Source organism: Trachypithecus francoisi, unplaced genomic scaffold, assembly GCF_009764315.1.
Source record: "Trachypithecus francoisi isolate TF-2019V2 unplaced genomic scaffold, Tfra_2.0 Lachesis_group0, whole genome shotgun sequence".
Taxonomy (NCBI): Eukaryota; Metazoa; Chordata; class Mammalia; order Primates; family Cercopithecidae; genus Trachypithecus; species Trachypithecus francoisi.
Genome location: NW_022681453.1, coordinates 113,390,860 through 113,462,948, shown reverse-complemented (window position 1 = coordinate 113,462,948; position 72,089 = coordinate 113,390,860).

The window sequence follows — 72,089 nt, the reverse complement described above, 5'->3', positions numbered from 1 at the left end:
GTAATAAAATATCCAAATTAAAGTGTCTTTGACATTGAGAAAAATTTACTAATTCACATAAGAAAAATCTAGATTTGGCATTTTCCAGTAGATTGGAAGTTAAGTGAGTGGCACAATAATGCCTTTAAACATTGTGCTTTCTTTAGCGTGGTACAATGTCTCCCTTCAGGGCCACAGAATGATTGAAACAGTTCCAAGTGCCACAAACAGACATCACAGTATCCAGCAAGGAAGCCTACAAACAGTCTTGCTTCTCAATCATTATTAAGGAGAACGAGAATATCTATAATTTAAATATATCAGTTGTGTCTCTCTACTGGGCTGAGGAAGGGATCCTCTTAACTCTGCACACCAAAAGTTGAAACATAACCTCTGTCAGTAAGGAAGACTCAAGTGTGTGAAGGTTTGTGGTTGTCGATACACAGAAGGTATATACGAGATACACAGCCCTGAAACTTTCTTTTAATTCAACAATAATATAATATGTCTATGTAAAGTTACCTCATTTTTTCAAAATTAAACATAAAATTTGTTCACTTTTAAAAATTGAAATTAAATTAACATAGCATAAAATTAACCATTTTATAGTGAACAATTTCGTGGCAATGAATACGTTCACAAAGTTGTACAACCATTACTGAGATTTAATTCTTATATTCTTTTATAACGGCTAGATTTCTCAAATAAAATTCCATTAATCAGTTTTATAACTAGGAAAAAGTCATCTATTTTAATAATAAAAATGCTGCCTCCTTTCTCTCTCAGAAATCTCTTTGTATGAATACAATAAGCTTGATTAAAAGCTTTGCTCCCAGAAAATTTAGCCCCCATATCGGGAAAAATCCTGTTATATTTCTGTTATAACATGAATATGCCAGATAACATTCTGGGGCTTCTAAATTTTAAAAATTAAAATGTCTTATTCTTTAATTTGAATGTATTTAATTTGAATTTTGTATAATTCTATTTGGAGACTGTCAGAATTAAAATGCAAAATACCAAAGGAATTACTTTTTATTATTAGGTAGGTAGACATAAAGACTTAAATATTTTATTTCAGATAGCTAGATGCAATGTGGTAGTTGGGTGGAGGACCAGGTATAAAAAGTGTGCTGCATATCATATTTTAAAAAGGCAACCACATGTAATTCAACTAGTTATTTAGGTTGAGTATGCTCTTAGGATTTGATCATTATCATTTAATATCATATTGGAATGTTTTCAAATCTGCAGCGCCAGGCACAGATTGTTCTCTTTGAACTTGATGTATATATATAAAAAAACTTCATAGTTAAATATAGACTTGAGATTTCATGGCTAAAGTATGTCTGCTAGAAAAAAAATAAATGTTTGCAGAGACTAGTTATTTTTATTTTAGTATTTGGAAACACCAGTCTTTACCAGTGTGAACCTCTCTCTCTCCTTTTTCGCTTTATTTTACAACACATTGTCTACCTAGCTTTTTGCACTGCATACATTGCAATCACATAATATAACTTGGGAAATTAATTGACTCAATATCACTGATACTTGCTTTTAAATGTGTAGAGAAACTCATTATGAGAACGATGAAACTAAAATTATTGCAAGTCAGTATGATGATTGCCTTCATAAAGTACATTCCAACTTAGGGGATGTTTTCTCATAACATCCTATTAATAAAGAATGCAGATCTTTCAAGAACATTGTGCTTTGTTATAAAATAGGGTAAGTGACTAAAATTACTGCAGAGTTGAGAAAAATTACACGTAGGGAAGTAAGGTGAATCCCAATTAATTGAGAAGGATTTAAAATAAGGAGAGGAAATAAGTGAGAGTATTTTTCCATGGACTGTTACAAAGAACATTAAGCCTCATTCTGACCACATCCTTGAGTCAAATTGACAAACAATGCCCAGGATCGGAAGTCCTCTATGGTAACAGAGTGTAAAATTTGATGTTAAACACATCTGGGTCTTAATTCTTCTCTGATTTTTACAAGCTGTGTGGACTTGAATAAACTATTCTAATTCTCTAAGACTCCATTTTGTCACCTGACAAAGAGGTTTTGTCCTACTATTGTTCTTTCTTCTGGATAATATTAAATAAGATGTTTGTAAATAAGACATAAGTAGCTGTTGAAGGCAGTGCTAGGCTAATCATAGATGCTTACAGAATTACAGCAAACTGTACAGTATTCTCGTAAAGTAATTTAGATGCTATTGCTATAGATATGTATCATTCTGTCTTTTAAACTAAAAGTTATTTGGATGAATGATCGGGATCTGTGGTGCTCAGTGTAGTTTTTTCTCTGACATGTCTGAGAGACAGATAATGGTCTACTATGGTATTGATTCTTAAAGTCTCCAGGGTACGTATATATACCTGTGAAAAATCTCCAAATGGCTCTAATAGCCATACCCCCTTTCTCCATCTCCTCCACTAGTTGCAATTAATCTCCACCTCCTAGTATGTAAATCAGAACATTTTGATTTTACCTTCATTTGACTCTACTTAGTATTTATTAAAGGTCTAAGTTTTAACAGATGACGAAGATGTCATTTCAAATTTAATCTTGAAATGGATATTTTACAGTAGGAATCTTGGATATTTACTGACATCACCAAAATAATAAATTTTGTTAGGTGGATATACATAAAATAACATTGATATCGACTGATTATCTTAGTCTCTGAGCTCCACTCATTCATTTTCCTTTCACACTTTTTGAAGAAACTGCAGCATATGCTTTCTAATTGTTTGTTGAAGAAATTTGTACATTTATGCTGCTGCTTTTCCTCCTGCCTCTGATAACTGGTCTTGGTGTGATTTTTTTTTCAACTTGTAGCAAACAGAAGTCAAAAAGGCAAATTTGTAGGAAAGGCTGAGGCTGAGGTCTTAATAAGATTGAAAGTATATGGGCAGTATCCTAAAAGTCCTTAAAACATTAATATAGAGGAACTCTTTTTATCTTTGTCTATTTTTCTCTTCTTTTCCTCATCCCTGCTGCCAGCCTATCAAAGCCATTTTACCACTAAGAGGTGGGCCCAACTAGAGGAACTGACATTCAAGACACTTCTTCTTTACTTTAGTTGACCCTCAGTAAAGCAACTTTAAGGGGGGTCATTTCCTGAGAATTTGTCAGGACATGTGAATGCTGTACAAGCAGGGAATCTGACTAGTTTTGGCCTCCTTGATCTAGAAGACACAAAGAAGAAACTTCTGTCAAAACTATTTCCAGAGTTCTTCGATGCAACCTAAGCACCCTCAAAATTAAGACTCCTACAAGATTTAAAAGTTGTATAACACTCTTTTCTTTCTATCTATCTCTTTCTATTTCTTTCTATCTCTACAATCATTAGCAGTTGCACTGCTTATATGTCCATAAACAAAATAAATAAATAAATAAGATACAGCTTTCAGTGAGGAAAATGCAGCATCTTGGGAAAAACTAATTATAGGATGATTTTTGTGAGTAGAACATTCTCAGTTTTATGGTATTATTGTCCACTCTCTTTACTTTTTAATTTTAATTAATTAATTTTGAGGCAGGGTCTCACTCCTTCACCCAGACGCAATCATGGCTCACAGCAGCCTCAACCTCCCAGGTTCAGGTGATCCTCCCACCTCAGCCTCCTGGGTACCTGGGACTACAGGTGCATTCCATTACCCCCGGCTAAAGTTTTGTATTTGTGTAGAGACAGGGTTTCACCGTGTTGCCCAGGCTGGTCTTAAACAAATGGGCTCAAGCCATCTGCTGGTCTCAGACTCTCAAAGTGCTGAGATTATAGGAGTAAGTCATGGTGCTTGGTCTGCTCTCATTTTTACGTTTATTAAAGATTTTCTTTTTCTTTTTATCAGATTTAGGCATGAACCAAAATTTATTTCAAGGTTACTATATGAAGGGGGCATTTTCAAACAATACTACATGTTTTTCATTTACATTTCTTCCTTTCATATTGTTTATGCGCTGTTATGAAACATTTTGAGATTCACATATGGGCTGGGCACTGTGACTCATGCCTGTAATCTCACCACTTTGGGAGGCTGAGGCAGGCTGATCACTTGAGTTCAGGCATTCCAGATCTGCCTGAACAACATGGTGAAACTTATTCCCTACCAAAAATTAGCCGGGCATGGGTGCATGAACTTGTACTACCAGCAACTCAGGAGGGTAAGGTGAGACCATTGCTTGAGCCCAGGAGGAAGAGGCTGTAGTTAGCAGAGATCATGCCACTGTACTCCAACCCGAGTGACAAAGTGAGACCCTATCTCAAAAAAAAAAAAAAAAAAAAAATACATATATGGAAATTTTCTGGTAAGTAGAACAGAATAGTTGAGTTGAAGCTGAAGCCTTGACTGAATTATTTTTTTTGGAAGACGTTATCCGTTTCCAAACTATTTTAAAATTCATATGGAACCAAAAAAGAGCCCAAATAGTCAAGGCAATCCTAAGCAAAAAGGAAAAAGCTGCAGGCACCAAGCTATCCAACTTCGAACTGTATTATAGGGCTACAGTAAAGCAGCATGGTACTGGTCCAAAACAGACACATAGTCCAATGGAAAAGAATAGAGAATCTGGGAGTGAGACCACACACTTACAAATATCTAATCTTCAACAAACCTGACAAAACCAAGCAATGGGGAAAGGATTCCCTATTCAATAAATGGTGCTGGGATAACTGGTTAGCCATACACAGAAGATTGAAACTGGACCCCTTTCTTACACCATACACAAAAATTAACTCAAGATGGATTAAATACTTAAATGTAAAACCCAAAACTATAAACCCTGAAAGACAACCTAAGCAATACAATTCAGGACATAGGCATGGGAAAAGATTTCCTGACAAAGACACCAAAAGTAATTGCAACAAAGAAAAAATTGACAAACGGGATCCAATTAAACTAAAGAGCTTCTGCACAGCAAAAGAAATTATCAACAGAATAAACAGACTACCTACAGAACGAGAGAAAATCTTTGCAGTCTATCCATCTGACAAATATCCAGCATCTATAAGGAACACAAACAAATTTAAATAAAAAAACAAAGAACCCCATTAAAAAGTGGGCAAAGGACATGAACAGACTCTTTGCAAAGAAGACATGCATGCAGCCAACAATCATGAAAAAAGCTCAACATCACTGATCATTAGAGAAATGCAAATCAAAACGACAACGAGATACCATCTCACAGTAGTCACAATCGCTATTATTAAAAAGTCAATAAAATAACAGATACTGGCAAGGTTGTGGAGAACAAAGAACACTTCTACACTGCTGGTGGGAGTGTAAATTAGTTCAGCCATTGCGGAAGACAGTGTGGCGATTCCTCAAACACCTAAAGACAGAAATACCATTTGACCCAGCAATCTCATTACTAGGTATATACCCAAAGGAATATAAATCATTCTATTATAAAGACACATGCATGTGTATGTTCATTGCAGTGATATTCACAATAGCAAAGACATGGAATCAACCTAAATACTTATCAATGATAGACTAAGGAAAATGTAGTAATGTACACCACAGAATACTATGCAATGATAAAATAGAATGAAATCATGTCCTTTGCAGGGACATGGATGGAGCTGGAGGCCCTTATCCCTAGCAAACTAACACAGAAACAGAAAATCAAACACCAGATGTTCTCACTTATAAGTGGGAGATAAATGATGAGTACACATGGACACATAGAGTGGAAAACACACTAGGGTCTTTTGGAGGGTGAAGGTTCGGAGGAGGGAGAGGATCAAGAAAAACAATGGGTATTAGGCTTAATACCTGGGTGACAGAATAATCTATACAAGAAACCCCCATGACACAAGTTTATCTATGTAACAAGCCTATACTTGTACCCCTGAAGTTAATACAAAAGTTTTTTTAAAAACATTATCTGTTTCCACACACTATATACTTTGGTTAAAGTTATGGAATATGGTTGACACACATTTTATTTTAGAAAGATCCATTGCAAAGAAGAATCTGGAACAATAACCCAATATCTAGTTCTGACATTTAGGCATGGTGAATTTGCAGTAGTATCAAAGGTTAGATTTAGAAAGGATGTAACGTGTATCTTGTCCAACAGTTTATGGTTCAAGAAACCCTTTATAGAGAGGTGTTGAGACTGAGATAATATTTACTGCAGAGATATTAAATGCCACTTTTACTGTATTTTGAATTCTAATGTATTTTGAATTCTACAGCAATCTTGTGAAGTCGGGCATTTTTTATCATTAATTTAAAGATAAGAGAGATTTGAAGCTATGAGGTAGTTGCTGTATGCCTGTCAGTTAGCAAGTAATCAGATTTACACCTAGTTGTCTTTTACCGGTAAATACTTGTTAATGAACAGATCAAGAAATGGACTTACAAGAATGATGTAACTCTGTATCCAACACATCATTGTAGTACCAATATGTAATTATTTGTTTTAGTTTATCCCATTTAACAAAGCTTAATTGACTTGTATGACCTTAACTTAGCACTTTCCACTAAGATTAGTACAACTATAATGGCACATGTCTTTCTTGATAAAGAAATGACCTACACTGATTCATTATTAAATATATATGTGCAAATTCCAGACCCATCAAAAATTGATACTTTGGCTTTATTAACATTAATTTATGATCTACCCAGGAGATTACATGGCTGGACAGATATTTAAGTCCTGAGGCTTTTCCATATTATCCTAAAATAGAAACAAGGGTGTATTTAATTACTCACATATGTGGCTCCTCTTCTGTTATAACAGAATTATTATAACGATTAGAATATTTGGACATGATTCAGTCATTTTGAATAATTTACAACCTAAAGCACTGGTGGAAAACACAAATTTATTTCTAATGATATTATTTTAAAAGTCTGACCAATTAATAAATGATGACAGTTAATTTCTGAATATAAAATAAATTTTTAGTATTAAAAAATCAAATTATTTTAGGCATCTTGTGTTGAGAATATTATCAATTCTACTTGATAATTAAACATCCATACTTACATTAATATTTAATTCTGCTTATAGACATCCCTGTGGTAATCAAAATCTATAAGAACTTTTCATTCATTTATAGAGCAGATAGAAAAACCCACAAAATCTTCCTGGAAGCTGGTTTTTCTAATAGGAGAAGTATTAGCAAAATGCAAAGAGATGGTATATTATGTTCACTAAGAGCGTCAATTGCTTTCAAATAATTAATCTTTTTTCATTATTTTTGAGAATAGTCAGTGATTATTTTGAGAATACTCTGATTTTATTTTTCAAAAGTCAAATCTTTGTTAGAATATTGTTCAGGACACTTTTTAAATAAGACCACTCCTTCTTTTTCGGCATTTTGCTTATTAAATTTTATAAGATGTAAATCAAGGTAGAGTAGCTTATATAGACCTGATTTTGTAACACTGAGTTGTAATAAAGTTGTATAAACAATATCACAAAATGTGTTTGCATTAGAGGCAAAATATTCTGGGTTTTGATGCCAGCATTATCATTCACTAGCTGCAAAAGCTTGGCCACTTTTTTTCTATCTGCCTGAACCTCAATTATTCTATCCAAAAAATGGGATATAGATAATGTTTACATCAGAGAGTTGTAAAAAAAAAAACCTAATATTTACTTAGCATTTAACACATACTTAGTAGGCACTTTCAGACAAATCATTTATTTTTTAATCTTCAAACCAATAATGTGTAATAAGAATTATAACCTAAATCATTTTCAAGATAAAAAATAACTTTCCATGTTTATATGGTTTAATGTGATTGATAAGGAAGATAAATTCACTTGGTTCAAACTCAGGACTATGTAGTTTAAAAGTTCATGCTCTTTGCACTATAACATTGCAAAATGTTAAAATCTCATGAGAAAATACTACATGGATGGCACTCACCAATTGTGAGTGTAAGTGGATGTGGGAATTTTTCACACTCAATGCAAAATTCACCCTCTCTTTAAATCTCACTTCTTTTTAGCTTCAATTCAAACATGAAATCAGAGGGATACATTCGTGTGTGTGTGTGTGTGTGTGTGTGTGTGTGTGTAAATACCTTTCAGTTTGTGATCTAAACCAGATTCAAGTGAAAACATTGGACATTTTTTCTCTGGTCACAAAATGACTTAGCTTCAATGCGATTCTCAAGTAAGTAACCAATAGGGGGCATGAGAGCACTACTATTAACTGTCATTGATGCTTGCCTGGTTTAACAACACTTTTCACCTGACATTTCTAAAACACTTAAAATATCATTCTAGCTGGCCGTAGTATTTGTAATTGCCTTACTAGATCTAGTTCTTGAAATTTAGTTTATTAATAAAGTGCTGTAACTCTTTGCAATATTAATGAATCAAGTATTTTGATTAGCCAGGCATGTGTAGGGGAAAAAGTTAAGATTGGGAATTCAAATGAAAATAATTTAAATAAACACAGAGCTGAAAATGAAAATGTGATGCACATAAATGGCCCCATTATTGCAAGATAACAGAATACTGTTCAGGCATTTTTCCTGTAACAGAGCAGACCACTAGTTAATTGTATATCTCTTCACTCTCACATTTCCAATAGAAACACTTTTGTCTGCCATTTATTATAAAAGAAACCATTTAAAGAGGAGAGTACAAAAATGTTTGGGGCTGAATTCTAGAATGAATCACCATTCAAAAGAAATCTAATAGTATGCCATTTGTTTTTAATCATATAATGTCAAATAGAGAATTATGTCTTTACTTTTCTATCAAATCGTGCTTACTGGTGCATTTATTAGGAGAGGCTAAGGAGGGAAGTTGTACTTGGTTTGTTCTCTGCTTCCCACAGGAAAATTTAAGAGTCCTCAGAACTTTCAGGTAAGCTGTAGAACTTTACAAATATAACTTTTATCTGGGATTCTCATGAAACATGCCAGAAAGGTCTTGTTTTGTTTAAGAATGGAAAGACCAAAGATATGAATGATTTTCCTTGTGGTTGAAGTAGAATAGAACAGGGAGAGGAGCAGATTTGTGGATTAAAGGGGGAACAGGTGACCTGCAAATGATGCTGCATACTTGCTCTTGGTATTTAAAGAATCTGCTCCTCTCCCCAGAGCTGATTTATTCAATGTTCATACTCCAGATTCTTTATCAGCTGTGTTATTATGATAAGGATTTGCTACAAACTAATTTAGGTCAAACTTTTTCTCTCATGTTTCTCTGGGAGTATTATAAAACAGTTTCAAATATGTTGGTTTCATATAGCAAAGTGACTATGGCATGTTACATATGTATTAAGAATGATAGCACTCAGTTGTAGATGTGTGTCTGTGGGTTTTAAGATCTTAGGATAGAGGAATTGCCTGCACATTTTCCCCTGGGCTAAGGCAGTTATGTAGATGTACTTTGCAGTCTTTTGTAATTGGTTTATGCCAGGGTTTGTTTAGGACTTCACCTTTACTTAACTTAAAATAGATCACAGTTCTAAGAGGGAATTAGAGCCCAATCATAAGATTGGGTGAGTCTGTCTAGACACTGGACCTATTTCAGATTGAGTAAATGATGAAGCAATTTCCTGTTCTTTCACATCGTGTTTCTATTATCACCTTATTTTCTTTATTTCTGCTTTCCTCCCCAGTCAGCCCTAAAGACTATTTCTCTCTCTGTTGTGAATCTCTCTCATCTTACATACCTAATCCACTTCAGCTGAAATCCATATTCCCAGTCACATTAGAATTTAGATGACTGAGAACTCAGTTAAGAAGCAACTAAAATACATTTATCAGGCAAACTTCTCCTGATTTGGTAAAGGACACTAATTATAGTGTTCAGAAAGTCTAAATTGTTGTCTCAATTTCCACCTCTCAGAATTTTACATTTTCTCAATTTTAAATAATTAAAATGTAGTATTCACTGCAGCCCTGCCCTTGACAGTTGTGTTTTGAATTTGTTTGACAGTAGTATTAATAGATTTTCTCTAAGCCACCCTCTGTTGTCTATTTCGTCTTGTGACCAATAGAACTCGTTTGGTCAGTAGCCATAGAATTGAGTGAAACTAACTGGCCCATATGGCAATTGAATTTGCAATCTTGACTTTATTAACACCACACTCTAACCAGCTGAGCTAATAAGCCAAGAAAATCAAATTAGACACTATACACAGCTCTTGGTTAATTACATTTTCCTCTTTTGGTCTCTTCATTATGGCCACTTTTTCCAATTACCGGTTTCTAAAGGGTAAGAATTGAATCTATGGGGTTCTTGTTCATTTTGCTCTTAGTTGAAATTATAGACGGGAATGTGCTACTTAAGTTCAGGCAGCAAAGTCGTGAGCATATACTAGCAAAATTATGGTACCTAATGTTCTTTGTCAGAGGCTGAAGGAGCACATTTCAAACATTTCAAGAAGACAGCAGCATTTGTAGTCAAAAGGAGTGATGGAAATGGGTTTGGCAGCTCTTTGATTCATGTTCTGTGTATCTCCTTTCCTGTCTCTGAATCTTAATCTTATTTCTGCCTCCATTCCCACCTTACTTCATGCTAGAAAATATGTACTCTGCTTTCATGTGAACCCTGGATTGCAGATGAAACCTGATTTCTAATCATGCTTACCTGGATTGCAGATGAAACCTGACTTGTAATCATGCTTAATGACCTGCCAAACTAACATTATAGCTGAAGTTCACATCTATTGTGCCCAGAAATCTGACTTTCTAAGTAGTATATGTAAACAACAACAATCTGTCCGTGATTCTTGATAATTAATCCAGTGTTCTACTCATCAAGCAGCAGTGTGAACAGGACCTAATTCTTTCTTTGCCTAAATTGCCGGGCATGGCTAATAATGGTTTTACTAAATTTAATTCATTTTAATTAATTAACATTTTGATGTGTATGCATTTATAAATTCCCTAGGCATTTACCATATTAATGTTTTAGGATGAACCATCATGTCAACAAATATTGCGTCTGAAATGTTTACATAGGCTGTATGTTTGAACGCATTGCTAACTTTATGATGCATTATTTAAGATGTTGGTTTTTGAGATTGAGAGAAGTCGGTTACAGGTTCATAGAGTGTCTTTTAATACAACCTTTTAGTTTGTATTCCTCTGTGGATTAAGACAACTTAGGAGACAATTTAATAGAATAAAATAAATGCTAAATATTAGTTAATAATTATAAACCATTCTAGTACTCAAGTTCTGCAAGGAGTCATTTTTGTCTTATTTATTACTTGAAATAGAGGTCATTAAATTTGTTTTCTTGGAGAAAAAAACAGGTTTCTTTTGTCAGATACACAGAGATCATGTACTTCAACTTCATTTTACACATGGAAAAAAAAATTAAAGAAAGAAAAATCAAGAGGCATAAAAAGAGAAAGATCTTCCAAGTAAAGATAGTATTATTACCAAGTGAAGACACCAAGGTCTCTAAATGTTGTGAAATTAATTTTGCCCCAGACCCCAAAAATTCATATGTTGAAACACTAACCTCCAATGTCACTGTATTTGAAGATAGATCTTTTGAGGAGGTAATTAAGGTTAAACAAAATCATGAGTGAGGTCCTAATCCCAAAGGACTAAAGTCCTTATATGAATATCAGAAGTAAAATGCACAGAAGAAAAGCCATGTGAGGACACAGAGAGAAGGCAGCCATCTGCAAACCAGGAAGAAAGAGCTCACAATAAACCACCACTGCCGACACCTTCATCTTGAATTACTAGCCTCCAGAACCGTGAGAAAACAAATTTCTGTTGTTTAAGCCACCCATACTGTGGTATTTTATTAGGGCAGCCAGAGCTAATACACCAAGTTTCTGCTCAAAGTTCTTCTGTTATCCTACACTGCTACTTCCGTGGTTAGCAAAGTGTACCTTTTAGCTATTACATACATCATTCTACACGTGCCTTAAGAGTTGACCTCCTCTTAACATAGTAAAATTGATTTTAAAATCAAACAGTGGTAGTGAAGGGAATGACTGGTAAGTCCTGGAACCCTCCTCTATGCTCAGATCCTGGCACAGACATTGGCACAGAGCTAGTGCTAAGCTACCTAAGGACCTCTTCCCTCCTTCTTTTCACAAGTACTCTCAGAAAAAATTGTTACTTTACAACTTCATCTGAATAATACTATGTTTTATCCCTGGAAGATAAAGAGTTGTATCATGTTCTCTTGTCTATTTTGATGCAAAAATCTTCTCTTTTCTTTTTCTTTCCTTCCTTCCTTCTTCCTTCCTTCCTTCCTCCTTCCTTCCTTCCTTCCTTCCTTCCTTTCTTTCTTTCTTTTTTTTTTTTTTTTTTTTTTTTTTTTTGACAGAGTTTCCCTCTGTCGCCCAGGCTGGAGTGCAGTGGCGTGATCTCGGTTCACTGCAAGCTCCGCCTCCCGGATTTACGCCATTTCTACTGCCTCAGCTTCCGGAGTAGCTGGGATTACAGGCGGTCGCCACCGCGCCCATCTAATTTTTTTTTGTATTTTTAGTAGAGATGGGGTTTCACCGTGTTAGACAAGATGGTTTTGATCTCCTTACCTCATGATCCACCCGCCTCGGCCTCCCAAAGTGCTGGGATTACAGGCATGAGTCACCCTGCCCGATGGGGGATGCAAAATTCTTATCAGGTTCTTGACCAATGGCTGATAAGACGTGGAGTCCAAGGCTACTGCACATTTTAAAAGTAAGAAAAAACAGCCTAATAATTCAGCAAAATTCTTTATTGTAAGCATAATACAGGCAAAATTAAATTATTTCGTTTTAGGAGAACTGGTGGTATATGTTGTATGTTCTTTTCTTTGTAGGTTGCAAGTATCATTTAAGGCATGAGAGAGATACAAATTTGGTTAATTAAGTTAGCAATATTTGCTGAATTATTTATCTTATTTGGTGAATAAAATCCCCCCAGTAGTTATGTAACATTAGCGCTTGGTGTTTAAGATCTTTTTTAAGAATAATAAAATTTAAAAAACTACAGTAAGGACAGAAGTCCTAATTTTACATCGCATGGTTTGATTTTGATATAAAACAATGGGTCACTCTAGCACAGAAATCTCTAACCTTGGTCGAATGTGATTTCATTCAAACTACATTAGAAAAGTCATAAAATGTGATAAATTTTATTTGATGCTGTTCAGATATTTGAGTTATACAGATTGCATGACCTTTTCAGGTTTCTTTCAGCTGTAAAGATATAAAATGTTTAGCTATGGACCTTTTATTTGACTCCACTTGAAATTTCAGTTGGGATTATCTGGCAGTCCTTTGTTTTTAATGCAAACATTGCTATAGCAAAAGGCATTAGAACTACTGAAGTAAAATATTCTAGGGCAGTAGTGGCAAAAGATAAATGTGACGTTTATTAGTAAGTTAGTGGTGATTAGATAATTATATTTTTAACTTTTTATCATCTCTCAACAAGAGTAATTATTAGTATTATAACCTATTTCCAAAGTTGGCCTTTGTACCTTTTCTGTTCCTGGGATACTCTTCCACCAGAACTCGACAGGGCTGCCTCATTGTCTTTCAGGATCTAGTTCAAATGGTACCTCTTCAAAAAGGTCTTTCTTGGTTACTCCGTATCTAAAAAAAACCTCTCGTTTCTCAATCCCTGTTTATCTTCATTAGGCCATCTTCCTCAAAGTATTTATCACTATTTATACTTATCACGCTTATATATTTAATGGAAATTTTTGTCGTGTAATTGTATTACAAATGACTAGAACAGAGCATTACATTTTTTAGGCAATTAATTAATAAGTGTTACACTAATTGAACACAGAAAAGATTACAGATGATATATTGTATGTTGACTTTCAGCATCTATCTTCATGTCATGTATCTTCATATCTATCACTGTGATTGAGTTTTACAGTAGACATGAATGGAAGGATCAGCTTTGTTTTCTCTATGGAAAACTAATACCTATGCCCAGACGGTGTAGGTTCAAGTTGCCATGTCTTAACTTGTAATTATAATTGTTGTTTAAGATAGAATTATCACCTTTGATTCTAAGGTTCTTTTCAGTTGATTTTAAGAGTAGATGCCATTCTTGAAAACAACTACTATATGAATGTCTAGATTGAAATATTTTCAGATAAATAGATATTCTTCTCTTAGGAAGCCAAAAACTACTACTGTCAAATGGACGATGTTTTCTAATCTGGGGTTGGTTCTTGTGAGTTTTACTTATGGTTTTATTCACTTAGTTTATTAATTAACCATATATTTTAAAAATACCTACTATGTGTCAGATACTTGGTTCAGAACTGGAAATATTTTGCATAAGAAATTGACACAGTTTCTGCTCTCAAGGAGATTACGGATGGTGGGAATTACAGAAAAATAACAAGTAAGCAAAAAATGAATATGTAATGATACAGTGTCTTATGCCACCAATGACTGAACTGGCTTGGATAATAAGGAGTGAATCTGGAAGCCATTTAAAGAGAACAGAAAAAAGTCTCTAGTGAGGTGATTTTAATTCCAACTTAGAAGAATGAAAAGAAATTGGTAGAAGTATGTAGAGTAATAGTGTGGTATGAGACAAATACTATTTTATTCCAGTTCTTTATTTTCAGTGTATATCACATTGGAAACCATTTTTGAAACCAACCACTGGAATTGTAACATTCTTGCTGCAGCTGATGTGTTTTCTTCTTATGGCTTTTCTTCAGAATCAAATGCCGAGTGAAAGGGGTATCTGTTTTCTAGCAGTCTGTCGAATATGTTGCACACTCGAAACTGGAATCAATTGTAAATCTGACAACATAGTGGAATGTTCAGTTAACTTTAAACTGCCTTTGAGAGAACACAAGGGAGTTCTGAATAGTCTAATCACTTTTTCCAGAAGGCACCTGTGATTTTGTTAATTTGCCTCTGAGGAAGTCCATGCAGAGGGAAAGGAGAACATACGGCACTCAGTAGCTGAAGTAGGTAAACTGCTGTTTTGCACTTGTTTTCTCTTTATTCATCATTTTGCAAGAGGAGCTATAAATTGGTTAGTCAAAAGGAATCTTGAAATGCTTCATTACATTTTTTTCTTGGAACCTATGTGGTCCTGGAGCATATATCTGTATGCGCATAGTTATTTGGAGACCTGTTTTATGCTCTAGAATAAAGCGTCAGTATTTAATATTTAACATTTAGTATTTTTAAAAGTTATACATACCCCATAGGCATATTTACTATATATATTTGTATTTTAACCATTTCAAATGCATATACATATGTGTGTATGTGTATATATGTGTGTGTATGTGTATATGTATGTGTGTGTGTAGAGAGAGAAAAAGAGTATATTTACAGAGAGAGAAAGAAAGAATGAGAGTGAGAGAGAGAGAGAGAGAGAGAGAGGATGAGAGAGAGAGAGAGAGGTGGGGGTAGTGAGAGATTGGTTCCAGGACCTCTTATAGATACCAAAATCCATAAAATGGTATAGTATTTTCATATAACCTACACATGTCCTCCTGTACACTCTAAATCATCTGTAGATTACTTATAATACCTAATACAATGTAAATGCTATGTTAATAGTTGTTATACTATATTGTTAAGGGAATCATGACAAGAAAACTTTTTACATTTTGAGTGCAGATCCCATTTTTTTCCTAATATTTTCAATTTGTGGTTGGTTGAATCCATAGGGGCAGGACCCAGGATACATAGAGTCAACTGTGTATATTCATATGTGTGTGTGTATACATATATGCACATTCATTATGCACATACATGCATATATATATACACACACAAGTATGTATAAAAGTTTTTAAAAAGCATTTTGAACAATGACTTTCAATATTCTTATGATTTGGGTAAATAAACTTATTTTACTTCTGGGAATATATATTCTGAGAAAGTAATTAAAAGAAGAAAATGTTATACATATTAAGATATTCATTGGTTTCTTACTATGATAAAAAATCTTGGAAGCTGTCCAAATGTCCAACAATTTAAAAATGTAAATTTTGTTGATATTACTCTGTGTAATTTGTCGTCAGCCATAAACCAAAATTGTGAAGAACATAAAGCAAAATTGGAAAATGTTTAAGCTAAAATGTTAAGTGCTGGAGAAGAAGAGATAATTATATAATTTTGCATTTCCTCATAAGTCACTATTCACTGGATGTTCCATAGATGCTCAAATACAACATATACAGGGCTTCAATTTCCACCTCAAAACCAATCTCCTTTCTGTATTATTTAGCTTGTTGAACTTTATCACTGTGAACTCCAAGCTGAGAATCTAAAACCCTTGTGTGTGTCCTTCATATTTCCCTCTCTGAAAATATCTGCCATCTCTGTTCTTCCTTCCCATAGCTTTTACCCTACTTGGCCTGGCCTTCACTATATCATGACTTGTCACTCAATGTTGTCATATTAATGTCTCATCTTTTTTCCTCTAGATTCTCCCCTTTCTAACAAATATATCCCACTAAGACACAGATGAAATCATGTTGGTGTTCTGCTTAAAAGGCCGGGCGCGGTGGCTCAAGCCTGTAATCCCAGCACTTTGGGAGGCCGAGACGGGTGGATCACGAGGTCAGGAGATCGAGACCATCCTGGCTAACACTGTGAAACCCCGTCTCTACTAAAAAAATACAAAAAGAAAAAACTAGCCGGGCGAGGTGGCGGGCGCCAGTAGTCCCGGCTACTCGGGAGGCTGAGGCAGGAGAATGGCGTAAACCCGGGAGGCGGAGCTTGCAGTGAGCTGAGATCCGGCCACTGCACTCCAGCCTGGGCGACAGAGCGAGACTCTGTCTCAAAAAAAAAAAAAAAAAAAAAGTATTGAAAAAGTATTGATGGTCCTCCAGTAAATATGGGATAAAATCTCAACTTGTTTTCATTAAATAAATGCTGACAAATATGAACATGTATATTTTCCCTTTAGATGTAGTGAAGATTTAAAATTCAAAAGAGAGTTTGAAACTTTTGGTAAAATGAATAAAGAGGTCATCAGATTACAGCTAGATGCAATATTGAAGATTCTGGATGCAAGTGTGCATGCAGAAACGTTCGACAGCTTAGTCTGTATAACCCCACATTTGAAAGAGGAAATTACAGGATTTTACATTTGTGTAAACGTTTTTGAGTGAGCATAGATAAAGGTATAAAAGGATACATGCCAGTGTAATAACATAGAATTTAGAGGAATATTGTATTTAATTTATATATATATTTGTTGTGTTAATGGTTATGGTAAACATGTAGTGATTTTTTATATTACTACATTTATTTAACATTAAATTATTTTTAAATTGAGCCTGGATTGCAATAAAAAGTAACTACACTGGTGATAATTATTGTTTTATGATTAAGGGTGATCATCAAGAGAAACTATTTTGTGCATTCTAGATTGTCCATTTCAATTCTTCAGGACAAGAAACAATAAAAAGATTTAGGACACATGCTCTACAGAACAGAGAATGTGCATGGCTACAATATAATTTCAATTTTAGTAGTGTTTTTCTTGTATTTAATAGATATCTGAATAGGAAGATTCATAACAAAAAAGTATAATTGTTTGGAATTCACCTGTGACTATGTTAAAGGAAAAAGTAATTTTAAGTATATTGTTTTTTCTTATTCTCGACATTTGACACACAGTATTAAGAGATTTTGCCTGCTCAGCATTAGGTGTCGGGAGTTGGATGTAAAAGACTGCGAGTTAAGGCGAATAAGATAATCGCAATAACCTTCGGTCCTCCTTGAAAGTGACAGAAAGTGTAAACGACTTTTAAGGTTGTACCTAAATTCATATAAAAGGAATTCTAACATCTGCTCCTAGGGAGGCTAAAAGCAAGAATTGATTTGGTGCATAGTTATCATTTGAATCTGCATAGGGATTAAAACATTTAATCAATAGGTATTGAATAAGCAATTCGTACATGATCTGCTAAAAGAGATATATATTGCTGGCATATTCTTTTAGAAAGGTTGATTATTGTCTTTCTCCATCACTTTCAAGAACAATTAAGATTGTAATTAACAGAATCCACTTTATTTGTGAAGAATTTTAAGCATTCATTTAGGAAAATTACTCCATTTACCAGTTATTGCTGGGCCTCTTTGGCAAGCATCATGAAGAAAAGAAGCAGAAAATAAAATTACTTTCAGATAGATGCATCGTTCAGCTTCTCTTGATATCCTTACCCTATAACTTTTCTTTTGCTTTAATGATTTTTGCTCTTTTCATGGCCTCAAATATCCAGTATAAAGTGTTGAGTGTAAAATGTATAATTAATTTGAAACAAATTTTATTATAATTTTCATTCCATATAATTCCATCCCTGCATCCATATATATGCATCCATATATATTCCATCCATATAATATCATCCTTGTCTTTTTAAACATTTTGATATCTTTTAAGAAAACTAATAGGAATGGACTAAAAGAGGAAACTAGTAAGCAGAAGATAATTTTTTATGGCTGGGAAAACACATTCTTAAAATTGGTGACTGCATAATAAATCATGTCTGTGTTCAAATGATTGTTCATCTAAAGGTTTCTCAATTAACACCCACCCATCATACCATTTTTTTCTCCTCTGTGTTCTAACATTTGAATCCCTTGAGACTGAGCAAAGTATCTCTTTCTCAAGGAAGAGTTTCCTCTATTCGGCAATCTCAAGTAGGCAAGGGAGCCCTCCTCTTGTCTCCCTTTTATCATCTGTGTAACTTCACCAAACCTGTATTGCAATGTGTGGTGATACTGGTTTATTTACTGCTTTTCTTGCAAATATGAATTTACAATTTTTATCATACCATGTATAAAATATCTACAAATAGAAAATCAGACTTTTTTTTATAATTTACTGCATATTTACCTTTTTATTTACCTTCATTATGTTTTACATTTCTGGGATCATTTTCTTCCCATCCAAAGACTTCTCTTTACTGTGATTTGTCTTCAGTGTCAGTATAGCTGACAACATATTTTCTCAGTTTATGTTTGCATTTGAATGTCTTCAAATTGCTTTCACTTTTAAATAATATTTTTGGTAGCTGTAGAGCGTGAGGCTGATAGTGGTTGTTTTTGTTTTCCCCCAGCACATTAAAAGCATCAACTTAATATCTTTTGGTTTTCATCATTTATCTTGCAAAATAAGCTTTCAGTCTTGTTGCTGCCCCTTTGGTTGTAATGTGTCTTATTTCTCTCAATATTTTTAAGATCTAAAAGCACATTGTGTTCTCTCCTTATTCTCCTTGGTCAGTTATGTTATAATGTAGCTAAATGAATTTTCTTTATATTTATATTGCTTGGAGTTCTTAGAACATCCTATATCTGTAGATTATTATATTTTATCATTTATGAAATTTTAGGCCCATTGTCTCCTCAAAAATTGCTTTTGCCTTATTATTTATCTCTTCTCCTTCTGTGAATAAAGTTGCATTTATGGTAGAATTTACAAGACCATACAGTCTTTGTGTACTCTTTCCCCTTTTTCTTTCTTCTTCATGTTTAAATTCGGATATATTCCATGAACTCATATAGTCCAACACACTAGTGTTATTTTTAGCATTATTCAACTTATTCAGTTCCTAAGCTCAATCACTACAGTTCTGGAATTTCCACTTTATTCTTTTTTGTTGATTTTAGTTCTCTGGTAAAACTTTCCATCTTGACATACATTTTTAATATGATCTTAATTAGAGTTATTTTAAAGTTCATGACTAAAATTTCAAAACTTTTCTCACTTATGGTTTCTTTTTTGTATTTTCTTTTAGTCTTGTTCTTAGGTATTCCTAGATATGCTTGTCGACCTTGGCTTAAATTAATAGACAACTGTATAAAAAATTGAATATACTTTAAATAATGCCATCTTCCTACAGAGCAGATTTACCCTCTTCTCCAGCAGGCAGCAAGAGGAGCAGAGCACTTCAATTCAATCAGGGACTGAATTGGCTGTAGTCTGAATTGACTCTGGGCTGAGTTACAATCTGTATTAGTCCATTCTCACACTGCTGAGAAGAAATACCTGAGACTGGGTAATTTACAAAGAAAAGGGGTTTAATTTACAGTTCCACCTGGCTGTGGAGGCCTCAGGAAACTTAAAATCATGGCTGAAGGCAACTCTTCAAAGGACAACAGGAGAGAGAATGAGTGCCCAGCAAAGATGGAAAAGCACCTTATAAAACCATTAGATCTCATGAGAACTCACTCATTATCATGAGAACAGCATGGGGCAACCACCCTCATGATCTAATCACCTCCCGTGAGCTCCCTCCCCCAACATGTGGGGATTACTATTTGGACTACAGTTCAAGATGAGATTTGGGTGAGGATGTAAAGCCAGAATATATGACCATCTTTGTAATGATTATTCTCTAATTTTTCCACTCCCAGTTTACAGCTCTCAAAGGTTTCAAACTAAGAGTTGGAGGTTTCTTAAGATATACCCTCATTGCTAGGACCTGAAATATAACTTTTGATTCCCAAGCAATGCAGCATAACAATTGTGCAATGATTTTTAGTTACCTTGCCCCTTTTTATCCTCCTGTCTTGTGCATCTTATTCCATAAATGCCTTGTGGAAAGAACCAGTGCCCAATGTTGAGCTGACTTCTCTAAGTCTCTGGATTTTATCACTTCAAATCCAGGCTCCCATAGCACCATAGATTTCCCTCCCTCCCTCCCTCCCTCCCTTCCTTCCTTCCTGCCTGCCTGCCTGCCTGCCTGCCTGCCTGCCTGCCTTCCTGCCTGCCTGCCTTCCTTTCCCTCTCTCTCTCTCTCTCTTTTTCTTTCTTTTTTTCTTTCTGGCTGTTTGAGTTACTGATACTGATAGCTCTGTAATCTTTTCTAATCTTAGTAGAAACTTGTTGTCTAGCTCTTATCTCCTGCTATCTTCCAATAATTAACCATTGTCCTGAGGGGAAAGAAGAGGCAAAAAATGGAGCTCATCTCACTAAGCTTCATCATAAGTGATACTTGCTTTATCAATTTCTAATGCATTCCAACAAAATTTGTAAATTTTTAATGACTTTTTTGCTTTTTCTTTTTAGGAATGTTAGCTGAGTACAAACTATTCCATCATAATCAAAATGGAAGTCGATATTTTGTATCACTTTTAATGTAAAATGTAGCCATTTGTGTATTTCTGATTATTTCACTAGTCTTACTTGTTTAATAAATTGATAAACTGTATTCTTCTTTGATCACCAGTCTCTTGTTCAATGACTGGCAAACCTGAGCAGCTGACCCCATTGATGCTGTCTCTGACTACCCTGCTTTTATAGGCAGCTCTCTCCTGTCTAGTCCAGCTACAATAATTTAGTCATTCTCTTTTTGTATTGTATATTTGAAATGTTTTATTTATGAACTGTAGTTATTTCATTTTAATACCTTTTTGATTAAGACAGTCATCCATTCTGTTTTGTTATATTTACTTTCCAGTTTACAACTATATATGTAAATACTATATTATATATAATATATATTTATACATAAAAATTGTGGGATAACTGATAGCAAATTAGATGTTTAGAAAATCAGTTTAGATCTCTCACTATACACCAAAAAACTCCAGATTAATGGATGATTTAAAAAATGAAATCCTAATATTTTTAATGTGAATTAAAAGCAAATTAGAATGTAAAAGGGCCAAATGAAATATGGATATTTAAAACCTACTCAGTAGAAAATTTTATTCCAACTTTTTAAAATGCTATGTCAAATAAGTGGCACTAATAGGAAAAACATATAAAATATCTAGAAATAAAAAAGTATAACTAATAGAAAATCAAATACCAAACCATTTTAAGGTCTAAAAATAGTTTTAATACTATGCAATACTATATTCCTAGAAAGAAATATTTAGTACATTGAAATTAATTGTAGGAATTTTTAAATACATAATTTTATTCAGTGTTGTTCACACACACATACACACATACACACACCCCCCTCAAACTCTCCAAAAAATACTGTTTTAAGAAAGAAGCAAATAAAAAACTTAGGATATTTTTCCTAAATCATTGTAATAAAAATTATACTTCCAATTATATGAAATGCCTATAAAATAAACAATCACTTTTTCCAAATGTGTATACTATATGCATCTATAACAATATCTTAGGAAAGGACAAATTAATGAGAAAAAAGTCTTTATCACCAAATATGATCTCTGATATGTAAAAATAAGTAATAAAGAAGATATCACAAATTATAGGTAGGAAAAAAGTTAATAATAACAGATGTTTTCTTCAAATTTTAATTAACATTATTTTTCAGCAATAATATTAAACTCGGTTAAATGATTCCTTGCTGTCTTTCAACTGGTCACATTTTTTTGTTGTTGTTAATATATTTGTAATACTATTTGATGTGATACGTTATAGTATTAAATTTACTAACATTTTCTTTATACTTTTGTTCATCACATAAAAGCTGCATAATAATAGCGACTTTTAAAATACACTATAGAATGCTGCTTTCTTCTTTTTTTCTGTTGTGGATACCTGATGTAAATGACGAGTTGATGGGTGCTGACGAGTTAATGGGTGCAGCACACCAACATGGCACAAGTATACATATGTAACAAACCTGCACGTTATGCACATATACCCTAGAACTTAAAGTATAATAATAATTAAAAAAAAAAATACTTAACATGAGCTTTACTTTCAGCAAGTGTTTAAGTAGACTGTATAGTATTGTTACCCGTAGGTACAATGTTATACAGCAGATTTCTATATCCCACTTATCTTGGATAACTGAAACTTCATACCCATTGATGTTTTCTAATTTTTGTTTGAGTTTCACATTTTGTGCCTAAAATTATCCTGTCTGTAACTTACTTTTCTGTGCTACAACTGTTAGTTCTTATAATCTATTGTGTGTACTATATGAGCAGAATAGAATAAGTTTTGAGCTATTTCTTTTTCTTTTTTTCTTTATTATTATTATACTTTAAGTTCTAAGGTACATGTGCACAATGTGCAGGTTTGTTACATATGTATACATGTGCCATGTTGGTGTGCTGCACCCATTAACTCGTCATTTACATTAGATGTATCTCCTAATGCTATCTCTCCCCCCTCCCCCCAATAGGCCCCAGTGTGTGATGTTCCCCTTCCTGTGTCCAAGTAATCTCATTGTTCAATTCCCACCTGTGAGTGAGAACATGCAGTGTTTGGTTTTCTGTTCTTGCGATAGTTTGCTGAAAATGATGGTTTCCAGCTGCATCCATGTCCCTACAAAGGACATGAATTCATTCTTTTTTATGGCTGCATAGTATTCCATGGTGTATATATGCCACATTTTCTTAATCCAGTCTGTCACTGATGGACATTTGGGTTCTTGAAAGCTCATGCAGTATCTGCAACTCTTTATTTGGGAGCATTTATGGATAATACCATCTAAACATAGAATAAGTTTTATAGAATAATCCTTTAATAATTTTCTCAATTTTCTTCCTTGTTACTGGCATTAAATTAGGTCAAAAATAGCCTCTGTACATCGCAAACTATAACATAACAACATGTAAACAAACTGCAACCTAGCTGAGGTTTTAAGTGTTCTTGTAACAAGTAGCTGAGTGTTGGCCAATCACAGTAGCTGAGATTCAGCCAACCACAGGCTGCAAACTTCTCATATGTGTCTAAATAAGGCAAAGGTAGAGCTGTAACCAATCAGGCTCTTACGGTATGTCACTTTTCTTTGTCTTAAAATATTACCTACCTACATTGCTGGGTGGAGTTGTCTGAACTTTTAGTGGTTCAGGGTACTGGCCATTTCATGAATCATTTCTTTGCTCAAATAAACTTTGCTAAATTTAACTTACCTAAAGATTTTCTTTTAACATTGGATTTTATTCAAATTTTAAATTTTTTGTTTTGGAAATTTTGGTAATTTCTAGTTTCTACAGAGTTATCCTTTACATTGAAAATTGTATCTTATTGACACATAAAACAGTATTTTCTAAAATGTTGCATTACAAAGAAACCTGTTTTATTCTAGGTATCCTCATTATCTCTAATTTTGTCACTTTTCACATTTATTTCCTTTGGGCATTATGCTGATTAAAACAGAACAAACTAAGACTGAAGAAAAAAGTATGTGTGTCTAATTTTACCCAAAGAACTTCAACAGACTTAGAGTGAAGTTAGAGAGCATGGATTATCCTCAGCTCCCCCAGTGAACCCATGTTGATGGAGTCTTCACTTTTGATGTGGAGCTGGAGGTTAGAGTCATTTGTTTAGTATTCCACACTTCTTGATTTTCAGTAGGTACAATATTTGAAAAAGAAAAACCTTCTTGCTCTGGGGCTCTAACATAAGCAGTATAAAGTAAGATCAGTAAAGCTGAGGCTGATTCGTGAAAGCCCTGGTATTTTATACCACAGGAAAAAAATGCCTAAAGAATACTCAAGCACAAGTATCAAGTACAATTATAAGTACCAATATAAGGCCTTGACCTAGATTCTCTTTCTGCCATCAGCAGTTTATTTCCTGGTATTGTATAATTGTGCATCTCAAATGGTTCTCTTCCCTGTCACTGCTGTTTATCTTTTTTTATTGTCCTTCATCCCATATGGCATCTCTATTATATGTTGCTCATTTTATTCTCTCTTTTCATCCTCCTCTAACTTCTACCATCTCTCTGACCAGTCCAGCTCTATTTTGCTGATTGCGTGTCTTCAATGCCTCTTAATTGAGGGCTATCTGTGTATGTGACCAACATTTCTCATTGAGATATATGATTTTAGTTTAAGGAAGCCATTAGTTTGAGCTTTCTTAATCCTATCTTTATCTTTTTTTTTCCTTCTTAAACTTATCTACCTAATGTGGGGTTTGTTGAAACCACTCCAAATATCTGAATTTTTTTAAAAACGTATTTCTAAGAATTTGTCATGTAGAATGAGAAATAGGAAGGTAGTAGGGGAAGGTTTTAGTGCCTGGAAATCTCAATTTAGAATTTAAACTTTATCTGGAAATATATTTCTCATTACATAACTATGCTAAAGCTTTTTCTCTCTGAATATCAAAAAGTAAACTCAGTGGAAAAATGAAGATGGAGAAACAGGGACTACTGTGGTGTAACAGCAGATTGGTCTAAGCTCAAATAAATAAAGACATAAATATCTGATGCTGTCCTATTTTGAAAACAAAAATAATTTTTAGCAAAGAATAGTAGGGAAAAAAAAACACCAGAGACAGAAACACTATGATCAAAACTACTTTAGTGACCAGAGTATGGAAAACAGGCCATCAGCTATACACAGGGGAGTTTGAGATTGCAGAAGAGCATTATAACCTCACTCTGTTGTTTCTAGAAATCTATTGAACTAAGACCATATTCCTTGATAAAATTTTGTCACCATTAAATAAATAAATAATTAAATTGAAAACATAATACAGATCATAAGCATAATCAGTTTCTTTAATAAGTGCTACTGGATCCCAACCAATTAAGTCTAATTTTAAAATTATTGAGTATAGTTAAGTGAATGCTGAGCATTACAATTATTTCAGCAGCTCCTCACTTCCATGAATACTGAATAAACTACACAGGATTTTCTATGCAATTATGGGTGGAAAGGATCTAGAGATAGTGTAACAAACATGCCAACATTTAAATGTCGGTGGCTTGATACCGGTAAGAAATTATGGATCTAAAATTTTAGTTACCGTTTCAAATGGAAATAATATATGATATAGAAAAGAAAACAATGTTTGTAATATGACAGTTTAAACATTTAACTAATTCATTTAAAATGTGAATTTTATTTCTTCTCTGATATGTTTATGTTGGGTTCCAAAATTGAAGATAATGTAAAATAAAGCAATTAGCAATGTAGCCAGAACAGAGACCAGCTAAAACTTTGTTGTTGTTGTTATTATTATTATTATTATTATTATTATTATTGAGATAGGGTCTTGCTATGTTGCTCAGACTGGAGTGTAGTGGCTATTCATAGGTTTGGCCATAGTGCACTACACCCTTGAACTCCTGGACTCAAGTGATCCTCCTACTTTAGCCTCCCAAGTAGCTGGGACTACAGGTGTGCATCACTGTACTTGGCTCTAAATTTCTATTTCTTGATGATGGGTAGTTATATTCCTCTTTGAGAATCTTATTAAAGTTTTGTGTTGCGGGAAGTCAGGGACCCCAAATGGAGGGACCTGCTGAAGCTGTGACAGAAGAATTTTAAGTGTGAAGATCTCATGGACATTTATCACTTCGCCAATCAATACTCTTATAATTTCCTATGCCTGTCTTTACTTTAATCTCTTAATCCCATCATCTTCGTGAGCTGAGGAAGTATGTCACCTCAGGACCCTGTGATGATTGCGTTAACTACACAAATTGTTCGTAAAGCATGTGTGTTTGAACAATATGAAACTTGGGCACCTTGAAAAAAGAACAGGATAACAGCAATGTTCAGGGAACAAGGGAGATACCCATTAGGTCTGAGTGCCTGGGAGCCAGGCAGGACAGAACCATATTTCTCTTATTGCTGAAAATGGGTAAGAGAAATATCTCTGAATTCTTTCTCCAGTAAGGAATGTTAATAATTAACAGCCCTGGGAAAACAATGCATTCACTGTGGGGGTAGTGGGGAGGGGCCTCTAAAATGGCCACTCTGGGAGTGTCTGCCTTATGCATTTGCAGGTAGGGATGAAACATGCCCTAGTCTCCTGCGCTGACCCCAGGCTTATTAGGATTAGGAAATTCCTGCCTAGTAAATTTTAGTCAGACCGGTTGTCTACTCTCAAACCCTGTTTCCTGATGTTTATGAATGACAATGTGTGCACAGCAGGACAGGGAACCTCAATAGTAATTCTAGTTTCACCCCAGCCTTGTGACCTTGCCTTGCCCATTTGCCTTGTGATATTTGTTGCCCTTGAAGCATGTGATCTTTGTGACCCACACTCTATTCGTACACTCCCTCCCCTTTGAAAATTGCCAATAAAAACTTGCTGGTTTTTTGGCTTAGGGGGCATCACGGAACCTGCTGACATGCGATGTCTCTCCTGGACACCCCCCTTAAAATTTCTTTCTTTTGTACTCTTTCCCTTTATTTCTCAGACCAGCCGACACTTAGGGAAAACAGAAAAGAACCTATGTTGAAATATTGGGGGCTGGTTCTCCCAATAGTTTTGGACCTCTTTTGAGAATGTATATACATAGAATTTCAGGGATTTCACCAACTTTATGAAACCCATCCATGTGAACCTAAGATAATATCTTCTTTTTAAAGGTAGTAAAAAGAGTGGACTTGTGAGATCATAACACCATAAATTTGCAATTTGAGGCCATTCAATGTGGCTCTGAGATTCTTAGCAACTGAGTTGAAAAGGGAGGTACATTTAATCCAGTTTCAATGTTATTTGAGGGTTTCTATTCACCATAAATATGTGAGTTTTATAGTAATCTGTCTAGCTTATGCTAAAAGAAAAGAAAATAGAACAAGTATAATTGTGTCTTTTAAATAGAGAACAGAGTAAATCCTGGGAAGTCAAATGCTCTCTTTTTCCTTGATCATTTAGAAATTAATTATTTGTTTCCCCACAAGGGTCTGGAGGTATCGACCTATGTGCTACAGCTGAAGATTAAAAATTTGCCTTCTTTTTACATCTAACTTTGTGGCTCAGATTTTCTTCTTAGTCTGGAGATGGAACTCTAACCCTTACTTCAAAAATAAGGGTTTATTTCTTCTTTATGGGGCATTTTGAAATGGAAAAAAAGAAAAACTTCATTTAGCCTTCTAAAATAAGGGTATAATATAAAGGACAAAAATGGTATCTTTGGTGAGGGCCAGGACTCTGCTTCTGTCAGCCCAAAGAGAGGCTATTCTTCAAATCTCTTTCCTCATAAAGCAGAAAGAGAAACATACACAGAATTCACCTGGACTATAGTCATACTATTTTTTAAATCATGAGTTAGCAATGGGTGGAAGGATATCTGAGGTATAAATATAATAAATACTACTGTTTCCAGTGTAACAACTTCAAGTGTAACAGTTGCCCAGTCTAGACTGAATAAAACCACAGTCTAACTGAGTTTTTAAAATGTTACTATTTGATGTATTGTTTGACTGGAGTAGTTATTGGGGTCAATCTTCTGTTTTCATTGAGGCAGAGATTTTGTCATTGACCTCAACCATAGGTGTATATCACAAATAACAGCATATATGCCATGAACCACGGCCAAAAGCACAGAAGACCCTGAAGTTTTGATACAAGTAGCAAAAGGTAAATATAAATATTAGTGGAGTCTACTTTTGGTGAAAAAGTCACTGGAAGAGACACCAGTAATTCCAGGAAGCAAGTCATGAATAAATCTCACTCAAGGAAAAGTTCTCACATGGAAAGTAAATTTTCTTATTACAGTTTATATTCCTATATTTCTTTTTTTTCAGACAGTGTCTTATCTATCACCCAGGCTGGACTGGAATTCAGTGGCATGATAATAGCTCACTGCAACCTTAAACTCCAGGACTCAAGCAATCCTCCTGCCTCAACCTCCCAGGTAACCAGGACTACAGTTGTGTACCACCATCCTTGGGTAATTTGTGTGTGTGTGTGTGTGTACAGATGGGGTCTTGCTATGTTATTCAGGCTGGTCCCCTATTCCTGACCTCAAGTGATCCTCCTGCCTCAACCTCCCAAAGTGTTGGGATTATAGGCATGAGCCATCACACCCAGCCACTTTGTTTTCTATTTTTATGCTAGAGGCAATTAAGCCATCTTCCTAGGTAATAAAGTTTTACTCATTCAGAGGGGCTGAATTATTAGAGAAAATGGTTGAGAAACCAAATGATAGAGAAACATTAACCTATCCTTGACCAACATACCATTGCATTACATCATTTCCATTATCTCATATAAAATAATATCTAAATAAATCAGAACAAAAGGGAACCAACATTATTTAAGCTTATACCATGTAACAGGAACCTATTATATATGCTTTTAACATGTTAACAATAGTAGGCACATCTTATTATTAGTTTATAGATTTAGAAGCTGTATCACAAAAAGTATCTAGCCTAAAATTGTGTATTGTTGACCTTGGATATTTAGAGGCAAAGCATCTTGATAAAAACTTAATGAATTATTTGATCTATATTTCCCAAGAAGGGAGAAACTACTTACAGGGGAAAAAGTGACTGAAAGACAAGCAGAACTTAGAAGAGCATAGCTCTGATGAATAGTACCTTGAAAACTGAAGAACAAATGAGAATATACAATATCTATTCATGAAGCCAGTAAGAAAATATTTTAAAATGTTTTACAGTGATTCAAAATAGATTATTTCCAAATCAGATTGCTTAATAAAGAGGGAAAATAAACTATATAATTTACAGCATTGTGACAGGATCAACGGGAGAACTAGTGAATGAGGGTTACTAAAGCTGATGAGCAGATGATCAAGCAAGCCTGGGGGAGGAGTTCCAAGGCAATATTGCATGGTGTAGTAATGACTCTGTGGTCCAAGACAGTTGTGCATAGGGGTGATGGATACTCTTAAAGGCAGTCTGAAGGCAGACTCCTTAGCATAGCTCCTGAAAAGAAGAGATGGTTCAATTACTTTTATAAATTTCTGTAGATAAATTATACAGACATTATAATACCTTATTATTTTTATATATTTACCATAAATTGATTTTTAGAACAAATTGATATTTATGAATATTATTTTTAACTTAGCACCATCTAAGGCTATTTTCTTGCTTATTTTATTTATTTATTAACAGATTTATTGGATATGATTAATAAAGAACTACACATATTTAATTTGTATAATTTGATGAGTTTAGATATATGTAAACATCTGTAGTATATCACCACAGTCAAGGTAATACACATATCCAACACCTTCCAAAGTTTTTTTGTGACCCCTCCCTACTTTTTGTGATAAGAGCAATGTACCTGAGTCTACCTTTGTAGCAAATTTTGATCTGCACAACTCCATATTGTTAGCAGTACTGTTACACATGCACTATGTTGTACAGCAGATATCTACAACTTATTCATATAGCAAAACTGAAACTTTATACTCATTGAACAGCTCCCTATTTCCTCCACCCCCACAGCTCTTAGAGACCACTATTGTATGCTCTACTATTATGAGTTTTACTACTACACATATACCTAATATAAGTGGAAATGCACAGTATTTGTCCTTCTGTGACTGGCTTATTTCGCTTACCATAATGTCCTCCAGGTTCATCCATTCATCCATGTTGTCACAATTAGAAAGGTTTTCTTATTTATTATGGCTGAGTAATATTCCATAGTATCTATAATCCACCATTTCCTTTCTCCATTGATCTGTTGATGGATATATTTACAACAATCCTAAAATTTGTGTAAAACCACAGAAGCCAAATTAGACTAACCAAAACAACCTTGAGAAAAACAACAAAGCTGCAGGCATCATACTTTCTAATTTCAAAGTATATTACAAACCTACAGTAATAAAAACTGTATGATATTGGTGTAAAGACAGATATATAGACCAATGGAACAGAACAGAGAGCCCAGAAAAAAAAAATCCTACACATATATGTTCGATTGATCTTTGACAAGGGTGCCACAAATACATGATGGGGATAGAAGAGTTTATTCAACAAATCATGGTGAAAAAACTTGGTATTCACAAGTGAAATGATCAAATTGGACCCTCATATTTAACAATACAGAAAAGATAAACTCAAAATGGATTAAAAACTTGAATGTAAGAAGCTGAAATTATAAAACTCCTAGAGAGAGAGAGAGAGAGAGAGAGAGAGAGAAAAAGAAAAGCTTCTTGATGTTAGTGTTGCCAATGGTTTCTTGGATATAATACCCAAAGCACAGGCAATAAAGCAAAACAAAGAAGTGGGATTAAATCAAACTAAAAAAAAAAAAAAAAAAAAAAACTTGTGTTTTGCAAAAGAAACAATCAGAATGAAAAAGGCAATCTACAGAAAGGCAGAAAATATTTACAAGACTACATATAGCCATGTATCACTTAAAAACAAGAATAGATTCTGAGAAATTCATCCCTTGGTGATCTCATCATTGTGCCAACATCATAGAGTGTACTTACAGAAACCGAGGCAGTCATAGTCTGCTACACATCTAGACTATATGGTATATCCTTTTGCTCCAAGGCTATAAACCTGTACAGCATTTTACTGTACTGGATACTGTAGGCAATTGTTATACCATGGTAAGTAGCTGTGTATCTAAATGTGTCCAAACATAAAAAGGCATAGTAAAACATATAGTATTATAAACATAAGGGACCACCATCATGTATGTAGTTCATTGTTTAACAAAACATCATATGTGGTACATCACTATATATGGTAAGGAATTAATTTTCAAAATATGTGAGGAGCTCCTACAACTTAATAGCAAAAAGAACAAATAAACTGATTTTTAAAAATGTCCAAAGAGGTGGGAGGTGTTTGGATTGTGGTGGTGGATCCCTCATGAATGTCTTGGTGTCGTCCTCGTCCTCCCAGTGGGCGATCTCACTGTATTAGTTCTTTAGAGATTTGATTGTTGAAAAGAGCCTGGTACTTTTTAGTATGAGGATACCATTTGTCCTTTTTTTCTTCTTTCTCACCATATGATGCTTGCTCCATTTTCCCTTCTACCATGATTGAAAACTTCCTAAGGCTCTCACTGGAGATAGATGCTGACATCATGCTTCTTTTACCACAGAACCATGAGCCAAATAAATCTCTTTTCTTTATAAAAAATAACAATTCTTTACTAAACCTCCGAGTTCCAGAAATTCTTTCATGTGACGAATGTACTAATAAACATATATATATGTTTATATATATGTACATATATAGGCTTATATATGCCTGTATATGTACATATATATAGTTTACAGAGAAAGTAAAACTCCTGTATAAATGAATGTCCCAATTTATTTTTCTGTATATTGAATTTTCTATTGCAACTCTCTTTGAATACCACCTATACTAGCATTTTATTTCTTTTGAGGATTATTTTGAACACATGATCTTGTAAAAATTTAACTTTTCCAACTTAACTTAGTAATCATATTAGCAAAATATTACATACCATCATCAAATAAAATGTAATATGACTATTACAAATGGGCAAAGGAACTGAACAGACCCTTTTCTGTTTGGTATGTTTATAGAAGGCATAAGTGGAAGCTAAATAATGGTCATACATGCACGCAAAGAGGGAAACAACAGAAACTGGAACCTTCTTGAGGTGGAAGGTGGGAGGAGGGAGAGGATTCAAAAAAATACCCAGCAAGTTCTGTGCTTATTACCTTGGTGATGAAATAATCTGTACAACAAGCCCCAGTGACATGCATTTTACATATATAACACTCTTACACATGGATCCTTGAACCTAAAATAAAAGCTTAAAAAAGAACCATCATCCTTCACTGCTCATGATAGCTACCATAGATAACATAAATATCATGGTAAAGAGCTATTCCGGTAAAAAATATAAATAGAAGGAAGTGAATATTTCAATATAAGGAAATATTTTTTGAAAATGAAAATATATATAAAAACAATGGTTGGAAAATATTAAGGCAATGCATCCAGAGAAATGTCCCACTTAAAAATATGACAACTTTCAGAACTCCTAGTATAATGCCTGACGTGGTGTGTACACAATGAATATTAGTTGAATAAGTGAGTGAATTTAGGATGAGGGTACCATTTGTCTCTAAAGAGGAGCCTTAATAAACCAAAAACATTAAGCAAATAAACTGTAATAATAAACATCATCAATGGATTATGGTTAAACACAATACAAAGCAAAACAAATAGTACAGGAGATCTCTAGGCAACTATATCACGGGTGTACATAAAATTGGACGTTTTCAGTTTCCTATATTACCGGCATGAAATTAATGCCACTCAGAAGACATTAAATTGAATTTTCTTTTTAACCTGTAATGTAGATAAAAGTTTTTCTCTCTATCATTTTCCCTCTACCTTTCCCAGTCCACAAGACTGTGCATATAGTTCCAGAGTCAATTTCAAGAGATTCCCTGAACTCTAGAAGTCTATCCATAAATCAAAGGCAATGAAGACTTTTCATGTAGAGGAATAATGAAGAGAAGACAAAAGGGTTTTTCTTCATTTGTTTATCTTAATTTTATATTAGGCTCTCTAAATATCTGAATACATAAAACATCTTTACCATGTTCCCTTCTTGCCATGTGCAACACTGCTAATATATTTTTAAAAATCTACTAAAAATTTAACAGTAGTACACCACTGGGGGGGCACTTTGCTGTAAATTTTTATATACTCTTCATTCAGAAATTGTACTTTTAAGAATTTATTCCAACACTGTTATAGTAAGAATAAATATTTACTGAATATTGATTACAATCCTTGATGATGGTTAAAATGCATATCTATGAAATGCTGCAAAAATATGTAGCCTGGAAATACTCAAGTGTATATACAAAATCACACACACATATGTATATATGTATACAGTCATGTACCACATAAAAACATTGTGATCGTGATGAACTGCATATACGATGATGGTTCCATAAGATTATGATGGAGGCAAAACATTTCTATTGCCTTGTGACCTCATAACCATTATGTTGTCATAACAAAATTCATCACTCATGTGTCTGTGATAATACTGGTGTAAACAAACCAACTGTGCTGCCAATCATATAAAAGTACAGCACATGCAATTATGTAGAATACATAATAGTTAATAATGATAATACATGACTGTGCTTTTTATCTTTGTTTTACAGTGTATTCCTTCTACTTATAAAAAAAGTTAACACTAAAAAAGCCTCAGGCAGGTTTTCAGGAGATATTCCAGAAGAAGGCATCGCTATAATGGGAGATGACAGCTGCATGTGTGTGATTGCCCTTGAGGTCATCCCGATGGGACAGGCTGTGGAGGTGGAAGAGGCTGATATTGATGTTCTCGACCCTGTGTAGGCCTAGGCTAATGTGTGTGTTTGTGTCTTGGTTTTTTAACAAATAAAACACTAGAAAAGTTTAGAGAAAGAAAACATTTTTGCACAGCTGTTTATTGTGTTTGTGTTTTAGTCTAAGTGTTGTTACAGAAAAGTCAAAAAGTTAAAAAAAGTAAAAGTTAAAAAGTAAACAAAGCTAAGGATACTTTATTATTGAAGAAATAATACGCTTTTTCTAAATTTAGTGTATCCTAATATAAAGTTTACAGTACTATACAGTAATATTCTAGGCCTTCACAATCACTCGCCACTCACTCCCTGACTCACCCAGGGCACCTTCCAGTGCTGCAGACTGCATTCATGTTTAGGGCTTAGATGGACTCTTGCTGTGTCACCCAGGCTGGAGTGCAGTGGTGTGATCTCGGCTCACTGCAACTTCCGCCTCCTAGGTTCAAGTGATTCTCCTGCCTTAACCTCCCAAATAGCTGGGATTACAGGCACATGCTACCATGCCTGGCTAATTTTTGTGTTTTTAGTAGAAACAGGGTTTCATTGTGTTGGCCAGGGTAGTCTAGACCTCAAGTGATCTGCCTGCCTCGGCCTCCCAAAGTTCCGGGATTACAGGTGTGAGCCAGCTTTACTGTACCTTTATAATGTTTAGATGTATTTAGCTACACAAATACTGTTGTGTTACAATTTTCTACAGCAGAGGCTTGTTAGGAACTTGGTGGTACAGCAGGAAGTGAGTGGCAGCAGAGCAAGGGAAGCTTCATCTGTATTTATAGCCACTCCCCATTGCTCACATTACTGTCTGAGTTCTGCCTCCTGTCAGATCGCTGACAGCATTAGACTGTCACAGAAGTGCAAATTTTATTGTGAACTGCATATGTGAGGAATCTAGGTTGGGTTCTCCTTATGAGAATCTAATGCCTGATATCTGTCACTGACTCCCATCACCCTCAGATGAGACCATCTAGTTGCAGGAAAACAAGCTCAGGGCTTCCACTGATTCTACATTATAGTGAGTCATATAATTATTATATATTACAATGTAATAATAATAGAAACATGTAATGTACTTCAATTATCATTAAACCATTCCCCGACCCTGGTCCATGGAAAAATTGTCTTCCACGAAACCTGTCCCTGGTACCAAAAGAGTTTGAGACTGCTGATTTGCAGTATTCAGTACAGTAATATGCTGTTACAGATTTGTAACCCAAGAGCAATATATCATATAGCCTAGGTGTGTATTAGGCTATCCCTTCTAGATATAGTGTAAGTACAATCTACAATGTTTACACAATGACAAAATTGCTCAAGATTGGATTTTCCAGAATGTATTGTAGTCATTTAGCAAAATGTGACAGTATGTTAAGCATACAAATATGTAGCCTAGTAAAATAAAGTACAATATGTACATACATACACAAAGATGTATATGGATATATATAGCTATGTATAGATACATATATACACACACATATCCATATATAAAGTATACAAATATGTGGCCTCATAAAAGTCAAGTACAGTATATGTGTGTGAACATATATACATATGTGTGTGTGCCCACAGAATATTGAGCAATCACTAAGAATGGTATTGGGCAATCATGGGGTTTATGTAGCCATTCAAGAATTGATATTATTAGGTATTATACCTCTTTCAGTTATACATTATTTGTGCATAAATATTTAAGTGTCATATATTATTTTTAAGGGGGAATCGGACACACTACTTTATCAATTTCTCAAAAGGTAACATGGCTAATATGGTTTGACTCTGCATCCACACCCAAATGTCATCTCAAATTGTAATCCCCATGTGTCAGGGGAGGGACCAGGTAGGAGGTCATTGGATCATGGGAATGATTTCCCCTTTTTTTGTGATATTGAGTGAGTTCTCTTAAGAGCTGAGGGTTTTTAAAGTGTTTGGTGGTTTCCCCTTTGCTTGCTGTCTCTCTGCTTCTACCATGTAAGATGTGCCTTACTTCCCCTTCACCTTCGGTCATGACTGTAAGTTTCTTGAGGCTTCCCCAGCCATGGGAAACTGTGAGTCAATTAAACCTCTTTCCTTTGCAAATTAGCCAGTCTCAGGTAGTATCTTTATAGCAATGTGAAAATGTTCTAACACAGAGAATTGGTACCAGCAGAGTGTGGTACTGCTGTAAAGATAATCTGAAAATATGTAAGCAACTGTGGAAGTGGGTAACAGGCAGAGATCCAAAGAGTTTGGAGGACTAAGAAGAAGACAGGAAGATGTGTGGAAGTTTGGAACTTCCTAGAGATTTGTTGAATGGTTTTGACCAACATGCTGATAGTGATATGGACAGTGAAATCTAGGCTCAGGTGGTCTCAGATGGAGATGAGGAACCTATTGTGAACTGAAGTAAAGGTAACTCATGCTATGCTTTAACAAAGTGACTGGTGGCATTTTGCTTCTATCCTAGAAATCTATGGAACTTTGAACTTGAGAGAGGCGAGACGATTTAGGGTATCTGACAGAAGAACTTTCTAAGCAGCAGAGCATTCAAGAGGCGACCTGGCTAATTCTGAAAATGTTCAGTTATATGTGTTAATAAAGAGATGGTTTGAAATTGCAACTTATGGTTGAAAAGGGAAGCAGATCATAATGGTCTGGAAAATTTGCAACCTGAACGTGTGGTAGAAAAGAAAAACCCATTTTCTTTGGAGAAATTCAAGCTGGTTGCAGAAATTTGCATAGGTAATGAGGAGCTGAATGTTAATAGCCAAGATAATGGGGAAAATGTCTCCCGGGCATGTCAGAGACCTTTACAGTACCCCTCCCATCATAGACCCTGAGGTCTAAGAAAAAAAATGGTTTGGGGGCCCAGGGTCCCACTGCTCTGCAGAGCTTTGGAGATTTGATGCCTTGCATCCCAGCTGCTTAGCTCCAGCCATGGCTAAAATGGGCCAAGGTATAGCTCGAATCGTTGCTTCAAAGGGTGAAAGTCCCAAGCTTTGGTGGCTTCCACATGGTGTTGGACCTGAAGATTTGCAGAAGGCAAGAATTGAGGTTTGGGGACCTGTACCTATATTTCAAAGGATGCATGGAAATGCCTGGATGTCCAGGCAGAAGTCCACTGCAGGAGTGAAGAGCCCTCATGGAGAACCTCTGCTAAGGCAGTGAGGAAGAGAAATGTTGGAGTTGGAGCCTCCACACAGAGACCCCACTGGGCACTGCCTAATGGAACTGGGAGAAGAGGGCCACTGTCCTCCAGATGCCAGAAAGGTAGAACCACCAACAGCTTACACCATACACCTGTAAAAGCCACAGGCAGTGCCAGCTAGTGAAAGCAATGGCTGGTACTGTATCCTGCATAGCTATAGGGGCAGATCTGCCCAAGCCTGTGTGAGCCCGCCCCTTACATCAGAGTGCACTGGATGTGAGACATGGAGTCAAAAGAGGTTTGGGGACTTTAAGATTTAATTACTGCCTTGCTGTGTTTTGGACTTGCATTGGGCCTATAGCCCCTTCATTTTGGCCAATTTCTCCCACTTGGAATATAAACATTTATGCGTGCCTGCACCCCCACTGTGTATTGGAAGTAACTAACTTGCTTTTAATTTTACAGGCTCATAGGCTGAAGAAGTAACTTGTCTTGTCTCATATGAGACTTTGGACTTGGACTTTTGAGTTAATGCTGGAATGAGTTAAGACTTTGTTGAGAAGGCATGATTGGTTTTGAAATGTGAGAAAGATGTGAGATTTGGGAGGGGCCAAAGGTGGAATGATATGGTTTGGCTCTATGTCCCCACCCAAATCTCATATTGAATTGTAATCCCCACATGACAGGGTAGAGAACTGGTGGGAGGTGTTTGTATCATGTGGACTGTTTCCCTCATTCTGTTCTCATGATAGTGAGTGAGTTCTCACAGGAGCATGATGGTTTTAAAAGTGTTTGGCCTTCCCCCCTTCATTCATTCACTCTCTACTGTCACCATGTAAGACATGCCTTGCTTCCCTTTTGCCTTCTGCCATAATGGATATTTCCTGAAGCCTTCCCAGCCATGCAGAACTGTGAATCAATTAAACCTCTTTCCTGTATAAATTACCCAGTCTCAGGTAGTATCTTCATAGCAGTATGAAAACAGACTAATACAATGACCAGATATAAAAGACTAATTAATCATATTATAAACTATGTTTATATATAGGTACAAAATGTTAAATTTAAAAATGCAGGTTTTAAAAGTTTGGAAAATAGGACATTGTGTTTGTAAAACAACTAGGTACGTACATATATACAAGTACATGCATGGAAAATAATATCTTCTACAAAGTGTTAACAATAGCTTTCCTTGGTTGATTTTTGCCATTTTTCTTTTTGCTTACCTGTAGTTTTTAATATTTTATAGAACTACAGTTATTGTAATACTAATCAAAACAATGTGAGTTTTCAAATGTATAGGATTAACAACAGGGAAATTAACAAAAACAAGATCACAAATTAAAAATAACAAACATGTGCTTCTGATCCTCTCATAACTAATTTGAAAGTTCCATTCCAGTCATTCCTGTCACACTATTTGCCTTCTCCAGACAGCCTTTCTTCCTTATGCTTTTGTAGCTTCACTTTCACTATTAATAGTTCTTTCTGTTTATTATGCTTCACTTCCAAGAAAAGTTTATATTCTTCAAGTCTCAACACCTGGAATATAGTAAATACTTAATGTATATTGTTTGCGTCAATAAAGAAACAAATGAGTCATTTGATTCAGGAACTGAATAACAAAAGATATGTAGAGTTTAGTGATAGTGGAAAGCAAAATAAACATTATAGAACAAGAGAAAATGAGTCATTTGGATTTGACGTTAATGTTCATGTCACTGCAAAGAGAAAGGCTTCCTTTAGGAGATTTTGTGTTGGAAAAAGATCACATAAAAATAGTTGAATAGAGGGGCTTGAGAAGCTAAAAAAAGCTAAAATTCTAGTGAAATAGAAACATCTCTGAAAACTCTCCCTCTTCTATTGGTAAGCTTCACTGAACTAAGAAAAATGTGAGTAGACTTCTTTTGCATGAGTTCGGTATAAAATGAATCATTGTTTCACATTCAAACTTTATATCCCATGTATTTGTTGAATTTTAGAGTTTTAAATGGTTCCTTTCACATAAGTGTCTTTAATGTTTCTTATATATTACAACCAACTAATGTCCATATGTACATATATACATTCATACCCACAGACATCCCTCACACACATATAAGCCCTTTTTATATGGCAGAAGGAAATTTCATTTAATGATGGCAATGATGGATAGTCACACATTCACAATGAATTGCTTCAATACCTGCTCATAATCCTACAATATTAAAAAGAATCCCTTAACATTTACTCTTGAGGCTCTTTAGAAAGCAAATATATTTCTGTTCCTGAATAAAATGTGCAGTATTAAAGATTTAGATAAATTACACTGACTGTTGCCAATGGTGTCCCCTGCAGTGAATTAAAAAATACATTTAGCATGAAAACAAGGAGCAGATGTTATTTTTACAGTAATTGTTCAAATGGCTCCAGTGAGCTGCATTTTCCCTATGCTGCTTTGACTTCTCATAGAAAGGATGACTGACTTTTTTAAATCTATGAAAGGATAAACAGGGTGGCAATGGTGATAATAATTTGACTCATAATCATATGAGTTAAACTATCTTTTTGAAGTTGAATAACAATTCAACAAAATACAAAGAACTGGCATAGTCTTGAGAACCCTAGAATATTAAAGCTCTTCCTCTAATACTGTGGCACAGAGCCATGAGAATGTATATGCCATATTAGCAAAGGGAGAATCAAGAGGCATTGTGGTGCTTTACATTCCATCATACTTCATTTAGGGTAAACAATGAGACAGCGGAGTCTTGGGGAAACCCAATTCATTTCTTCAGGGTTAATCTGGAGTGTGTTAAGGAGCCATTGTACTGGGCCAAGTGTGTCTTTAAAGAGAATAGACTTGAGGATATAGTGAATGATTTCTCCATCATACCCAAATAGAGCAAACAGACTGGATTGAGGCATTCTAACTTATTTGTAGGGTATGATTCTAAGTAGTGACACCTTTACCAGTCATCTAATCAGTTAATTTTAAGAAACATCAACAAAAAATGAGAAAAGCTTTTAGTTCATTTAACGCTTAATTGGTAAAGAATTATATGGAAACACGATTGTAAGGATTTGTTTCTGAATATAACTTTTCTTCTTTGCCTATTTTCTGCCTTCCGAAACATAATCTGCTGGTAACAAACAACCCTTTCACTTTTCTTTGGACTGTTTCCTTTGGCCGGAATATCTGTATTCTACCGTCTATCTCTAGTACCCATTTCTTCTAAGTGGCTACCACTGATTGCTCCAGAGAGGAAATGCCCAATTCCTCATCTTCATTTCTTCTTTTAGCAAGGTGCTTACGTCTCTTTGATAAATTTCTGGTGTTTTTACAAAGGGTATACCATTACACTTATTTGGTTTTACAAGTACTAAACAATGCCTATTAGGACATTATTTTGTTGATGAGGTAAGTTGAAATTTGAATGTGGCCTTAATCACTTTTTTTCTTAGAAAGTCTTCCCAAATCCTTTAGCCTTGTTGTGGTGACACTAGATAACCACAGGAAAGAAGGAAAGGGAAAGAAGATGGGGAGATGTATATCGATACCCATTGACCCTGGCTTTTGGTGAATTCAGTAGTTCAATAGAAAATCTAGAAAATAAGAATACCCAATTTAAAGAACAAAAGCTTGCCAAATTCCAGGGTATTTTAAATTGAATTATTAATTCATTTTATAAATAGTTACTGAGACTTATGTTTTCTTCTTAGAATTTCTGTTTAATGGGAAGTAAAGTGATAACTAAATAAATACAATTACAGATTTTTATAAATGCTAGAAAACAAATCTTGAAGTTCTGTGTGAGAGTAAAATGGGTGAATTCATACTTAGAAACAGAGTTCAGGAAAAGGTTTTTCAGAGTAACTTCTATTTAAGCTGAGATCTGAAGGGAGATTAGCCAGTAGAAGGGTATGGAGAGCATTCCAGATAATGAAAATAGCATATGCAAAGTCCATGCTGTGGGAAAGATTTTGGCTCTGGATAAATTTTGGGAAGACTAGCAAGTTAGGAGTGTGGCAAGAAAAGAGGCCAAAGATAGTGGCACAGTAAAGGACATGCAAGGATAGTCAACAGGGTATTAAGTAAAATGGAAAGCCATTGGATAATTTTAAGTAGAAAGAATAATGATATCTAATGATTTAAAATTGAAGTATAACACTCTAACTGCTCTGTGGGAAAACGATAATAAATTATCAAGAGTACAGGCAGGAAACCATTTTTGGAGGCTGTTGCAGTAATCTAACCAAAAGATGGCTTGGTTTTTCTCTGTTCAAGAGTTAATATGTCTTTACATGAATGAATGCTCTTTTTTAGCCCACAGCACGACCAGAGTAAATGCAAAACTAATTAGACCTGGGCCTCCCTATCCCTATTATAAAAGATCTAGGTGGCCAATTTCAGAAGGTTCTCTAATGTAATATCTGGTCCCAGGGCCTGTTTCTGCATTCTTCACTTCTGGCCTTCTCTGTCACACTGCTCTGCTGCTCTGCCGCTCTGCCTGGGGAAACTGGGGGTTTTAATGGCTATGGGAGTGGGGACAAGGTGGGCCAGGGTGGTTTTGGAAAGGTCAGCATTCAAGTGGGAAAATAGGAAAGTATGTTCTAACTTCTGGCTGTGGACCCAGGCTTGAGGGTAAAGCCCTCACCAGAGACCCTGATCTTTTCTAACTAGTATTTCTTTGCCTCCTGTCTGTATCATTATCGTGATGCAAACTAACTTTTACAGATTTACAGAATAGATGTTTAGTTCAAACACAGCAGACACATTATTTCTCTTATATGTTGTTTGAATGAATCATCCCATATGAGTCTATAATGGTACCTCTCTAGCTACCACTCCTTTTCTCTTCTTACATTCAAAGTCAGAATTCCTAAAAGAGTAATCCCTAATCACTGCATCCACTCCTTTATGTATATTTCATTAATTCTGTAACCTATTATAGCCTGGTTTCAGCTTCTTTCTCTAAAAGCAGTAATGCCTATTAATTATATCAATGATCATTTATTTAACACTCCTGATCACATAACCCTAAAAATCTATAAATTACCTGCCCTCTGTAATGGATATTGTGCCATATGCCTCCAAATTTATTTCACCCACATCTCCATTAGATAGGACTTGTTTGTTTGTTAGGGAGGCCCAGGAGAGAAAGAGGATGCACAGGAAAGAGACAGAGGCTTTGATGGCCACTAGGCAAGCCCACAAACCCCAGAATTCCTAAGGTGTACCTGCTAATTGCTACAGATAAGGCTAGCTAGGGCATTTTAAGGATTTCCCAGGCAGCAGAAGGAAGCAACCTTGACCCTGTTTAATCCACAATGGAGATCAATGGAAGATGGACTGTCCCTAGGAACTCTGGTCACTGGCTCCAGAACAAATCTCCCAAATGGTCCAGCAGTAGAACTGTTGGGTTCTGGGCCTCCTCTCCCCAGCTCTGATGGTCCAGACCACCATTACCATCCAGAAGGCCTGAGTAGTTCTGGAAATCAAAGGGATGAAAGTGAACCTTCTTTTGGACACTAGGGCTTGTCTCTTGGTTCTCCTCTTCATCCAGTCCTCTCTTCTCCTTAGCACAACTGTGAGGAGAATCTCAGGAACGTCTTTAATCCAATATTTTCCCCAGCCCCTTAGTTGTAGGTAGGGAGACCTTTTGTTCATCCATTCATTTCTAATTATTCCTGAAAGCCCAACTCTTCTGTTGAGCAGGGATATTCTGGCCCCTAGCAGGACCACCATCCTGATAGTCCAAGGGCAAACTCTTTGTCTTCCCCTAGTGGAGACCTATATTAACCCAAAAGTTTGGGCAATTCAAGGGAAGAGAAGATTGACTAATCTATAAACACCACAATGGTCTGGATCCACCTTAAGGATCCCATATCCTTTTCTAACCAGAAACAATATCCCCTGAAACCAGAGGTTAAGAAAGGACTAGAAGCCATCATTGATAACTTGAAGATGCAAAGCCTCCTTAAACCCTGCAACAGCTCTTGTAATACCCCAGTACTGGGGGGTACAAAAATCCAAAAGGAAATGGAGACTAGTTCAGGACCTCCACCTTGTTAATGAGGCTGTGGTTCCAATCCACCTGGTGGTTCTACATCCCTATAGTGTGCTAGCTCAAATACCAGAGGGAACCAAATGGCTCACAGTCCTGGACTTAAAAGATGCCTCCTTCTCCATATCATTACACCATGACTCCCAGTATTTGTTTGCATTTGAGGGTCCCTCTAACAAAACCACCCAGTTAAACTGGACAGTGTTAACTCAGGGATTCCAAGACAGACTTCACTTCTTTAGGCAGGCATTGTCAAGAGACCTCTCCCAGTTCCTTTATCCTTGGGTTAAAGTTTTACAACATGTAGATGACATTCTCCTGTTTGCCCCAGCTGAGAAAATTTCTCAAGAGGTCAGAAAGTTCTTAATTTTCTGACTAACAGAGGATATAAGGTTTCAAAATCTAAAGCTAAGCTTCATCAGACTTCAGTGAAGTACCTAGGCCTGGTCTTGTCAGAGGGGACCAGGGTGATGGGCAAAGGAAAGATTAAGCCCATCTCTTCCTTTTCCCTCCCCAAAGCTCTCAAGCAACTGAGGGGATTCTTAGGCATTATAGCATTCTACATACTATGGATTCCTTAGTATAGTAAATAGTTCATCCCTTATATAAGCCAATAAAGGAGACTAGGACACCTAAAACTTACTCTCTAATTTGGAAACCAGAGGCTAGAAAAGCCTTTGGTCAACTAAAACAAGCCTTGCTTGAAGCACCAGCCTTTAGTCTCCCCTTAGAGAAAACATTCAATCTTTATATCAGAAAGAAAGGGAGTAGCACTGGAAGGTCTAACACAGGCCTTTAGTCTCCCCATAGAGAAAATGTTAACTTTTACATGTCAGAAATAAAGAGAAGGGCACTGGGATTTCTAACACAGTCCCAGGGTCCATCTCAGAAGCCTGTAGGCTCCCTAAGTAAGGAGCTTGATTTGGTAGGCAAAGGGTAGCCTGCCTATCTGTGGGCAGTTGCAGTGGTAGCCTTGCTGGGACCAGAGGCTACTAAGTTAACCATGGTGAATAACTTAACCATTTATTCCACTGTATAATGTGGCAGAACTACTGTCTTCTACAGGGATTCTCTGGTTAACAGATATCAGGTATCATACGTGCTATCAGAGAGCTCTGTAGTCCAGTTAACAATATGGGTCTCCTTAAATCCAGCCACCTTCCTCCCAGGGGATGCTGGGGATCTTGAACATGACTGTGAATAAATAGCAGTAAAAACTTATGAGGCTAGGGAGGACCTCAAAGAAACCCCCTGAGAGAACCCAGACTGGATTGTCTTCACGGATGGAAGTTCTTTTGTTAAACAAGGGACCCATAAAGCAAGATATGTAATAGTACCCTGAATGATATTGTTGAAAGCACATGATATGGTTTGGTTGTGTCCCCACCAAATGTCAGCTTGAATTGTATCTCCCAGAATTCCCACATGTTGTGGGAGGGATCCACGAAGAGGTAATTGAATCATGGGGGCTTGTCTTTCCCATGCTATTCTCATGGTAGTGAATAAATCTCACAAGACCTGATGAGTTTATCAGGAGTTTCTGCTTTTCTTCCTCATTTTTCCTTAGTTTCCTTATTTTTCTTGCTGCCACGATGTAAGAAGTGCCTTTCACCTCCTGCCATGATTCTGAGGCCTCCGCAGCCATGTGGAATTGTAAGTCCAATTAAATGTCTTTTTCTTTCCAGTCTTGGGTATGTCTTTATCAGCAGCGTGAAAATGGACTAACACAGCACATCTCTCTTCCTGGACACAAGTGCTCAAGTAGCCAAACTAATAACCCTCATGAGGGTGCTCAAATTAAGCAGAGGAAAAACAGCATTTATACTGATTCTAAGTATGCTTTCCTAGTCCTTTATGCCCATGCCACTATCTGGAAAGCGACAAACTTCCTCTTGGCTAATGAGTCTCCCATTAAATACCATCAGGAAATTAATAAACTATTATCCTCAGTTTTCCTCCCACAGAAAGTGGCAGTAATACATTGTAAAGGCCACCAAAAAGAGATGGATGAAATAGCTGAGGAAAATAGACTGGCAGACCAAGCAGCTAAATCAGCAGTGAGGGGGGCCCAAATTTCTGACCCACTTGAAGCCCCTCTGATCTGATAGGGTCCCATCAGAGAAATAAAACCTCAATATTCCCCTGTGGAAATAGAATGGGCTACCGCTTGGGGATACATCTTTCGGTCTTCAGGACAACTACAATCAGAGGATGCAAACTTCATCTGCTGGCTACTAACCAATGGAAAGTTCTTAAAAGGCTTCGTTAGGCCTTTCATCTAGGTAAGGATAAAACCTGTCAACTGCCCCAGAGGCTGTTCTCAGCTAAAAACCTGATACAAACTGTTTAACAGGTCATTAATGCTTGTGAGACTTGCCTTAAAAATAATCTCCTTGGTCAGCTGCGGTGGCTCACGCCTGTAATCCCAGCACTTTGGGAGGCTGAGGTGGGTGGATAACAAGGTCAGGGGTTTGAGACCAGCCTGGTCAATATGGTGAAACTGTGTCTCTACTGAAAATACAAAAATCAGCCAGGCATGGTGGCAGAGGGACTGTATATAGTAAGGGTTCTCTTAGAGGGACAGAACTAATAGGACATAAATATGTATATATATGTGTGTGTGTGTGTGTGTGTGTATGTATGGGAGTTCATTAACTATTAACTTACATGATCACAGGATCCCACAATAGGCTTCCTGCAAGCTGAGGAGCAACCAAAGGCAGTCTGAGTCCCAAAACTGAAGAACTTGGAGTGTAATACTTGAGGGCAGGAAGCATTCAGCACAGGAGAAATATGTAGGCTGCGAGGTTAGGCCCTAGGCCCGTCTCATCTCTTCACATTTTTCAGCCTGCTTTATATTCACTGGTGGCGGATTAGATTGTGCCCACCCAATTGGCCTTCCCCAGTCCACTGACTGAAATGTGAATCTCCTTTGGTAACACCCTCACAGACACACCGAGGATCAATACTTGCATCCTGTAAGGCAATCGAGTTGACACTCTGTATTCACCGTCACAGGGACCTCAAGCTAAAGATTATAAAAGATAAGTGTTAATAAGTAACCTTCCATGGATATTCTTTTTATAGTCTTGCCTGTGCTTTCTGTTCTTACCTTCATTCTGTTCTATACCACGAGGCACAATTCTGTTTTCAGAATAATTACTATATTTTATTTATTTCTGTAATATTTGACACTAGATTCTTTCCTTGTATAATACAGATGTTTAACCCATGCACGTTTAACCTTGTAAAACTTTTATTTATTTGTGTATTTATTTATTTATTTATCTATTTATTTATTTTTGATCTCTCATCTAGAGATCATCAAACTCCAAGTGGTCAGGCAACTGGAGCCTCAGATGATGGCTCCCTTTTGCTGAGGACCCTGAGGTAGACCTGTGTGAGGAATCTGACTGCCATTTTCTCCAAACAATGACCCCTGTTAGCAGAAAGTAGCTAAGATTGATTGTTGTCCATGTTCTAAAGGCAGTTAGATGTGCCTTTTCAGATAGGGAAATGACACCGACAGGAGGTGGTGAAATAGTAGGTAGAAAAGGGCAAGGTACCTGGCAACGGCTCCACCCTCAAGCCTGGACCCCTGACCCTAAGTGAGAGCATACATTCCTGTTTTTCTGCCTGAATATTACCTTTTCCAATACCACCCTGGACCACCACACCCCCATCCTGTACCCATAAAAACCCTAATTTCCATGGGCAGAGTGGTGGAGCAGTGGAGTGGCATGGCAGAGAAGGAGAGAAGAGAAGAAGCACCTGAACATTGAGAGGAGAAGCAGCAGCTGACTATCGGAGACTACAGTAAGAGAACGGTTCATACAGGGATGATTTAAGAGGAGTTTGGCCTGGGACAGCTGAATTCCAGGAGAGGAACACCTTCTCACTCCATTTCCTTTTCAGCTCTCCATCCTGCTGAGAGTCACTTCCACTGCTCAAAAAAATCCTCTGCATTCACTATCCTCCAATTTGTTTGCATGGCCTCATTCTTCCTGGATGCCAGAAAAGGACCTGGGTGCGGGTGCAAGAGGTTGTCACACTGACACTCCACTGAGCTATTTAACACTTAAGCTGTCCACAGACAGCAATCTAAAAGATGTCTCCTCCAGGGTTCTGGGGATTGTGGGTAACCCCTAGATGTTGCCATGAAACCACACAGAGTTCTACTCCTGCTGCTGCCCAGAAGCAATCACCCTGGCCTCTGCACCCACTCACCTGAATGCTCCCACTCCCACAAGGGGTTTGAGAGCTGCAGGCTGAATAAGTGAGTCACCCCTTCATGAGTTTGGTCAAAGGAAATCTCTTGTTTTAGTAAGATCTTGGTTTAAGAAATATTTATGATAATAACTGAGCAAATTACTGTAATGTTAATGCTGTTAAAATCTTCATTTCAACGTGAACATGGATTGAAACATTATGTCCTTAATTTCCTTCTGAGAAAATGGGATAAGATTGCTTTTTTCTCAGGCATCTTGGGATGACTAAATATGATAATGTGTGTAGAGTTCCTAACACAATCTTTGCAGTAGTACTCAATGTTTTTCTTTACCCTATATCTGTTCTGAGTCTAATTTAGTGAATAAAGATAATAAACTAGATTATCTTTAAGATTTAAAAATAAATTATTCTATGATTTTTATTAAAAATATGTTTCAGAGCAAATGAATTTACATCAGATGAGAGGAGCAATTTGAAATCATCCCACTCTAGGAGAAGAATAGATTGCTGTTACATCTACTGTTTTAGGGTTTACAAGTAGCTTTGTTAGCCAGAGTTTCTTATGATCTGTGTACTGTGTCTATAAGTTCAAGCATCTGTGAGTTAATGAATAGGAAAAATTATTGGTTGCATTTAAGACAGTCTTTCTTTTTATTTATATTATATCCTGGTTTTGATCTTGGGCTGTCATTATTACACAATGTTTGCCAAGTAATTGATGTGTTTGCATGTATTTGTGTATTTATTTAGTTTTATTTATTTATTTATGTTTGAGACAGAATCTCACTCTGTCATCCAGGCTACAGTGCAGTGCCATTATCACACTCCCTACAGTCTCAACCACCTGGGCCTAGGTGATCCTCCACCTAGCCTTCCCAGTAGCTGGGACTACAGGTGCGTGCCACTGCCAGACTAATTTATTTTTTATTTTTTAGAGACAGGGTCTTGCCATATTACCTGGGCATCTTAAACTCCTGGTCTCAAGTAATCCACCCTCCTTGTCCTCCCAAAGTTCCGAGAGTACAAGCATGAGTCATTGTGCCTGGCCCCATTTGCATATATTTATAAGAAATTAAAGTTTTATGTTTCTCCAAGAAATTCCCAATCAGCAGTCTCCTATGCTGTAGGTGTAATATCCTGTGGTCTTAAGTCAATATGAAATATACTATATTTTTTGAATCACCCCCTTTCCTCATATATTATCACAAACATCTTGCATATGAGATCAGTAATGGTCACTGTATATTATTATAAAGTTAATGAATCTTAGGATCATTCTTGTTTGTGCTGTACATCATCCTAGGCAGAATTGTCAGCTTTGTGCTTGCAGCTGCTCTCAATCTGTCATCATAAATGATAAATGAGCGTTGGAGTCTTATTTTCTATTGTACATTATTGTCACTACAAGAATGCAAGACCAGCATATCTTGGCTTTCTCACAAGCCCCTTTATAATCATAAGAACTTTACTAGAAAATCAGGGAACTTTACATTTCTAACTAAATAAATAATACTGTAAATCAACTAAAGTTTTGGCTCAATAGCATCAGAATTTAAACTGAGCTTGATTTTTCTATATAGATCTCAACTAATTATTTCAATTATTTTTCATCTAATCTCTCTGATCCTTGGTCTCTGAAGTACAACTGGCAGAATTTTTAAAATAGATATTGTTGAACACTTGTCAGCAAATATAAAATAGATAAATGTTTGATAACATAGATCTCTCACATTTCTGCATTCATTGTGAGCAAGGCATTATTACTCTGTTTGTTCTGGGCTGTTTTTTCAAGGATTTTTGTATAGTGAACTGTCTTGGAAGAAAAAAATTGTATCTCCTTTTAGAGAGAAGGACAGGTGTGCTCATGATTTGAGAGACAAAGATATGTCTCATGCCAAAGCAAATATTATGAATGCTGATTGTCCAGTATAATAAAAACAGTGTCTTTCTCTGGAGCACAGAAAGAGGCATGTTACTGCCCCGTATCAAAATTTGGGGTTTCCTAAGCTCTGGATTAATTTCCTGTAATGCGACTCACTGAGAGCGCAGGCATCTATCTGGACCTATTAACTGTTCCTGAGAACTTGAGGGAAAATGTTGGAAATACATTGAGGCTCATGCTGCTTACTGTGCCATGAAAAATAAAGTCCTTTGTTTCTGACCCTGTGTTCTTATTTTTTTCTGCCAGTTTCTTTCATGAAACTTTGGTAACTGATCTTGTTAGGTTACAGGTAGATTAAAATCAAGCCCCTTTACAATTTCTGACAATCTATGTAAGAAAATAAAAAAGAGGGTTCTGAGGATATCCATGGAGAATTTGTTTAAAGAAATCAAATGCAACAAAACCCAACAAAATATATGCTTATTTATAGTTGTTTCCATCCCATTCTCGATTTTTAAAAATTTGCTTGCCAGTAAGTTTTATGTCACATAAAATATATTATATTGCTGAGAGAAGAGCAGCATCAATACTATCATGGACGAGATTAAAATTTGTGGACCAAATATTAAGATATTTCTCTAGAAACCAGAATTAATTTGTGTATATATATATGTGTATAATATTTATTATTCTAAGTGACATTTATTTCAGAGACATGTAGATAATACTTAAAATGGTTACTAATAAATAAAATGTATTTAAGCTTATGGGCAGAAAAGTACATTCTAGGCCTTCTTGAAATGAATTTGGACAGACTAGGTACTAGACTAGAGGTGGAAAATCCTATACCTGAATTTTAATTTAATGGACTATTAGTACTTTCTGGAAGGAAGATTATATGAAGGAAATTATACTTTGATATGTGTGTAAGAGACTGTGTTATTTCTTTACTCAATAATTATAGGTCACTTGTAGTGTTGCTTTTTTTTTTTTTTTTTTTTTTTAGACAAGGTCTTGTTCTGTAACCCAGGCTTGAGTGCAGTGGTGCAGTCATGACTTACTGCAGCCTTGACCTCCTGAGCTCAAGTTCCCTGGGTAGCTGAGAACAGGCATGTGCCACCATGCCTGGCAAATATTTGTATTTTTGTACAGATGGGGTTATGCCATGTTGCTCAGGCTGGTCTCCAAATCCTGGGTCAAGCAATCAACCCATCTCGGCCTCCCCGTATTTGGTTTGTGCAGAAGACAGATGGGTCTTGGAGAATGATAGTGGGTTATCATAAGCTTAACCAAGTGGTGACTCCAATTACAGCTGCTGTATCAGATGTGGTTTCATTATTTAAGCAAATTAACACATCTCCTGGTACCTGGTATGCAGCCATCGACTTGGCAAATGCCTTTTTCTCCACTCATGTCTACAAGGCCCACCAGAAGCAATTTGCCTCCCCACTATACAATTCTAACTCAATAATCTACTGTCTTTACATGGGCATGCACTTCACTAAGCCATGGTGATTTTATTTTCCTTGTAAAATTGTAAATATTAATAGTATTCAAACCATTGTTTTAAAAGAATCACTGTAAATTATGTTTTATGAAAAACATTAGTGGTCTTAATATTTAAGGCAAATTTCAAAATATTTCTATTGCCTTAAGTATAGATGTAGACAATGGAATGGAATTTTGCTGCTAGAACTGTTACACATGAAAGAGATCCTGGTTACCCTGAGTTATGGGCTGCGTTGTAACCATGCATGAACTTCAACCCTTGCCTCCTCAGAAGAACGTCTTAGACTGAGGGGCACAAAACAGAAAAAGAGATCAAGGCAAGTTCCAGAGCAGGAGTGGAAGTTTCTTAAAAAGACTTAGAACAGTAAAGAAAGGAAAGGACCCTTGGAAGAGACACAAGTGAGTGTCTGAAGGTCAAAGAGATAAAAAGATGGGCATTTAATCTTGATCCTAGGACTTTAGTCTCACCTCTTCCCCATGATTCTTCCCTTTGGGTGGCTTTTCCATATGTGCAGTGCTCTCCTTACCCTTGGGAATTGAGCACAGCAGTGTGTTTAGAGAGTTATAGACATGACCATCTGAGGCTTTCTTCCTTTTTCCAGTGGAGTGTCCCCAGATCATTTGCCATTTTTGTCTCTTAATGTGTGTGATGGTTAACACTAAGCATCAGTCAATTTGATTGAATTGAAGGATACAAAGTATTGATCCTGGGTGTGTCTGTGAGGGTGTTGTCAAAAGAGACTAACATTTGAGTCAGTGGGCTGGGAAAGAAAGACCCACCCTTAATCTGGTTGGGCACAACCTAATCAGCTACCAACCTGGCTAGAATATAAGCAGGCAGAAAAGTGTGAAAAGAGAGACTGACCTAGCCTCCCAGCCTACATCTTTCTTCCATGCTGGAAACTTCCCTTGAATATCAAGCTAAGTTTTCTAATATATAATTGGAATGGGGATGTGTGGGAGGACCCTGATGAACCTGGGGACACTGAGTTTGTAAACTCTGATGAACCTTTTTTGCCATAAGGAATAGCTTCTGCATCTCTCATAGTGGCAACATTCCCTCCCCAACCCATGCTGCCGTCAGCCTTTCCATTGTTGTCTGAGGAGATAAACCTTGTGCTTCCTGAGGCAAATTGATGGCCTTCCCTGAGGCTGTTGCCAGGCAAGATAATGTTGATTTTTCTCAGGAGCCACCGCCAAGACTCCTGTTTGCTTCTAGACCTATAACTAGACTAAAGTCTTGGCAGTCCCTTAGAGGTGAGGTTGAGAGTGTGACCCATGAGGATGTGCAGTACACTTGAAAAGAATTGCTTGAGTTTTCTAATTTATATAAACAGAAATCTGGAGAACAGACATGGGAATGGATATTAAGGGTGTGGGATAATGGTGGAAGGAACATATGATCATTTCCCCACTACCAGAATGTATAATTGGCATAGACATACTAAGCAGCTGGCAGAAGCCCCACACTGGCTTCCTGACTGGTAGGGAGAGGGCTATTATGGTGGGAAAGGCCAAACGGAAGCCATTAGAGCTGCCTCCCCCTGGGAAAATAGTAAATCAAAAACAATACTGCATCCCTGGAGGGATATCAGAGATTAGTGCCATCATCAAAGACTTTAAAGATGCAGCAGAGGTGATTCCCACCACATCCCTGTTCAATTCTCCCATTTGGTTTGTGCAGAAGACAGATGGGTCTTAGAGAATGATAATGGGTTATCATAAGCTTAACCAAGTGGTGACTCCAATTACAGCTGCTGTATCAGATGTGGTTTCATTATTTAAGCAAATTAACACATCTCCTGGTACCTGGTATGCAGCCATCGACTTGGCAAATGCCTTTTTCTCCACTCATGTCTACAAGGCCCACCAGAAGCAATTTGCCTTCAGCTGGCAAGGCCAGAAATATACCTTTACTGTCCTACTGCAGGGCAATATCAACTCTCTAGCTTTGTTTCATAATCTTATTTGGAGAGACCTTGATTGCTTTTCACTTCTGCAAGATATCACACTGGTCCATTACATTGATGACATTATACTGATTGGATCCAGTGAGCAAGAAGTAGCAAACATACTGGAATTATTGGTGAGACCTTTGCATGCCGGAGGATGGGAAATTAATCTGACTAAAATTCAAGGACTTTCTGCCTTAGTAAAATTTCTAGAGGTCCAGTGCTGTGGGACCTGTCATGATATTCATTCTAAGCGAAGGATAAGTTGCTCCATTTGGGCCCTCCTACAACCAAGAAAGAGCCACAATGCCTAGTGGGCTTATATGGATTTTGAAGGCAACACATTCCTCATTTGTGTGTGTTACTCTGGTCCATATATTGAGTGACCTGAAAGGCTGTCAGTTTTGAGTGCGGTCTAGAACAGGAGAAGGCTCTGCAACAGGTCCAGGCTGCTGTGCAAGCTGCTCTGCCACTTGGTCCACATGACCCAGCAGATCCAATGTTGCTTGAGGTGTCAGTGGCAGATAGGGATGCTGTTTGGAGACTTTAGTAGATCCCTATAGGTGAATCACAGCAGAGGATTCTAAGATTTTGGAGAAAGGTCCTGCCATCTTCTGCAGAAAATTACTCTCTTTTTGAGAGACAGCTTTTGGCCTGTTACTGGGCTTTGGTAGAAACTGAATGTTTGACTATGGGTCATCAAGTCACAATGTGACCTGAACTGCCTGTCATGAACTGTGTGGTTTCTGCCCCATCTAGCCATAAAGCATAAAGTGGGTCATGTACAGCAGCATTACATCATCAAATGAAAGTGGTCTATATATGACTGGGCTCGAGCAGGTTCTGAAAGCACAAATAAGCTACATGAGGAAGTGACTCAAATGCTAATGGTCTCCACTTCTGCCACTCTTCCTTCTCTCCCCCAGCTTGCACCGATGGCCACATGGGGAGCTCCCTACTATCACTTGACAGAGGAAGAAAAGACTACGGCCTGGTTTACAGATGGTTCTGCACAATATGCAGGCACAACCCAAAAGTGGATGGCTGCAGCACTACTGCCCCTTTTTAGGACATCCCTGAAGGACAGGAGTAGAGGGAAATCTTCCCGGTGGGCAGAACCTCAAGTAGTGCACCTGGTTGTTCACTTTGCATAGAAGGAGAAACGGCCAGATGTCAATGGTTTTTGGATAATTAGAGACTTAGAAGAAGCATGATTGGAAATTTGATGACAAAGAAATTTGGGGAAGAGGTATGTGAATGGACTTCTCTGAGTGGTCAAAAACTGTAAAGATAATCGTATTCCATGTGAGTGCTCACCATCAGGTGGCCTCAGCAGCAGACAATTTAAATAATCAAGTGGATAAGATGACCCTTTCCATGGATATCCCTCAGCATCTTTCTCCAACCACCCTTGTCATTGCCCAATGGACTCATGAAAAAAATGGACATGGTTGCAGAGATGGAGATTACATATGGGCTCCAGCAACCTGGACTTCCATTCACCAAAGTTGACCTGGCTACACCCACTGTTGAGTGCCCAATTTGCCAGCAGGAGAAATCAACACTGAGCCCTCAATACAGCACTGCTCCTTGGGGTGATCAGCCAGCTACCTGGTGGCAGGTTGATTATATTGGACCTCTTCCATCATGGAAAGGGTAGAGGTTTGTCCTCACTGGAATAGGCACTTAACTCCAGATATGACTTTGCCTATTCTGCATGCAATGTGTCTTCCAAGACTACCATCCGTCAACTTACAGAATGTTTTATCCACCGTCGTGGTCATGGTATTCCACACGGCATTGTCTCTGACCAAGACACTCACTTTATGGGTAAATAAGTGTGGCAGTGGGCTCATGTTCATTTATTTCACTGGTCTTACCATGTTCTCCTTCATCCTGAAGCAGCTGGATTGATAAAAAGGTAGAATGGCCTTTTGAAATCACAATTATAATGCCAACTAAGTGACAATACTTTGCAGGGCTGGCACAAAGTTCTCCAGAAGGCCGTGGCACCATCACCCCTACTGATCCACTCACAAAATTTTTGCTTTCTCTTCCTGTGACACTACATGCTGCTAGCCTAGAGGTCTTTGTTCCAGAGGGAGGAACACTGCTAGCAGGAGGCACAACAATGATTCTATTAAACTCAACGTTAAGATTGCTACCTGGACACTTTGGGCTTCTCTGACTTTTAAGTCAACAGCTAAGAAGGGAGTCACTGTGTTGGCTGGGGTAGTGAACCTGGACTATCAAGAAGAAATCAGTCTACTACTTCACAACTGAGGTAGGGAAGAGTATGCATGGAATATAGGAGATCCATTCGGGTCTCTTAGTATTAGCATGCCCTGTGATTAAGGTCAATGGGAAACTACAACAGCCCAATCCAGGCAAGACTACAAATGACCCATACCCTTCAGGAATGAAAGTTTGGTTCACTACACCAGGAAAAAAAAAAAAAAAAAAAAAAAAGAAAGCCACGACCTGCTGAGGTGTTTGCTGAAGGCAAAAGGAATACAGAATGGATACTAGAAAAATGTAGTAATCAATACCAGCTATAACCATGTGACCAGCTGCAGAAATGCACGCTGTATTGTCATGAGTATTTCCTCCTTCTTTTGTTAAAATCTTGTTTGTACATGTATATACTTGTACTAAGAAAGCACCTCCATTTTATTTCCTTTCTGCTTTATCATGTGACATAAAATTTACTGACCTCACATCAGCATTTAAGTATTATTAACTTTACATAATAGTATTTGTGTGGGGGATTGATGTGTTTCCAGTTCTATGAAGGATAACTGCATTATCTAAAGTGTAATTATGGCCTTTTTATTGTCTTTATTTGAAGATCATGTAAGATCTCGTACGGGTTCAAGTTTGACAAGGGGTAGACTTGTGATGATTAATAGTGAGTATCAACTTGATTGGAACGAAGGACACAAAGTATTGATCGTGGGTGTGTCTGTGAGGGTGTTGCTGGGTGTGTCTGTGAGGAGGGTGGCCTCTTCAGGGAGGCCAAGGCCTTTTCTCTTGTCAGGTATTCTTGTTAAAATTCTTGCATTTAAATCAGAGGTTTCTGCTTCTTTTTTGATGGACCTTGAGGTTTCAATGTCATCTTATTACTCAGGTTAGCAGTTTACTCTTAATGCATTGGTCTGAGTGGATTTTTTCCCTTTTTTCTGAGTTCAGTCAAGCATGAATTGGGATTTCCCCCCACCCCAGTGTTTCTACGTATAAAGGAGATTAACATCAGTGCGGCAAGAATATAAGCAAGCAGAAAAATGTGAAAAGAGAGACTGACCTAGCTTCCCAGCCTACATCTTTCTTCTGTGTTAATGCTTCCTGCCCTCGCACATTGAATTCCAACTTCTTCAGTTTTGGAATGTAGACTGGCTCTCCTTGCTCCTTAGCCTGCAGATGGCCTATTCTGGGACCTTGTGATCATGTGAGTTAATACTTAATGAACTACCCTTTATTTGTGTGTGTGTGTGTATATATATATGTGTGTGTGTGTTTGTGTATACATATATGTATATATATGTACAGAACTAATGGAATATATATGTATACATATACACATACATATGTATACACACACACATATATATACACGCATATATATATACACACACACAGGACCACCAGGAAATGGCCTCTTCCTGGTGCAGGCTGCCAATTTATCACTTTTAGAGAGGCAATGTGATAATTGCCAAGCCATCACCTGACATTTCTAGTGGGTTGGGGGAGAGGGGAGAGTCCTCTTCTGCCCTGCTTATGCCTTTCTATCTACCTATCACAGGACCACCTCTTTTCATCACTCTGTGGAACCATACCTAGGAGTGTTCCATAGAACCCATCATTGCAATTTGAGGCTTTGTACCTGGAATTCTGTTTCCAAACTTGAGATGAAATTAGGTCTTTCATATGAGCCACATGTGTTTATTCTAGCAGCATGTGCTCAGCATGTCCACATTAAGTATGTTTAAATGATAGTGATAATGGAATTTTAACATCATAACTGAAATTTCATTTGTCAGAGTAGAAACAGAAATATCTTTTATTGATTCTAAAGTGTGTTTTTATGTGATGCTTTACTATTAAAACTAACCTGGAAAAAACAGGTTGCTGTCTCCTGTAACAATTTTGAATTTCAAAAAAAAGCAATTTATAATACTTTCTATATTATAGCATAATCTTAAAATAATCACTTATATTAATCTAACCACACTTGGATACAACAAAACTTCTGATGAGAAAAAGACTAAGATGCTAAACAAAAGCAAAACATCAAACAAACAAGAAACATGCTTATTTTTCTTAAAACAAATATTCTGTAAATGATCAAGAAGAAAGCCACAAGAATTGACCCCAAGCATAGATAACCAGACTTGCCTCTAAACAAAACAAATTCTAGTTGTGAAGAAGGAAGTTAAAGATGCTAGCACTTGACATTTTTTTTTTGCATTGGTTAAAGTAATCAAACTGATATTCTATTGAATGTGAAGAGATGCTGCATAAGTAAACATGGACGATTTAGAACTGTTCATCTCTCATGTTGTATTCAATTTACAATCTTGGAAAAAAATCAATAGGCCTAGTTCTCTTCTTGTCTCCCCTCCTTTCTGCTAGCCTCATGCCATTAATCTGCATTTAATGGGCACAGCAGCCTTAATAGATGCTGTCTTTTAGGTAATGTAGCAGTTCTTTTCTGGAATCACTAATCTCTTTCCTTTGGGCAATGTGGTAACTTCTTCTTTTTTGGAACCTTGTGAAGACCTAGACAATTCCTCAGTACCTTAAGCCAAAATTCTCCCTATTATCCACCCAAAACTTTCAGATCACCTTTAATATTAGCCCTAAGATATATTTGTAGAAATGAAAAGGAAAAGTTTGTGGTACTACTGGCAGAAATGGTGTAACTAGTGAAAATAATTAAGAAACAAATTGATCATTTACATATTTGTTTCTGTTGAAGAATCAGTTATCTATTAAGTGGTGCTTATTCTATGATGGGAACTGTATTAAGCACTTATGCATTATCTATTTTATTCACCCAGAGCAACATCCATTTTTTATTTTAAATCTGATTTCATCACTGCTTCCTGAAACCCTCTAATGGCTTTCCATTGAGCTTAGTTGCAAATCAAAGCTATTTATCACAATTATAGCCTTACATACCTGGATTGTGTCTAAACCTTTGATCTCTACTACTACTACATTCTTTCTTGCTCACTAGACCACAGCCTTACTGCCCCAAGGCCCTTTTGCTTTGGGGGTTTTATACTCTTCCCTCCTTCTCAGAACACTTTCTTCAAATTTTTACAGGGCTGAGTTCTCATTATCCAGTTCTCTGCAGTTATTATCCCCTCAGGGAGGCCAAGGCCTTTTCTCTTGTCAGGTATTCTTGTTAAAACTCTTGCATTTAAATCAGAGGTTTCTGCATCTTTTTTGATGGACCTTGAGGTTTCAATGTCATGTTATTACTCTCGTTAGCAGTTTTTTCTTAATGTATTGGTCTCAGTGAATTTTTCCCCTTTATTCTGAGTTCAGGTAAGCATGAATTGGGATTCCCCCCAGTATTTCTATGTATTTTGAGTTACAGGGTATTTTAGAATATGTAACTTTCCCTAGGTCCTCATGCCATATATATATATGTATGTGCATGTGTGTGTATATATATACATTTATTTTTTGTAAACCTATTTTTCTTCCCTCTTTTCTTTACTTTTGAAAACCAAATACCTGTGAAGAAAGCTTTAACACTATGGACATGGAAATATTGTTAGGCTTAGAAATATTTTGTCATTGAGCTCATATGAAGACATATAGGTCTAATATATATATCAAACATGAATATGTACAAAAAGAAAGAGGAAATTTCCTCTTTCTTTCAAATATTCAAGTTTCTACTATAAGATACTTTATATTTAGACTACACTTTTTCTAGTTTTAAACCTTTTTTTCCTCAAGAATTAATGCTCTTTTCAGTGAAGGAAGAAATAAGTGCATTTTTATTATTTACTAGAGTAATTCAACTTCTTATTTATACATTGGTTAAGTATTTACTTTTTAGGCCAGTTATATAGCAATAACTTTCAGAATGATTGCTTTCTAAATTTTGTCTTATAATGTTAACAGCCTGTCTCTGGGATTCAGTGTTTTCCTCTGGAGTTTAGTCTGTGTTTTACTAAAGTATATCCCCAATTTTTTTTTTTTTTTTTTTTTTTTTTTCAAAAAAGATACGTGGTGGGTGTGGAGGTGACTTTCTGAATAGTGTTGTGACTAAAATGCCTTATTTCTTTTTCTCACTTGAATCTAATAGGACATAAATTTGTAGAAACAAATTGTTTATTCTCCTTCTTTGAGAACTTGTAGGACTCAACCTCACTTACAAGTTTTGTACATTTTCTCTGAATATTTTTAGATTTTAAAAAGTTTTTTATAGTGTGTCATCATTAGGTATTTCTAGCTCTGCATCTCTTTCTTATTACTCATCAAGTCTTTTCAATGTGAAGATTTGTTTTTACTCTCCACTTTGAAAAAAACAATCTTTTAAGCCAGGCACCGTGGCTCACGCCTGTAATCCCAGCACTTTGGGAGGCTGAGTTGGATGGATCACAAGGTCAGGAATCTAAGACCAGCCTGGCCAACATGGTGAAACCCTGTCTCTACTAAAGATGCAAAATTTTAGCCAAGCTTAGTGGCTGGTGCCTGTAATTCCAGCTACTCCAGAGGCTGAGGCAGGAGAATCGCTTGAACCTGGGAGGCAGAGACTGCGGTGAGCGAGATTGCGCCATTGCACTCCAGCCTGGGCAACAAGAGCAAAACCTTTTAATACCTATTGATATCTTTCTTCTATTGCCCACATCTTTTCATTCGAGAAGTAATTTCAATCGGAAGTACTTTCTGACTGATATTCGCCATTCTTAATCCTTAATCTCTTAGCTTTCTTCTCTTCTCTATCTTATTTTCCTTAGGTTCCTCGATTTTATCACTGTTCTATTTCACTTTTAAAAGTGAAGTTATCATATTTTTATTTTTAATTGTCAATAATTATTTTTCTTTCTTTTTTTTTTTTTTTGTTGTTGTTGTTTTCCCTTTGAGACAGAGTCTTGCTCTGTCACCAGACTGAAGTGCAGTGGTGTGATCTTGGCTCACTGCAACCTCCGCTTCCCAGGTTCAAGCGATTCTCCTGCCTCAGCCTCCTGAGTAGCTGGAACTACAGGAGCGCGCCACCTCGCCTGGCTGATTTTTTTTTGTATTTTTAGTAGAGATGAGGTTTCACCATGTTAGCCAGGATGGTCTCGATCTCTTGACCTTGTGATCCGCCCACCTCGGCCTCCCAAAGTGCTGGGATTACAGGCATGAGCCACTGCGCCTGGCCTATTCTTCTATTTTGAATACTATTTCTTTTTTTTCCTTTTTCAAACCAACCAATTCATATAGGTGGATTATCTTCCAAAAAATGTCATTGAAGGTGCTAATTTGGAATCTTTTCAAGTACTTCTTTTTCTCATGAGATTTCATGTATTTCAAGTTCATGCTGATTCTTTTTTTTGAGTACTTTGATTTTCTTTAATTTTCTATTTATAATGAGTAATGACTTTGATTACCATAGGTGGCTTTGTGACTTTCATATGCCTTTGCTGGGCTTTTCTTTTAATATACATTTGTTTCCAGGCAGATCTCATGACATGACAACTTTCACTTCAACAGACAGATGCTCAGTTTTCTCTCCTCCCAGCTGTCAAAATTATGAGGCTTGGGTCTGGGGCTGAACTCCCTGTCTACAAGTCCAAAGATTTTCAGGAAAATTACTCTACTTTGTTAGAGAGAATTTCTCTGTTTTCAGTCCAGGATTAAACATCACATTTGGAACAAAGTTGGATGGAAAGAGATTTGGAAGAGGCTATAGGACCATTTTTTTTTTTTTTTCAAGTCACACTGGTTATTTCCCCTCTTCTTTCCTCTTCCAATTATCATTGTACTGGCAGGCTCTCAGGAAAAGGCTGTCAGTGAAAACGATCCCTATCTTGACTATCACCTTATCACTGGTGGGCTCTGAGATGTCATTCACTGTGTTCTAGTATTTTGGTTACTATAATACCATCTGTATGCTATTCAGAAACCCTTTAAAACCTTTGCTGTTCTTATGATATATCTTTCCAGTTCTTAGCATTCTCTAAACTGTTCACTATGCTTTCTACAGTCATATAAATAGAACTTGAGGATAAACTAAAACTAAATTTTTGAGTTTTCTTTATATTTCTAAAATAAAATTATTAGGACTCCATGTCTTAAAAATATAATTGTATCATAAAACGTTAAATGAAATATGGGAACTAATGTCAAAACATCATATACTAAACTTTGAAGAATCTTCAATTAATTATCCTTTCAAAGCAAATATCATAGAAAATGTATCCCAATATACAATGTAATAAAATAAAAAGTTAATAAAAGCTGTGACTCTGTATCAAGAAATCAACATTACTCTTCATATGAGGCACTATTATAATATTTGGACACAAATACTTCCTATGTAACATTAAAAGCTAATTAAGTTAAAATGAAAATATTTTCACTCAAATGTAACAATATAATTACAATACATAAAACTAAATCAGAGATATAAATGGAAAAGTAAAATGTTCTTAAATTACATAAAGGGAAAAAAATAGTGGAGGAAAGTCTCATTTTCCTTAATCAGAGCAAAAATAGAGTAAGATGTCAGAAATTCACCATTTAATGTGTAGATGTCAGAAATTCACCATTTAATGTGTAGACTTAATACAATTTTAATGAATTTTACAATGTCATTGATTTACCTCGATATATAGACTTTAAAGTTATTCCAAGAGAATAAAATGGACCATATATGTAAATTATTACCAAAGATGAGTAATGAGAGAATTACTCTTTCTTATATAAATACATTATAAAAGCTAAAATATGTGTTATTTTATTACACCAGAGAGATAATTAAAATAGCCCAGAAATATACTTTATTTTATTCAAGATGCTTTATACATCAACAGAAAGAAAGCCATAATCAACTAGAAATCAGAAAAAATTGATATTCTTTATTTCAACAGACAAAAAAGTAAATAACAAAGGAACTAACGAGATTAATTTAAAAATGCTGGAAGAACTAGAAAATAATATTTACCTAACCTCTAATGGAAAAAGCCTCTCTATGCTTACAAAAAAAAAAAAAAAAAAAAAAAAAATCGCAATAAAATGAATATAAGATTAATATATTAAAAGTTAAAATAACAGTTGTAAAATATGTGCAGTAATAAGTTAAATAAATGGTAAGTTATATCTATTAAGACATAATAGAAATAAAAAAGAAAAATATACACAAGCACAAAGTATAACATAATATTCACTGATAAACTAGAACACAAATATAGTTAAAATATTCAACACAATCTATAATTAAATAAATGTAAGTAAAAGCCAATTAAGAAGAATATTTAAAATTAATTTTAGCATTTTAAATTGGGCATTGTGTTTGTACAATGACATGCAGGCATTTTTAAGTGTATGATTTTTAGGATTTTGACAAATGTGTACACATTTTATATGATTACATAATCACAACTACAAAATCTACATCCCAAATAAGACAAAGATTATTACAATTGTCCAAGAAAGTACTCATGTGCCTGTCTAGTCAACCCCTATCTATCCTCCCTGACAACAACTATTTTCCTCGCTGTTGCTTAGTAGGAATTTATAAACAGAAGAAGGTATGCACACCTTTTTTCTTGATTCTTTCACTCAAAATAATGTATTAGTAGCTGCCTATTTTTAATTGCTAAATATGATTTCCATTTTATGAGAATAACTCTTTTTTATATTTATTCCCCCTTTAATAACCATTTTGGTTATTTTGTTTACCATTCTGAATAAACCTGCTCTGATCACTTATGTACACATATTTGTGTGTTTTCATTCCTCTTGGGTAAATACCTCCAGCTAGAATTTCTGGGTTTATTGTTGTTATGTATTTGACTCTATAGGACAGTTCCAAGCAATATATATATATATTTTGTTTTACATCTTCAGCAGCACTTGACATTATCATGTTCTTTTTTTTTTGTTCATTTTTGAGATTTTTGAAACAGGGCCTCATACTGTTGTGTAAGCTGGAGTAGAGTGGTACAATTAGAGCTCACTGCAGCTTTGAACTCCTGGGTTCAAGCTATCCTCCTGTCTCACCTCCTGAGTAGCTGAGACTACAGTTACATGCCACTATGCCCAATTAGTTAGTTTGAGTTTTTCTTATAACTAGTTATGTTAGCATAATTTCATGAACTCAGTGGCCATTTCTCTGTTTTCATTTATAACATGTATATTAAAGCATTTCATGCAATTTTTAAATTGAAGTCTGTCATTTTATTATTGATTTGTTGGAGTTAGTATATAATCTAGAAATAAATTCTTTGTCAGACTAACATTGTGAGTGTTTAATTCCAGTAGGCAGATAACTTTTTCTTTATTTTAAGAGTAGTTTTAAATAAAAGATTACTTAGATTTTAGGGTGTCATATTTATCCACTTTTTGTTTTATGTTTAATATGCTTTGAATTGTAAGAAACATGTCTCCATCCAAAGTTTATAAAGAAGTTCTCTTATGTTTACTTGCAGAAGCTTTATACTTTTAGTTTATACATCTGATTCTATAATCCATACTGAATTAGCTGTTGCAAATGTTATAGGTAGGGATTGAAATAATGTTGTTTATTTTATATGTGGATAGCAATTTGTTTCAGCACTGTAATTTAAAATACTATACCTTACCTATTTAATTACTTTGGCATGATTTTCAAAAATCAATTGACTCTATCTGTGTGGATGTATTTCTGTACTCTCTACTTGTTTCATTGATGTATATATCTATCCTTATGCCACTACCACGCCAATGTGATTAATGTACCTTTAGAGTAAACCCTGAAATCCCATATGGTGTTCTCCTCTTTGAATATTGTTATGACTCTTCAAAGCTTTTTTAAAAGAAACATTTTAATTTTACAATAGTTTCAGATGTACAGGAAAGCTGCACAGAGAAATAAAGTTCTCATATACTCACTTCCCAATTTTTTAATTGTTTACATGGTACATAAGTACAGTACATTTATCACAACTAATGGACTAACATTGATACCTACATTTTTAACTACAGTTCATACTTTATTCAAATTTCCTTAGATGTATCTAATTGCTTTGTCATGTTTCAGGATAATGTCCATGATGTAACGTAACATCTACTTGTTATGTCTCTTTAGTCTCTTGTAGATTGTGATAGTTTTCTTGACTTCTCACATTTTGGACAATTATCACAGTTTTTAGACTCTGGACAACTAGTTTATAAAATGTCTCTCAACTGAGTACGTAGGATGTTTTCTCATTCTTCGAATATATACATATATATTTAATGCTCTTTGTCTATTTGGGATGTAGATTTTGAAGATGTAACGATGTAATCATATAAAATATGTACACATTTGTCAAAATCCTAAAAAATATATATTTTATATATATATGTGAAGGACAGAAAGGTGAAGTGCCATTCTCATTGCGTTTTATCAAAAACCTATGTTATTAGTATGATATCATAATTAATGCTAACCTTGATTAATTGGATGAGGTAATAATTATCAGGTTTTTCCACTGGAAATTTACCCATTTTTTCTACTTATCAATAGAGTGTTCTTTGTTTCCTTAATATTTAACTTTTGTGGGTACATCATAGCTCTCTATATTTATGGGGTACATGAGATATTTTGATACAGACTTGTAATGTGAAATAAGCACCTCACGGAGAATGGGGTATCTATCCCATCAAGCATATATGTTTTGTGTTACAAACAATCCAGTTATACCTTTCGTTATTTTAAAATGTACAATTAAATAATTAATGACTATAGTCACCCTCCTGTGCAATCAAATACTAGGCCTTATTCATTCATTTATTCTATTTGTTTGTATGTATTACCCATCTCCACACCACCCCCACCCTCCCTTCTTTCCTCTTCCCAGCCTCTGGTAATCATTGTTCTATTTTCTATCTCTATAGGATCAAATGTTTTGATTTTTAGACCCCACAAATAAGTGAGAACATGTGATGCTTGTGTTTCTGTGCTGGCTTATTTTAATTAACATAATTACCTCCAGTTTCATCCAGTTTTTGTCTTAGATTAAAGTCTGCAATCCATTTTGATTTGATTTTTGTATATGGCGAGACATATGGTTCTAGTTTCATTCTTCTGGTTATGAATATCCAGTTTTCCTAGCACCGTTTATTGAAGAGATTGTTCGTTCCCCAGTGAATATTCTTGGTACTTTGTTGAAAATGAGTTCACTGCAGGTTTGTGGATTTGTTTCCTGGTTGTCTATTCTGTTCCACTGGTCTATGTGTCTGCTTCTATGTCAGTAACGTGCTGTTTTGGTTACTATAGCTCTGTAGTATAATTTGACATCAGGTACAGTGGTTCTTACAATTTTGTTCTTTTTGCTTAGAGTATCTTTGTCTATTCTGAGTTTTTCTGTGGTTCCATATACATTTTAGATATATTTTTTTCTATTTCCATAAAGAGTGTCATTGGTATTTTGACAGGGATTACATTGAATCTGTAGATTGCACTGTATAATATGGACATCTTAACAATATTCCTTCTTTCAATCCATAAACATGGAATATTTTTCCGTTTTTGTGTCCTCTTCAATTTCTTTAATCATTGTTTTGTAGTTTTTATTCAGATATCTTTCACTTCTTTAGCTAATACCTTGGTATTAATTTTATTTGGGCTACTGTTAATAAGCTTCCTTTTTATTTCTTTTTCAGTTTGTTGACTGTTGGCATACAGAAATGCTACTGACTTTTGTAAGCTGATATTGTATTCTTCAACTCTACTGAATTTGCTTAGCAGATCTAAAAGTTTTCTTGTGGAATCTTTAGATTTTTTCCAAATATAATATTATGTCATTGGCAAATATGGATAATTTGACTTCCCCTTTTTTTAAATTTGGATGCTCTTTGTATTTTTCTGTTGTCTCTGATTATCTAACTAGGACTTCCAGTACTATGTTGAATAACAGAAGTGACAGTGGGCACCCTTACTATGTTCCAGATTTTAGGGGAAAGTTTTCCCCAATTTAGTATGATACTAGCTGTGAGTTTTTCATATATGGCTTTTATTATATTATGTTTCTCCTATACCCAAGTTTTTGAGAGTTTTAATTTCATGGAGTACTCTTTGAATGAATGTCACTATGTGTAACCCATGCCACTTAAGTAACGGTTAGAAAGCTTTTCTCCACCTTTTTTTAGAGCAGATGTTTTAGAAATTTTTGTTTTCATAGAATTCTCAGAATAGAATTGAAAATGCTTCTAAAAAGCCTAATGAAAACAAAGGAACAACAACAACAAAAATTGTGATTTCAACTGTGGTGGCCCTGAATTTATAGATAAATTTGGAAAATTAATATTTTAACTATATAGAGTCTTTCACTTCATGTACAACACATCTTTTCATACCTGTGTCAAATAAATTTTTAAATTTGAGAACTTACATATCTTATTAAATTTACTTATTCATATCTTCTTTTGTGTTATATTTTATATTTTTCATACATTTTACACTTTCCATAATTTACAACACTACAGAAACGTAAGAGTGAGGGTCTTTTCCTTCTTTCTTATATAAGTGGAAAGTCTTTTTTCATATTATGACTTTATGTATATATTTTAATAGACGATTGCTCTTAAGCAAACTGATAAACTTTCTTTCTAGTCACAAAAGTTTTTATGTTTTTATTTTGTTAATGGTTGTAGAATTTGAACAAACACTTTTCCTGTAACTACTGGGGAGACTCCGTGTTTCTCTTTTATTCCCTTTGTGTTAGGGCATTTCTTTCACTGTTATAAGCAGTACTTGAGACTGGATAATTTATAAAGAAAAGAAGTTTTATTGGCTCATGTTTTTGCTGGTTATGCAAGCATGGTGCCAGCATCTGCCCAGCTTCTGGGGAGGCCTCAGGGAGTTTTCACTCATGGTAGAAAGCAAAAAGGGAGCAGGCATGTCTCATGGTGAAAGTAGCAGCCAGAGTGGGGTGGGAGGTGCCACACATTTTTGAATAACCAGGTCTTGTGATAACATACAATTGTGAGGATAGCACCAAGGCATGGGGGATCTGCCCCCATGACCCAAACATCTCCTACCAGACCCTTCCTCTAACACTGGGAATTACATCTCAACATGAGATTGGAAGGGACTTCTGAACCATATCATTTCACTTCTGACCCCCTAAATCTCATGTTCTTCTCATATTCCAAAATACAATAATCTCTTCCCAATAGTCCCCCAGAGTCGTAGCTCATTCCAGCATTAATTCAAAAGTACCAATCCCAACTTCAAACTCCAAAGTCTCATTTGGAAATGATTATCTTTTACCTATAAGTCTGTAAAATTAAAACAAGTTATTTACTTCAAAGATACAATTGAGGTACAAACACTGGGTAAACATTCCCATTCCAAAATGGGAAACTGGCCAAAAGGAAGGGTCCACAGGCCCCAAGTAAATCTGAAACCTAGCAGGACAGTCACTAAATCTTAAAGCTCTGGAATAACCTCCTTTGATTCCATATCCCAAATCCAAGGCACACTGCTCCTGGGGGTGGGCTCCAAAGACCTTGGGAAGCTCTGTCAGTTTGTCTTTGCAGAGTACAGACCCTATGGCTGCTTTCACGGGTTGGTGTCGAGCACCTGCGGCTTTTCCAGGTGCAGGGTACAAGCTGCCTGTGAATCTACCAATCTGTGGTCTGGAGAACAGTGGCTCAGTTCCCAGATTTCCACTGGGCAGAGCCGTAGTGAGGATTCTGTGTGGGGCCCCCAAACCCATTCTTACCCTCTGTACTGCCCTTGTGGAGGTTTCTTGTGAGGGCTCTGCCCTTGAAGAAGACTTCTATCTGGGAACCCAGACTTTCTGATGCATCCTCTGAAATCTAGGCAGAGGCTGCCAAGCCTCTTTCACACTTGCACTCTGCCCCTACAGGCTTAACACCATGTAGAAGTTGTCACGGCTTATGGATTGTAGCCTCTGCAGTTGTAGCCCAAGCCAAACCTAGAGCCCTTTGAACTTTGCCTAGAGCTGGAGTGTCCAGGACACAAGGAGGAGTGTCTTGATGTTGGACAGAGCAGAGAGGTCCTAGGCCTGGCCCAGGAAACCATTCTTTCCTTTACAACCTCAAAGTCTGTGATGGGAGGCGCTGCCACAAAGATCTCTGAAATGCCTTCAATACCTTTTCCCCATTGTTTGAGCTATCAGTAACCTGGCTCTTTAATCATGCCAGTCTCACTAATAAGTGATTGCTCCACAGCCTGCTTGAATTCCTTTTCTGGTAATGCTTTTTCTTTCTCTGCCACATGGCCAAGCTGCATATTTTCCAAACTTTTACACTCTGCTTCCCTTTCAAATATAAATTCAAACTGTAAGTCAAGTTTTTTTTTTTTTTTTTTTCTTTTGTTTCTGCGTGCAGGTTCTAAGAAGCAGCCAGGCCACATCTTGAATGCTCTGATGCTTAGAAAATTTTTTCTGCCAGATACTGTAGGTCATCACTTTTAAGTTTAAACTTTCTTAGATCCCCAGGACACGGACACAATGCAGGCAAGCTCTTTGCTAAAGCATAACATGGGTGACTTCTGCTCTAGTTCTCAATAACTTCCTCATTTCCATCTGAGATCTCATCAGGGTGGACTTCACTTTATCTTTTACTGTCAGCATTTTGTTCACAGCCACTTAACCACTCTTTAAGAAGGGCCAAACTTCCTCTCATTTTTATGTCTTTTTTTGAGCCCTCCAAACTCTTCCAACCTTTGCCAGTTATCCAGTTGCCAAGCTGTTTCCACTTTTTCAGGCCTCTTTATAGTAATGCTCCACTCCTGGTACAAATTTTCTGTATTAGCCATTCTTGCATTGCTCTAAGGAAATACCTGAGACTGGGTAATTTATAAAGAAAAGAAGTTTAATTGGTTCATAATTCTATAGACTATACAAGCATGGCAGTGGCATCTACTTTTACTCATGACAGAAGGTGAAACAGAAGCAGGTATGTCACATGGCAAGAGAGGATCAATGGTGGGAGGAGGTGCGACACATTTTTAATCAACTAGATCTTGCAAGAACTCACTATCTCACTATTGTGAGAAGTGAAGAATCTATCCCTGTAACCCAAACATCTTCCACCAGGCCCCACTTCCAACACTGGGGATTACATCTCAAAATGAAATTTGGACATCCAACCTGCATTACTTGCTGTCTGATTACATTGATTTTTGAATGTTAAATCAAGTTTTCATTCCCGGAATAAAACCTGCTGCTACTTAGTGCCTTACACTTTTAGTCTTGTAAATATATTGTCATATTTGATATGCTAACACTTTGGGGATTTTTATTTTTTTGCACCTAAGTTTATAAATTTAATCGGTGTGTAATTTTATTTTCTCATAAGATTGTCTCAGATTTTGGAATCAGAATTATAATGGCTTCAAAAAATCAAATGAGGAATATTGCTTTCTTCCTTATTTGTTTGATATAATTTTTTACTGGGGAAAACTGGGCCTGAAATTATCTATGTAAGGGTATTTTAAATGATAAATTTAATTTCTATAACAGATATTGCTTTTATATATATATGTATATTTAATATAGATTTAATATATGTATATTTATAATATATGTATATAATATATATGCAATATAACAAATTATGTTATATTGCATTTTTATTATCATTTGATTTAAATAATTTAAAAAATGTCCTTTGTGATGTCTTTCCTGACTCATAAGTATTATTTTTTAAATGTATTATTACTTTTATAACACTTTTAAGCATTTAGGATTTATTTAAATGCATTTCTTTATATTTCTAATTAAATATTTCTGTGGTTAGAAAACATGCTCCACATGATTTAATCACATGACATTTATTGTGACTTATTTTATGCCCCAGCATAGAGTCTGCCTTTGTGAACATTTCCTATGAACTTGAAAACAATGTTTATTCTGCAGTTATTGGGTGAAATGTTTAATAAATATTAATTAAGCTGGTTCATAGTGATTTTCAAGTCTTTTAAACATTTACAGAATTGAGGACACTCATTTTATAAATTACTGATGTGGCGTGTTAACATTTTTAACTATAATTATATATTTATCTATTTCCCCCTTTTATTTTTGTTCCTTTTGGTTTTATATATTCTAAACTTCTATTATTAAGTGTATAGAATTTTAGAATTGATTTCTTCCTGATGAATTGCATTTTTTATCATTACAAAATTACACAGTTTTCAATCTGGCAATACAACTCATCTTAAGGTCTGCCTTTCTCATATTAGCATAGCTACATCAGCTTTCTTAGGTGTGATGTTTGCACGTTATAACTTTTTTTCTTTGTATTTGAATATCTATCACATATATTTTCTAGTATTTTTCTTGAGCAGCATGAGTTCATTGTTTTTATTTATCAGGAAGTTTCTTTACTTTTGAACAAAACGCTTTTTAAAGATAAAAATTCTATGTTTTTAATTCTTATTTTTTGAACACTAAAGATGTCCTACTGTCTTCAGTTCTACTTTTTATAGCTGTATTCCTGTGTGTTATATATCTTTTTTCTCTGGCTAATTTTAACATTGTCGCCATAGCTTTATGGTTTAGCAGTTTGACTTTTCTCTTCTCTTAGGAATGGTTTCCTCTCTATTCATCTTGCTTGTGTTCTGCTGGGTTTCCAAATTCTGTGAATGCTATCTATTTACAGTGTGAAAAACTTTGACTACTATATTGTTTGTATTTTGACTGCCCTTTTCTTATTTTTATTTTCTTCTAGGACTCCAGTTATACATATTTCAGGAAGCTTAGTACAATCCCAGAGGTAATCTAGGATCTGCTTTTTTTATTACTATTTTTTTTCTTTTATTTTTACTTTGACTTGAGTAAATACTAGCTGTCAACATTTAAATTTGCTGATACTTTGCTTTACTGTATCTAGTCATCTCTCAGTTATAACTAATGAATTTTCATTTTAGTATTTGACAGGCTTTTTAATAAAAATGTAAATTCTTAATTGTTTTTTAAGCAAATTTGAATGCATATAAGAAAATTATTTTAATAAAATACTGTTTTCTCTATTTTATCCATTAAGTTTTACTTGAAAAATAGAATTTTATTGATAAAAATAGAGAGAAAATTTCAAATCTATCACAACTCATCAACAATCTACTCCTTTTATGTATTGGAAGCTTGTCAACTTCTTTTTGGTAGGTTGAAAAAATATGTTATTGTGTCATAATTCTTGCTGCTAGCACTAAGAAATCAATCTTAGTCTAAATCATTTTGCCCATCTGAAATCAGTCAACCAGCACTATCCATTTGATTTCTGGAATGCTTTTTAAACCTAAGGCACTTATACAATTCTATCAGCTACTGACTAATTTATCCTTTAAATAAAAATATTATAATAGGCTAATTATTTTTATCTAATGTTAATCTTTCTCTATTCTACAACTGCTTTTAAATCTTAAAATGGTTTCTAGATAAATATTTTAAAACTAATTAAGTAATTTCATGCTGTGATATAAATATTTAGGCTCCCCAAATTAATATGCTACAATCCTAACCACTAAAGTGATGTTATTAAGAAGTAGGGCCTTTTGGGAGGTCCTGCCATGAGGGCAAAGTCCTCATGATTGGGATTAGAGCTCTTATAAAAGAGACTGCAGAGAGCTAGCTAGCTCCTTGAATCATATGAGGACACAGTGAGAGGATACCACTTACGAACAAGAAAACAGGCACCCACTTGATACCAAATTTGCCTTATTTTGGGATTTCTCAGCCTCCAGAACTATGATAAGCAAATTCTGTTATTTATAAGCTACTCAGCTTATAGTACTTTGTTGTAGCAGCCTAAGTGGACCAAGATATTCCCTTTCTTAATATTTAAGCTTACATCTCTTGCATAATTACATTAGTAAAATTTCTAATATATAAGAGTCCATCAATGAACACAAGCTGCTGAAACAACTTAGGAATTCATTGCATGCACAGATCTTCATCAATCAACTGCCCCATCTATCTAGCTTTATCATCCCTCTATATCCCACAGCCTTTGCTCCAGATCTGTTTATAATTTCCCACACATAATATAACAGATTTTAGAAATATTTATTATTAATTTTATCACTATGAATAATGATAACATTGTTTTAGACATTAGACCACTTATGCTAAACATAATTTAAATTGGTTCATTAAATTATTTTAATTGCCTAATTTGAAAATATTGTTAAAAATAATTGCATAAAGTGATTATTAGTAGTTTTTAAATACAAATGTTAATTAAAAATTTCAAAGCCTTGAAGAAACATTTTTTTCTCATTTTAATTAGAATTTAAATGTCTAAGGGTTTACTTGAAAAGTATAATATGTTTT